Consider the following 72,089-nt stretch of genomic DNA (forward strand, 5'->3'; position numbering starts at 1 on the left):
CATAAAGCTGTTTTTGTTGCGATAATGACTTCCACTACAGAACGAACACACGACAAGCAAAACTCCATCGCTATCTTTCAAGTGGTGTCGGCTCCATGGCTCTGATGTTATGTTGGTCATTGAAAGTTGGCTATTATTATCATCAACCACCGATTCAGTCTCTTTTACATTGATTCAACGTCTGTAAACGTTTGAAATAGAACTGATTTGCTGGCCTAGTATCTTTTTGCAAATCCATTCGAAAGCAATTAATTGTGTATTAATGTTGAATCAACGTTATCGTTGGCAATTACGAATTCCACTGATGGTTTCTCTTAACCTTTATCAGGACAAAGAAGTCGCCATTGATAAGTTGTGTGTCTATTTTGACAGCCATTTGTCAGTGAGTTTCACTCATCTGAGCTCAGTCGAATACTCAATTCTGATTATTCATGTATCGATTAGTTGCAAATAGCTTTGTGTATAAACAGCCGTGTTTAGCGTCGAGTTTAGGTTTTGTTGAGTAGAAGTACAAGAATAGAGTTCACATAGAACTGACATCGGAATTGAAAGCGTTTTCGAAGCCGAAAATAGTGGCACTTTTCCCGCAAAAGAACGAAAATCTTCGCGGTCTTACTCAGCCTGTAGATTTTGGTGTTTTATCGGGGCTTCACAGGGCATCCAGCCAGCAAATCAGTGATTTTTACATCGATTCACCACTGACAGACGCTGCATCAATATAAATAGGAAAGAATTTGCTGGATGAGGTAGCAGCATCGAGAGCAATAGGTTTGCATTATTTTTCTGAAACATCCTTGCTATGCTGATTTGTGGCTTGACTAGAATGTATGCGCGTAGGTACGTAATCGTTTTTTTTTTTCATTATAGGCTAAGCATAATTAAGCGTTGAAAGATCAAACTAGATTTGTGTATTGTGCTTTTGTGGTTTCACTACAAGTAAAATGTACGTTTTTAAAAATAGATTTATACAATATTTGTCGAAATATTGTTCAAACTACCAGGGGCGCCGGAACGATTTTTGACTGGGGGGGCAGGATTATGAAAAAAGGGCACTTTTTTTAAAGTTTTAAGAAAAGATATAGCGATGATGCTGGGCAGTTCGTTAATCGTTTTCCCCCTATTAGCCATATAAATCGAAATGTGAGACAGATGAAGATAATAAAGCTTTGGTAGAGAGCTTGCTTTGTTGAACCATAGATGAAGATAAATGAATGAAATATTAAATGATATGAGATGTTCTACTGGTGCAAATTAAGCTAAACTATCACAAGATGTATACAGTGACAATCTGCTTTTATTCCGACGTTTCGTCAATCAGACACGACTGACTTCTTCAGGGGGCGACCAGGTAGTGACTACCTGTCTAGCATGGCAAAACACAGGACATATTGCTGAAAACAACTAAACATGCAAAATGAAAATTCAACTTCTGGACAAAAACTTATCGCGCGCAAAGTTTGAAATAAGTTAGAAAAAAGGGGGGACTTAATTGCGGTCAACAAGAAACTTAAATACCAACAAGATAGGAGAGTGAACGGCATGAGTCATGAATCGAGTTTTGTACGCACTTCTGCACAGTTTTACAATCAGCATAAAATGAAATATATTGAAATAGCTTGAACAAGAAGAAACAAAAAATAAATCTCACGTTCATAGCGTCACAATCTGCTGCAAAGTATAAAAAGTGTTCGCGGGATAATTTGTATAGGCTACTGTATACGGAAAAATATCAAACCAATCCAAAGTAGGCCTACATTTTACGCGCGTCGGTTGCTCGAATGAACTCATTTGCAACAGCTTCTAAGTCAATGGTGTCCATCACCTGTTTGTGAATAGTCGCAAACATTCGGTTGTTTAAACTTTTGTTTGTCATTGTGGTACGAAGCCACATTTTTACTCGCCTCGTGGCGTTAAAACTGCGTTCAGCATTCACCTTTCCTAATTTGACGCTATATCATAACGGCTTGCTTACTCTTTCCTTCTAAACAATTTTAACTTCCAGGTTCTCACACTCTTAATTGCTATGCTAAGACTTTTATAGGCTGCCATTTCCTTAACTTTCCTACAATTCTGTATCACTCAGATCTTTTTTCTAACTAAAACCAAGACCACGACGAACATTTTCTTTTCTCATAAGTCTACCATCAACCATATTCCGACCATAAGCCCTACCTTTGGTCCTATGCAATGCAAAACGGTCGTTCGTGGTGCCTCGAATCATTGGCGTTTGATTTTCACAGCAGCTGGTGGTAACATCAAACATAGTTGTGACAAAACTGTCTTTGAAGAAGCATAGGAGTGGTAGAATTTCAATAAATTATGTTTGTAACCTACACAATAGCTCATTATTGAGTAATGATGCAAGAACTACATACCGGTATATAAAGAACAATAGCACGAAAGGGCATCATGTAACCTACTGTGATACAGAATTTTGTGTGTGAATATGATTTTGAGGCAAAAATGAAAGATTGTAATTAAGCTAAAAGCGAATAGCAGAAATTGTTATATTGAAAAATGTGCAGTAGCTCACATGACCCTAAAAGGGCCCCATTGCCCCCCTTGCCCCCCATCCAGAGAAATTTCGAGGACAGAGGGGGCGATCGCCCCCCATGCCCCCCCGCTTCCGGCGCCCCTGCAAACTGCATCAAAAGAAATCATTTTATGACTTTTTTGCACCAACAAAACTTAGTTATTCCACCTGTACTATGCGTCAGCAGCATGGAATGCCTACACTGCTGTACACTAACATGTTTCAGAAAAGCTACTTATATTTCAACTCCATTGTTTTGAGACACAATGAATCGTTAGAACCGAAACAAAGTATAGCTACAAAACTGTGATCATTAGAAGGTGATTGTTTTGCTTTTATCTTGCTTCATGTTGTATCCTGGACTTTTCTGTGGTGACACCGGAGCTTTATTTTGTAAAGAATGACTTTTATAAATGCGTATTTCTAAGAGTTAATTTTCTAAATTGAAGATTCGTTTTGCCAAAAAATAATGGTTGTTTTTGAATTCAACAAATTGGAAGAGATATATCTTGTGATCTACAAGAAGCCCATTGAAACGCTTGATAAAAAAGCTCCGAAATATCTGGTTCGCATTTTTCTATGGTGACACTACAGCTTTATTTTGTAAAGAATGACTTTTATGCGTATTTCTAAGACTTAATTTGCTCAATTGAAGATTCATTTTGTCAAAAAATTATGGTTGTTTTTGAATTCAACAAATTGGAAGAGATATATCTTGTGATCTACATGAAACCCATCGGAACGCTTGATAAAAAAGCTCCGAAATCTCTGGTTCACATTTGAGTCAATTCAGTCGTGCTTATTGTTCAATGCACTGCTGATTGAGATCTGAAAGATTCAATTTAGCATTTTGGTAAAACATTTTTGATTCACTTGCATAAAATCTTTTCAGTCACCTTAAATATCTTTTAAGATGATCTTCTAAATCAAATTATTCATCTAGCTTTGAAAGCTTTAAATAAAATTGAGTTTACCTGATTGAAAATATTATAGGGCTAATTTATAAAAACTTTGTCGAGTATCTTGAAGCAACTATTTTGCGTGTGAAAGCTGTTGTATTATCAAAAGTTCATTCGGTTTGTTCGGCCACGATTTGAGCTTAAAGTTGCTAGAAAGATTTTTGTTATGCATTTATTGGGTGCAAATTGGAAATGTGTGACTTAGCCTACTTTCTTTATAAAACTTGGTTTTAATCTTCGCCTACTAACTGTACAATAAATTCTCCTTGCCAGGCGTCTCCGGCAATTAACAAGAAAAAAAGAGTTTATTTGCAGCTATTCATGTCGATTTTCGCATGAAAAAAAAAACCTTTTGTTGAGTCTAGCAACATTGAAATGATGTAAAAATTGCGACGTTTAGCCTACTAGATGGAATACTCAGTCTCACAATATTAAACTTATTTCTTCGATTTATTATAGTTGATTTTACATTAAAAAATCAGGACGTTTAAATTTCCTGCCACAGTTTAGCATATATTTGTTTGTTTTTTCTTTGTGTGGTTTAACTAATGCTTATTGCTTTCCTCTTCGCATTGTGTGTGATATTTGACTTTATATGTAACACAATGAAAACCATTTATTAACAACAATACCAATTTGTCAAAGGTTAAAAAAATATCGTCAAAGGCTTTCATTTTGTGGATTAAAGACAACAACTGCTGGTCGATAAATTAAATAGACTTAAGCTTTGTCATATTGTATTAGGGCAAGGTAAAAGCTGCCTTGAAATGACAAAATATTCCGTCATTTCCTTCGATGTCTTGTGATAATATTTTAATAGCTCAGACCACACTTCGTTGAGTTTTCATTTTGCTTTCAGAATCTGTACTCTTTTGTTGGTCACTTGCCTCGAAAAGTTTTCAACCAGGAGAAAGTAATTTGTTTTGAGTTTATTCAAGCTCGGCTCTCAAAGTAGAAGTAAATGCTTTAGCGTAACATGCTGTTTAGAGTTTAGTAAAATTGTATTCAAGAAACTTGACGGCAGATAGCTGAGTGTAGTTCTTACGTTAAATGATAGCTACGAAGCAGAAAATTCGCCTTCTTGCCGTCAAGAAGGCGTCATATGTTGCTGAAGAAGTCGATTGACATGCGACACTGCTCGCATGTCAATTATTCTTGCTTGCTGTTTCCGTTGCGTGAAGGTCGAAGCGTGGCCTCTACGCAATTGCAACGGTACGTTACGTATGGTCGGCGTCAGCAGTAATGATTGCAAGCATTTACTGATTCTGCAGTCTGCATGATCAGATGGAGTTGTGAAACGATGCTGAATTATAGTTGCAGCAGTAGTAGTAAGTCAAGACCAGTCAGTTAAAAAGCTCCATCACACAGGAAGTTTAAAAATAGATCTCCATTCGAAATCCCTTGATGGTGTCGTTATTTTCGACTGTGAGGTAACTTGTGTTGTATATTATACAGAGGCTAAACAAAAACAAATAGGATCGACTTTCTTAGCATGTTTATGCCTGCAACAATGTTATTGCCTACATAAATGCCCCTAGAGTTTTTCTTTTAATGAAATCTTCATCAAGGACAAGGACTATTAAAGGACCGCAACTGTTGCCTTTATTATCTCGTTTTGAAGACCCTGTGACATTTGCGTGCAGAAATGATAAGATGAAGTAAACTTGGTTGAGTCGCCAAGATATAGCAAAAGTAACACTGAATGCTTCCTTTCAAAAGTTGCAAGTTAAATGTTGTTCGATGGTGCGAATCTTATCATCTACCTTTGATGTTATAGTCTTTGCGTTTGAATGAGAGATGGCCTTATCTGTGGTCGGAATAACACACATTTCTAAACTAATCTAATTACGGTACGTTTTATATCTTATCAAATCAAACACATCAATGTTGATTGCTGGAGTTATATGTAATTTAGAAACCTCAACCCATTACAGGCCAACCTACGTTAATAATGAGTTATACAAAGCGTTTTCTGAATGAAAGTTGAAAGTGCGAGAACCATAAAAGTAAATTGCATTTCTAAACTGATAGAAGAAAGGTTGACCAGTACACTTCTGTGACTTCTCTGTGATCAAATTTAAATGATCCAAGCCGACTAATCAGTACGCTTTTCACGTATATTCAACGTCAGCAGACGTAGAATCATTGTAAAGAAACGCAGCATGTGCAGCCCCAGCGCACACACAACAGAGTTGGACTTTTCCATGCAACGAAACTGTTACCATATCAGATGGATGTAACAGCCGCTGTATTAACGAGAAGCCAAGGGGGTAAGAGTGCAATTAGAACAGCGGTTCTTAACCTTTTGCCTTGTTGGCACCACCTTGAAATTGCCAACCAGTTCTCGCACCCCCTCCTAGGATTGGCTGAAAAGTAATAGACGCCTACAGTTCGAAATTTTTGTTGAAACCTGGTAAAACAACTTTGCTTCTTACGTCATATTATAACTAACCTTGATAACTCAGCATCCCCGCACCGTCTAGGCACAGGTCTCGCACCCTTTAGTGGTGCGTGCACCCCTGATTAAGAACCCCTGAATCAGAGGTTTGGGCCTGGTCGGAGAAAGATAAGTAAAATAAACCATTGATTACATTTTGTTTTTGACAAAACAACATTTTTGCGCACAAGATATAGACAGAGAGGTGCCTGCTCAGTTTTTACAGCTTGCTATGGCAATGGTTCATCTTGCCCCTTTCCCTAATACCCCTGTGCGTCGCCCTCTTGCAGAAGCCATGAAGCTAATCACCGAAAACATCTACTTCACGTTTACCGAAAGTTTTCTTGCAGAAAATAAACTAGTATGGACCAGAAACAGAACATGTAATTATTGTCTTGACATTATGCCAAACCTTTTGACTATTCAGACTGTTTACGCAGTTACAGTGGTATACATAATGTATGTCAGCATGAGCACAATTGTTAAAAAAAAATATGCTAGTTACATTTAAAAACAATTGTCAAACACTGGTACACACCACATGAAGTCTACGCGGCAGTTGTTCGCCTGTGCGCGAACGGCGCCTATACTGTTTTGTTTTGCGATTGCTTGCCGTTTTTTCCAGTCTATGATGACATGGAACATAATTTTCTGGTTCAGGAATATTTTCATGGCAATTTGTTGTGGTCAAGGTTGCTTAACATTGTATTCCATAGTTTTGGGCTTTTCGTTTGATATTGATGAAGCTAAAAGCTGGACTGTAAATAGCAATAACAATTTATTGAGCTTCGCTTTTTTTCGTCATAGCACATGACTAGGGAACTGTGTTCCGAAAGCTCGTGTAATTCGATATTACCACAACTAATTCGCAGCATCAGGCTTAAACATATCGTTAGAATCTACATTGTGAAGTAAGCAATAACAATGATCGCAGTCTTCTATGAAGCTGACCAGCCAGAAAAAAAAACCGCAATTTTTACATCGTTTAAACGTCGCTAGATAAACATAAACTAGCACTGCGTATGAAGCAAAGAGTAAAATCTGTCATTTTTACATTGATTCAACGTCTGGAATCAATGTAAAAATGACAATTTTTTTTTAATAGTACAAGTGCAAATCTTGGGTGTTATAGAGCGGGGTAAATAAACCGTAACAGTAATGGGCACGTCTCTTCTACGCCCTGTTGGGCTTTAAAGGGTTGCACGACGCACGTGGATAAGGTGGGTTTGTTACAATGATTCTATTCTGAACTTGGATGAAGTTGCACAATTATTCACGCAATCATCGTCGCCATGAAGTAACAGCGTTGATTTGACGTTAATAAACATTTATTTATGAAAAAAAAATCTTGCCGTTTGACTTTCGCTTTTTCCTGGCCCATAAGTAGCTTGAATGCCGTTATGGCCAAGATGATTTCAGAAACGGGAGAAAACTAGTCATTTTAGTCGATGTTCCTAATCAACAATGCAACCTAAAATACAATCGAAAGTTTCTGAGTCAATTGGAACAGTAAAATATTGAATAGCAGTTTATACTTAGTCGACAAGTCTTTAGCCTTTTACTAGTTTGTCATTGGTGTACTTGTTTGTATATTGCGTAATGTTGGTCTGGTAATTTTTCTCCAAATTGCGTGATTTTTTTTGTGTGACGTATAGAGTGGTGTTAAAACTTGTTTTACTTTTTAGGGAAATTGTTTTGCTTAAAAAGCAGCATTATTCTAATTTACGTCGAAATACATTTATTGAACAACAAATCTTAAGAAGTGTCAAATACCTTTCAATTGTATTGACATGAATATTTTCACAGTTCAAGTTGATATTTCTCACTGGCCCGCACATTTATGGTCGTGTTGAATGAGGGCCACACACACTGACATGTGTTCATTGAACAGGCACACAAACATTTCATGAAAATGAATAATATTTGCGTTTTTATTTACTTCGATGCAACATGTTTTGCCTTTCCAAAGACAACGTTTAAGAGTTTAGGTAACAAACATTTGCCAATTCGTTGACTTTCCGTTGCAAGAGCTATGCTCTTAGACCCACAGCTTACGAATGGTTAAATTGTTAAAAAACAATAACTTAACGGTTCCTGCAATTTGCTTTTAAAGCAAAATGGACATTTCTACAGTTTTTGTGGTATCCCGGCTTACGCCCGGTAGTTGAAGATTTAGATTTAATGGACGAGGAAACAAAGAATCCAATCTTCTTGTCCACCTTCAAGTATCTTGTCTTCAGGTGTCTTGCCAAGAACATTGGCGCATGCGCTTAGGCTGTGTCAGCGTCCATTTGGTCCCATTAACAGCATGTGCTTTTTAGTAAGCAAAGATGCTGTCACATTGTATATTTTCTTCAAAAACTTTCTTCCAGTTTTTATTTGTCCTACAGTTCACAGCTAACAGATCATGTTGATCTGTGCTGATATTGCAAATAATTTCGTGCCTCGTGGTAGTGATTTTATTGAATAATTCGCCTTCCGTGTTTTTCCACGATCTGCCGTACTTCCGTATGATGTGCTCCACATGGCTTTATGAGGTTATGTGATGTCTTCATTAAATCTAACAAACTACTTTTTAAAAAATATTAAACTCATATGCTGTTTTGCGTCATAAAATGGTTGTCTATGTACACATGCTATTTTTTGTACTTTCATGATTGCAGTTCGAAAAAAAGAAACGAAGCGATTATTTTGTAAAATTTGAAAAAGATCAACTTGTGAAAAAAGAGCTTTGTTCACGTCTTGATCCAACCAACAAAGAAGTTGGAAAAGGTTGTTTTTATGACTTCGAAAAAAAATAACGACAGTAGTGCTGTCCGATTCTGCCGTAAATTTCTTGTCATCTGCTCTTTGTACTGCACCGACAATAGAGCCAACATGTCGTTGTGGAAGTTTTTATTTACTTACCTCGTAAATTTGCTAAAATGACTGTTGTAAAATATTCAACGATGTTTTTTGTCCTTTTTTGATCCCAACTGAGTTGATAGACCTCGCCGTTTTGCTTGTTAAACAAATCTACCTCCCAGTATTCCAGTTTAAAGACTTACATATAGTTCTTCATTTCTAAACATCGGAATATAATTAAGTTAAAATAATACAACTCAGTTACATATACATTTAACAAGAATGATTTTCTCTAAAAAAAGTATTGAAGTCTGTCGCAACTGTTTGCCTTTAAGAAGGGCATCCACTACCCAGATGCAGGCGGTTCAGACGATAATTTGAACCCTGTACCAATGAGACTCTCATACCCAAAATTTAGACACTTGTAAGAAAAACGTACTATATCCAAAGAATACAAAGTAGTTTCTCCAAGTTTCTGGCCCCTTGGAAAGGTTCCAAGCCTCTAAATTTATCCCGGCCAGGTCCTAAAATACCCCTGGATCCCCCATGTCAACGCTACTGCCCAGGTGTACATAGTAGCTTACATATTTTTCAGACATAAGGTTATTGACCCTTACAGTAGAAGGTCACTGACATTTTAATGTCCGTACCTTTGTTAAGTAATTGATTCTCATGTAGGCTAGTTTTTCCATAAGAACCTCGTTAAATGTATATGTGTTTGCTAGTTGGGTATATAATGCAGCTGGTTTGATGGGTTGCCACATGTATGTATCCGTTGTGAGCTGTTGAAAGCCCAGCGGTTTGTCTTTTCTTCGCGATAGTATTGACGTTGGCTGTTGCAGTGTGTTAATTGCCGGAAGAACTGTTCCCTTTAAAAGTGTTTTAATTTAAAGCCTCCACAGATAGCTTTGTATGTTGTTGACACCTTTGTTTTATGGTTGTGTTTTATATTGAATTTCCACATGTGTGTGGAAGTAACACCTTTACACACAGGAGACAAGATGCCCGAGAAAGTGATGACATTTCAGTAGTCCAATCTTTTGTAGTTTCTACAACGTTAAACATTGATAAGACGAAAACATAGTCGCGCCTACCTCGTATCTTTCAATGTAGCTAAAGCCTTACCACAGCACCATTATTTGCTCTTGAAATGTAGGCTGGGTAGCTTGTTAAACAATCTCTGAAGTCTTATTGTTCTTATGTTGATTTATAGATATGGAGTAATTCAGCAAGCATACAAGAGAGTGGCTTTTGGGACTGGCGGTGTACTGTAGCTTATCAGCTTCTAATTGAGGCAGATGTGAAGCGGTTTCGTATCTCGTATTGTGTTACTATTAGTTTTTATGTCATTGTAACCACAGAACATGCTTTTAAAGTTAAAAAGGAGGTGTACGCGTTGGTTAAAAGCAAAGAACTGTATTAGGTTGTGAGGTTTTGGAGATTACGACAAAGCAAAGGTTTGGTCCTGAGTGCTGAATCATGGAGTGATTCTAGCAATACATTCTCTTAGTCGTTATTATCGAGTACGAACTTTTTCCATTGTATAAAACTATGAAGAAACAATTGAAGAAGAAAGGGAAGCGTGACAATTTCGACGCAACATTCTACAAGCCGCTGGAAAGAAGGAAGCGTTCTTCCTGGCTATCAGCACAAGGCTGAGCACTAGTTTGCATCTTTGAACGTACATACTTTTGAACATAAATACTCATTCAATCATTTAATCTATTTTCGCCTTGGCTGGTGTTGCAATGTATAAATTCAAGAAAAAATGTGACGTAATTGTTTTGCATGTATGGACACACTTTCTGTGTGGAAAAACTATAAAGTTTATAAAACATCGGATGGTCAAGGAAATAGTAGTTTCCATTTTCTAGGCGTCATCCAAGGTGCATTGCTGTTTACACTGGATGCATGTCAGACGAAGATAAACAAGGCTGAGAAGAAAATGTTTTTTATAAAATAAATGTACCAATAGACCACTTGAATATCGGTTAAAGTCTGCAGCTGTCAAATCTGCGACATGAAAAAGCAACAAATTACACAATACACATACGCGATTGGCACTTGTTTTGTTCAATTAGATTGTTTCTGTAAAAGAAACAAAGTTAAATAAGCCAATGTAATAGAATTGATTTTGAATTGGAGGTTTTCTAACTTGAAGCATTGGTATAAAGTGTGAGAATTTTTTTTCAGCAATTTAGTTGGAGAAGGATGGTTGAAAAATACAATAGGCATATATTCCCTCAATCAATCACTTCAAAGGGTTTTATTGTTTACTTTGCAGCAGGTGCTCTAACTTTAAGTAGCTTATTTTTTACGAAATGTAAGAAATTGATCAATCTATCTGTGTATGCTGTGGCTGCTACAAAGCGGAAACTACAAAATGCGAGAGACAAATATTATATTTGGACGTGGTGTGAAAGCGGATGAAAAGAAACTTTTCTTTCCAAATTCGTATTCTGATGCAGACAGCAGACAAGGAGATCTCGTAAAAATTTCTACTCCGAATGCAAATACTTCATGGTCCACAAGAGATTCGATTTGTTCTGCTCAAGATACACAACTTCATGTCTGTCATAGAAACTGTCACACTTACAAAAAGCACAAAGACTTTCATTATAAGTGGTCACAAAAGTTGTGTCAAACCGAGATGTTTTATATAATTTTCTTATATTGCATTGTGTTACTGTCCTTGCCATTTCCTGCTTGCGCTCAAGACGCGCACCACCAGTCTTTGGGTTTAGAACCCAGCCGATTCCTCATACCTTCGTTCAGCGAGAAAGATGAAAGCATCTATCATCAATCTACCATGCTGGACAATTTCAACGGATACGATTTAGATTCTGATTGGGCTTTAGATGAGTCTTGTAAATTCACCGCCACAGTCGGCAGCCTTTTCATCCAATCTCTTCAAGATGAGATGGAGAAACGATTTCCTGATGACATAACAAACGAGAGCGAGATAAAGGTAAATACTTATGCAATTATAATGTAGTAGGCTATATCCACAAGGGGCGCGTGAATACTGAACGTGAATGCCACATTTCTGAAGATCAACAAGCTTATAAACCTATAACAACTGTAGGAAAGAAAATGTGTAAAAAAAATCGGCTGCTTCTAATAATGATAATTCTTTAGAATGAGATACACCTGAAGTAGTTTTGAAAATGTACTGTAAGTTGATCAAATAGTTTTGTTCCCGTAATAACTATCTGAACACTACACATATTTCGTTGTTAGAATGAAATATATTAAAAAACCACTTTTAGCATCAAATTAGTTTCTTATGTTTTGCTCTGTTGTACCTTCACTGAACCCCAAAAACAAAGCGTCATTGTGTAGTGTTCCTTGTGTTGCTTGGACAGTCTATTACAAGCTCTTTTGGGATGACACTACAGTAGTTTAGCGTAGGTTAACCATCAACCAAACAAAGCCGCATAGTAAGTCTCCTGAAGTATTACAAGTTTTATCATGTGTGTTCTTTGATAACCTCACTTAGCTCAAGTGCTTTACAAACATTTGGGATAGGAATAGTTATTGTTCCGCTTAGGCATAGCATGATGCATGTACTGACAGTATTATAATTTCTTCCTCTTAAGGAACAAAGTTGACATTGCACGTGATTCTCTTTCGTGGTGGCGAAGTGGTCGCAGCTTGCCTAATCACATTGTTCACTCTGCAAAGAAAAACGATTAGTATTTTTTTTTTCGATAGTATGTCCATTGTCCATCATCCCGATGCCCTTATGATATTGCGGCGTCTAAAGAAATGAAAACTCATGCAGAGTTTTTGAAAGTGAACGAAAGTTTAACCTTTCCGGCAACTTAAGTTAAAAGTGTTTTCTATCGTTTTGCAAAGGGGAAAATGTCTCGATTACTGTTGCTTTTCGCGACTACGAGCTTCATTATTCATTCAAAGGGGTTTGCTCATGGCATGGCTTCTGGAGTTGCATTTGAATGTTCTTTTTCATAAGTCTGAAGCCTGTATAGGCGATTAGGTTTTGTTTTAATGGACTTTTCAGATATCTTTGACAGAAGCTTGTGAGTCTATTTTCAAAAATCGAACTAAGGAGACTTTCTCTTTTAAGTATTGTGATATTGTTTCCAGTAAAACTCTTTGAATTGGATTTTACTTGAACCCAAAAAGTATGTGATCGACTCTACTTCTAAATGTAGATTCTGAAAGATCTCGGTATTACGGCCTGTCGGTATATTTTAGATTTCAAGCGTATATGCTAAAAAATCAGGCTGTATACAAAAAGACGAATTTATTTCTTTACGAGAAATTGTTCAAGAGCTTTCGCAGAACATAACGCCTAGCAGGCTAAACCACCTTGTTACTGACTATCGAAAGCATCCTACGCGTTTCAAATTCTTTTTTAGTATTTAAGCATTTGTCGTTTATTTTTGATTAGTTGTTATTATCCTCCATTGTTATTACGTTTTATTCACCGAATGTTGTATTTTCAAGTTCATGTTCCAGTAAACTTCTTGTTACTCTACCGTCGGTAGTTCCTCTGACTTGTAACACCCCACACAGCAAAATCCGTCATTTTTAAAATACGTCTGCAGACGTTGAATCAATGCAAAAATTACGGATTTTGTTGTGTGAGATTAGACAGGTTCAACTTTCAGAAGTTAATTTATCTTTAAAGCAGCGTGAAGCTCTAATCTTGTCCATGCACTGCAGTCTCTGACAACAAATCAACCGTTGAATCAATGTAAAAAACAGTTGATTTGCTTTGAGGGGTCAAAGATCTGTCGCTGACAGTGTCATTTGAAGTAGTTTTTACGTCTGGTGACAATGTTTAAATGAAAATCCTCGATAGCGACGACATGTGGCTTTCATCGCTTTCTCTGATTTGAGGTGAGATATTAGTGAGATGTGTTGATTGAATCGGATATTGCTTATGGCTTTGGAAGCAGCCCTAAATATTACATCCTTCTTCATGATAAAAGTCAAGATTTAAATACGAAAACGCACTTTTGACATTATGATCACGATTGGCTAAATCTTTAGAAAATAATGACTTAATGATTTCAACCGTAATTTCCACTTTCATCGTGATATCCTAATTGATAAATGCGAGAATCAACTGACTGTTTGTGAATGTTTGTCACTGCTGCACGAAGGAAGTCTACTGCCGAAAGAATATCTGTAATTAGACCAGCGTGCGTAAATCTCTATTTGTTTTATTTGGTCAAATCATGACATAGCTTCAGTTTGATGCCTTTATATCAGGGGTCGGCAAACTGCGGCCCGCGGGCCAAATGCGGCCCGCGGACAAACTTTTTGCGGCCCTCGAACGATCTTACTTTTAGTGCATACACTAAAGTTTCATCATTATGTACGCATGAATTCATTTTATATCATAACAATGTCTACTGTTGTTAAAATAATCAACTTTGTTTTGGCAAGAGGCCTTAACCACAGCCAATTCAAAAGTTTACTTGGAGTGATGAATGCTGTATATCAAGATCTGGTGTATTTTGCGAGGTTAGATGGCTAAGTCGCAGTGCTATGTTACAACGGGTTTATGATTTGCGAAACGAAATAGGGACTTTCTTGAAACAAAAGAATTCAGGTTTCGGCATTGATGAACTGAGTGATCCTGATTGGTTAACAGATTTAGCCTTTCTCACTGATTTCACTTCTCATATGAACAAGCTAAACTTACAACTACAAGGAAAGGAGCAATTTATTAATCAGATGTATGATCATATTAATGCCTTCGTAAACAAGCTACGTCTTTGGGAAACTCAATTAATCAATTCCAACTTTGCTTATTTTCCCAATTTTGGCCTTTGTAAACCTTCCAACCCTGATAAGTAGCCTACATATCACTTATCGTTTCCACTAAAACTAACTTTGAATCTCGATTTTGCGATTTAAAAAATCAAAAAAACAGATTCGATTTATTTGCCTTCCATTTTCAATGGATGTCAATACTATGCCACATGAGATGCAAATGGAAATAATTGAACTTCAATCGTCTTCGTCGTCGTGTGAGCCTCTGGGGCCAAGGGTCTATCTTTTTACCACCCCAGATTCACGATGTTCCCGGACTACAGTGGAAGGCTACTAGAGAGCAGCCAGTCTTTGGTTGAACATTGAACTTCAATCATCCAACATATTGAAGGCCAAATACGATTCAGTTCCAATTGCCAACTTTTTTAAAGAATATGTCCAGAAATCCACCTATCCTCATCTGTATGACAATGCAAAACCTGTAATGTGCATGTTTGGAAGCACATATTGCTGTGAGCAGCTTTTTTCAAAAATGAATTACGCAAAGAATAAACTTCGCACTCGCCTGTCAGATCGTCATTTGAATTACGTATTGCAAATATCATCAACAAAGTTGCCAGTTGATTTAAACACCTTGGCCATGACACAGAAACAACATCATCCTTCACATTGATAAATGATAACTAAATAAAAACAATGCATTGCGTTTTAATATGTGTTTGACAATAAATATGAAACGGCAACAAACACGTCTCATTGTGCAATAGACACAGGAATAGGAGTTGCAGGTGCGCCATGATTTTAAGGATAATATGGTGATTGTTTATAGGTTGAAATTTATGCGGCCCGCGCGTTACCGGAAGTTTGTAGATTTGGCCCAGTAGTACAGAAAGTTTGCCGACCCCTGCTTTATATCATCGATGCGACTAGGTTGCTGAGAAAGTAGCGAAATACGAATACAATGTCGTATTCGCAAACAAACTTTGCCATTTTTGTTGACTTTGCGAAGTCTTACGCATGACAATCTTAAGTTTTAGCGGAGTGTGTTGGTACCTGCATCATGAGGGGTAGTTATCTAGCAACATGTTGCCTACCAACCGGACTCGTTAATGTGGTATTTTTGTTTCATTTGCCGACCGCCGTCTTAACTTTGCAATTTTCTTTTTTCCAAGAGTCACTGAATGTCAGTACTAAGGTATATCATCTGACAGCTGTTTTTTCCAGACAACTAATCAGTCTCTTTTTCTATCATCTGCAACGTGGGCAGATGTTGAATTAATGTAAAAAGGGACTGATTTGTTGTTTGAGATATTAACAGTACTGGGTTATGTTGCATTCACGCTTAGTCAATTGTTTAAGTTCAATTTACGCATTTTTCTGAATACATTATGTGGCAATTTTTGAACTGCACATGATGAAAACTATAAGCGTGTATGTTCTTTCACTGTGGTTGGGGCTGCATCTGCCTGAAGCAAGCTTTTTTTTTGCTGGAAATAAACGAATTTTTTTATGAAAAGCAACACGAAATAAAACTAAACTTCACGAAGATACTTAACGTGACATGAAACACTGCAAAAGCAAAATAAAAGATTCTTTTCTTTAAAAATAAATTCAGTTTTGAACTTTAATTTGCTTTCTGAGTCTCCCTTATACAGATTCGTTTTTCATTCGATCCGAAAGCCAAACGCAGCTACCTTTGTTCAAAACAATAATAATTTCCTTCCAACAAAGTGAATTAAAAACAAATTCGTAGAAGTAAAGACATATTTTTGTTTCAATCAGCTTGTTTGGTTACGATATATGCTTAGATGCCACACTTGCTGGCATTCGTCTTGGCTAGCCTACTTTTATCAATCGTCCAATTCAAACTATCTGCAGAGCAGAGTATAAGAGCTGCTTCACAGTAGATGCGTTGCACACAAAAATGAAGCCTTAGGAATTATATGAGTAATTTTGCTTTACATAACTGATCATTATTCAACTATCATAGCTTCATTACATTTGTGGGCTTGGTGATAACGCAGAAATTAAGAATCTGGTAGAAATCGATTCTGGAACAATCTTTGCTCCAAAATGCTGGAAATTACCAGCAGCTTATATGTTGTTTACAGATTTATGTCAACGTCTTTAAACGTTGAATGAACGTAAAAGTATTGCTTTTGTTAGCTGACTCAATGTTCGCTGTTAAAATTATTTCGTATCAACTCAGCTGTTGTTTTATGCTTTGTCGGCTTTCTGAAGCTAAGCAAACAGCTTGCTGCAGGCGTAAAATGCAGCTATCAATGTGCCGTTGAACTACGCACGGGTCTACCCATTGTCTAGTTTTTATATCTTTTTGTAAAGATCATAAATGGTAAAATCATTTTGTGAGTTTTTGTTCGTAATGTGATCTCTTGAAAGTCATAAAACTTTTAAGATAGCCTTTTAAGATTGTTGTTTTCTTGCCATAAATTGCTTCTAAAGTTTTGCAATGAGGTATTGAGGTATATCCAAGGACGTTAGTTACCTTGAAAACACGGCGAACTCTTCACTGATGGCGCAACATAGGCTCGCTAGTTGATGTATTTTAAATTAAAAGCTCATTATTTTTATAAAAAATAAATTAAATAAAAAGTGGTTGCTCCCATTATATACTTTCACCCTGACTCAATTTGGTTGAATTGCAAAGTTCCTTTGAATTTGCGTCGTTTTATTTAAAAAAAATTCAAGCAATGGTGACTGAAATTGACTGAATAATTCAAATTGATGATCTTCAACGTGCTACGTTTTTAATAGAACTCCCTGCATTCTTTTGTTATTACTTACAACAAGAAGGAATTTTTACTGAATGCCAGAGAAGTGTAAGATGTCGTAGCTAAATTAGTGTGCGCTTGCAAATGGTTAAAATTACCAAAACACTTTTACCGATTCAACTAGACAATTCGTTAAATTAAGTTTCATGTGGTGGGTTTCAAATCACATTCTACCTCAGGTAAGTGCACGTTAAGATCTTATCGCATGGCTTGAAATTGTTAATAATAAGCAAGCAGCTTTGACCTCATAGCGACAAAATTTATTCCAACGTTTGTGGGCAATTTTCAACGTTAACATTATCCTGGGCTTTACCAAGTTAGATAGCAGTGGACCAAATCAAAGGCTGTGGCGTGTTACGATTTAGTTTGTGCGTTCTGCTGCAGTATTTCGGAAGTTCGATGGTCAATTGGGTCAAGGTTTTACAACTATTTCCTGCAGTAGATGTTTGGTTGGTTAAAGTCCAATTTCATGCCATGCTGAACTAATTTCATGTTTTGAACTTCATAGCTTTGCGAGCCATTGTCTCTACCGTCTGGGGAGCTTCCAATTAATTATTCAAGATTGCTGCTTTCCCACACTGTTTGTTTAATGTGCAAAGTTTAAAATTACCTTTGAAGTGGTTGTTTTTTCGTTGTTTTTTCGTTGCTTTATGATTTCGAATAAATAAAAGTACTGTTGCTTTTCTAAAACTTTTCGTGTGATTTCATAAGCTCATTAGCAGCAAATTGGGAGTCGTATTGGGTTATCAAATCGATTGCAGAAAGAGATCTCTCATAAAATTCACTCCAAGAGGTCTATGAACTCATTGATGTTACGAAAAAGTGCAAAAGTTCTAGCAATAAAATCCATATGTTTACAAGTAATTTTGTAAAACTTGCAGGGTCAATTCAGAAGCCTATAGGAGCGCATTCTTGATAAAAATCTTCTGCAAACGGTCCGTGAAAACATTTCCGTTAGGTGCATAAGGGTTGCAACCTAAGCGTTTTGCCTTTAGTTAACCTGACAATTAACTTCCAGATGATTCCATATTAACCTTATTATTCCGTATTCTCATTCCGTATTCCTTAATCCATATTTCTTATTCCGTATTTCTTAAGCCGACAATTAACCTCCAGATGATTCCTTGTTAACTTCGTGTTGAAGTAAATTTGTTTGTATTACAAGACATGTAACCCGAGTTGTTCATGCCAATAATTGTTGTGAGTTTGACACCTGTCAGAAGATATTTCGTTGCCTTATTATTCCGTATTTCTTCTTCCGTATTCCTTAACCTGACAATTAAGATACCACTGGTACCCCTTACGTGTCTTTAGTTGTTTGTCAAGGGGAAGTAGTTTAAAGAGACCCAGAACACCTCTGTTTTATCTACATCTCACATTTTAAGGCAAAATACAAGCAAAGAAGCCACTTCTGATATTTTTCTTGTTTAAAAAAAAGCGTCTTTTGTCTGTCAGCTACACCATAGCCGTGCTAGTGTGGTCTATGGTGTTAAGCTTTCAACATTACCATGTCGCCAGACATCAAAGTGATGTAAAACGGAGCTTTCACCAGTTTGAAAAATTATTACTATTCTATACATTTCATCATCATTGAAAGTGATGTTAACCTGTAGCATTGTACAACCACTTTTTTACCCGCGAAAATAGTTTATGGACCGTAATTTACCGGTTATTTTATTTCCCCTTTGTGCTGAGGAAAGAATTCTGTCGAGAATGCTTTAATTTAAAATTGTTACATTGAAAGCATCACATAGGAAAAGGAAAATGCTTGCGATGATTTCCGTGACATTTCAACGCATTTTTGAGGATAAAATAATATATCCCATTGTTCCCGCGTCAATGCCTCTTTCAAATCCTGAATAATTTATTTCTACTAATGTCGTGGTCGTGTCTTCTAATGAGCTGGTTGGAGGATAATGTTCCGCATCACTAAATTCGTTGTCACAAATAACTGTCTGTTTTTGCGTCACAATATTGTCTTGCAACGTAATGGTGACGTCAATAAAGTGCAAATGTTGCCTAATGGCGAGCATGAACTTTTGAATGGCAGTCGGCGACCACTAGATTTGTGAAGGAAACTTCCACCTGATTTTTTGAACAGTTTATCGTATTGTGATGTTGTTTTCTTGCTTGCTTCAAGTAAGAGTAGCTCAAATGTTTCAGTCATCGAGTGCTTTCTTGGGAGCGATTAGTTTGCGCCTGTTCAAATAATGCAGCGTATTTCGGCGTTTGGTATAACAAGTATCACAGCCATAAAGGAATGATTCCACCTGGTTTAATTGACTGAAAATCATTTGTGGTTTTAGTCAAGTGGAGTTTAAACGCTTCGAACGTATAAACCTAACACAGCGATACACAACAATCGCTTTGAACTTTTTAGTGGTTTTGAAATTGAAATGTTGCTAAATACGACTTCGGCGTTTGTACGACTAGATTGTTAGGAGTGGCAGCGTTTATTTAAGGCACTTGTTTTTTCCGCTTTTGGAGCTTTTTCGCAATGGTGTTGTGTTTATTTTTATATTATTATACGTTGAGGAGCTATCTTTACAAAACGGAGAAGATAAGAAACTGAATGCAAGCAGATGTTGTAAAAACAGTGCCACGACAAAGCAATACCCCAGACAGCAAATCTGTCGTTTTTTACATTAATTCAACGTCTGCAGACGACAGATTTACTGTCTGGGATTGACTTCTGATATTAAAAACAAAGATCATTTCAATAACACGGAAATCCAATACGTATATTTTATAAGTCACTTTGACACCAACCAATGTAACTTCTACAAGCACGTAGCATTCAATTAATAAATCGAGCCTCTTTTTCATTGTTTTGTTAGAAAATATAATGAGTTAATCTACAGTGTAAGTTTTCCAATCATAAGTTCGTTTCCGTCGGCTCTCTCGTCCTTATCGATCAAGAGAATATGGATTGAGATTTTATTGAGGGACGGGCTATAAATTGGATTTTTGTTGAATTAAAGCGATTTGCCTTCGCTGTTGAGATATAATAATCTGACTAACTTTTTTTTGTACTTTGTGGAAATCGATGCATCTGCTTGAAAGGTAATTGCGCTTTCGCCATGTCATGCTGCAATTTTATACATGAACTTGAAGCAATGCGAGTAATTTTGGAACCGAAAAGAAAGTAAAGTGTAGAAACTATTTGATTAAAATGTGCATGTTGGATTGCTGGGGTTTCAATACCGCAAAGCGACTGCATTCCCCGTTTCCAGGTTCGCAGGTTGTTATTCACTTTGACTGCAGCCATTTATGCTCAACACAAAACCTTACTGTTATGTGTTAAAGACGACCGGAACTTTGCATACTCATCAAGTCAGTCTTTTTAGATTGATGGAATGTCTGAAGACGTTGAATCAACCATGAATCAACGTAGAAAAGAAACGATTTGTTAGCAGGGTACACATAAGTTGTGTGTGACTCTGCGATATTTTTAAGAATTACAGTAGGGATTGCTGTACGTAGCCACTGCCCACGATGTGAATGAACTAATCAAAGATCATCGCTGTTCGTATTCGTGGTTCACTTCTTCGTCGGTAGTCATTTCTACGAACATTGTGGGTTCAAACAGACTCCCAAATCGACGTGACACAAGTTATAGAGCAAGCACCTCGTGACACACCAATAAATCTGCAGGGTAATTTTATTGTTGTTGCTGGACAGAATGCAGCTAAGCGAGATACACTGGCCACGGCTTTCATGCAAATTCCGTGTTTGTGAAGCAAATTATAAGCAAAGAGTCACAGGATTAGAATTAATTTACCAAGGGAGAGATTTTCCCTTGTCGGTTACATCTCCGCTGGCACTAAAACAGTTCTAGAGCTATCAGGATGTTGCGGGTGGCTAAGATTTAAGAATATTGGCACTTCGTAGCCTATTTTCTCCAGAGCTTTTGTTGGCAAGCAATGCATTAATGTGTAAGCTAATGGAATAGATTTCTTCTTTTATACTATAATGGTTTTTTCATATATTTAATACTCTCAAATACACGTTCACAATCAGCTAAGACAAGAACAGTCGTATTACTGTAACAAATGTTTCCTTGTGACGTTGAAACAACGTAAAAGGATATTATTTTGTTGATTGGGAAATTCATTAAAGGTAAATAGTTTTCTTGTCTTATTTTTCAGTATTTTTAATCCACCAACATTGCTTTTCGTCGTATTACATAAAAATCGATAAGTTTTTTTTAACCCTTTACACTCGTTTCGTTTTTCGCCATTTTCAATGTGATGCAATATGTCATCAGACAATCAAGATGATGGGTTGTTCCAAATCACAGAATTAACATGCATCCCGAGTATGCCACATGTCCATTGGACATTGCCCAATGACACAAGCTAGTTGTTAAAGCAGAAATTTCATTTACTTTAGACATTCAACGGTCACTTTTGAAGGTTTTGCGGAAAGCTAAGACTCTCACACTTGTGCAGAGTTGTTATTGTAGCTACATACTTCTTGTATGTTCTGTGCATGTTTCTATATCCTTTTGTATGATTTCCCGGGCATTACAGAATTGTCGATCGGATATGTTTTAGCAAAGTCTAAAAAGACGGGTTTCCAACATTTATTTTCAGAAATGTGACCAATAAATAATTGCAGTCCTTAACAATTGTGAAAACTGATGGAACCAATGTTGTATTTACAAATTTCTTTCATAAAGTTAAAACTTAGTAGTAGCGGGAAGGTAATCTTCGAAACTAGATTGATTCTTGGACGGATTTTATTTTTTTACAGTTAATCATAAAACTTAAACCTATGTCTGCAAGAAAGCTTTCACTGGAAGACTTTACGTTTAATGGAATGATTGAGATTTACAATTTCTTGTGCTTTTTAACTGGAGATCTTTCTTGAAATTAAACTTCCTGTTTTAGCAGTCAATAGCATCGTAACTGGAGTGTCATCTTAAAAATTACATTGTATCTCTTGTAACCGGATCCGTTATTGTATAGATTGTCGTGTGTAACTACATCATCTTATTACCTATTTGTTTGTTGAGAGAATATTACTGCAATCCAAGCCTCGTTAGCGCCCACTTAGTACTTTCAAGGGTGTTTTTTAGCCTGATTTCTATGTTTTCGTCACAGTCAATTGCGTCCCAAATCGAGCGACCAGCGATGAATCGAAATGAAGTGCAACGCAGTCAAAAGATATTGTTTTTGTATCAATTTGCTCTCTCTGCTTTATGTATTTTCTTTTTTGAGGTCAATAATCATGACTTTGGCGCAAAAATATGCCACGAGCGAAAAGCTTGTTCCCAAACTCGAAATACTCGGCAAAATGAAACCGAATTATCGCAACAAATAATGCAATTTATAAACAAAACTTTCTCTCTTTGATTTAGTTATCTGAAAGACCTTGTCTGAGCGTTTGTATGCCTTTCTTTCTAATATAACTTACAGTAGGTTTAGATTTCAAGTAAAAGCTATCCGTTTTCTTCAGTAAACGAGCACTTGGAAATTAGAATTTTAAACAAAAACTTAAGGTACCGTACCATTTTGTTATTATGTCTGTCTTCAGCGTTTTAGCTTTTGGTTTCACGTAAAGTGAGTTCACATAGATTCAATCCTAGAACATATTTCTGCGTAAAAAAAAATTAAATTGAACATTGAAGTTTTGTGCATCATTGTGATTGCGTCATTTTACTAAATGTTTTGTAATGTCTCTTTTATGATTTTTTTAGTGAGGAAACTTCTTGGACATGATTTAGTTTTAAATTCCACCTTTTTCCCTCGAGCTTAGTTTTGCAAACAATCAAATTTGCAATGTATTTTGTCATCTAAATTGTGTATAGAGCAAAGACAGTATAATAACATATTTCAACTGAAGTCTTACATATTCTAGCAACTGCAAAGCTTGAAAATACAGGGCCAATTCTCATCGATTGAGATTGAGCTATTTTCAAAATTGCTGCTGAAATCTTTTCTGTAGGAGAAAAAACCTGTGATTTTTTCGTTGGCAATGATACGTTCTCAGATAACAAATCAGTCGTTTTTTACAATGATTCAACGTCTGCAGGCGTTGTGTCTACTTAACGTTGAACGTAAAATCAGTAGTGATTTTGTACCATGTTATTTTCATCTGCATGATCAAAAATAAATTGTTTGCTGCAAAATTACATTAAGAGAAAACGTAATAACGCGTTTGATGTTATTCTGTAATACCCGCCTTGAAAATTATGTGCTATTTGCCATCCTCAAGTGATTTGAGCTGCTTTCATAGTTTGAAATCTTCGCATCATTGAGTAGAATTTTTTCAGATGCATTAAGTTGTAGTTATTTTAAAGTAGTTTATTCCGGCTGGAACCTACTTTGTTGCTTTTTAATGCACGGACCCTGTTGCATTGTAAAATACAGAAGAACTACAAATAATGCATTCGAAAAATCCGCACATTGTCCATCTTTTGACAGTTTTTCGATATCAGTTCTGATTCTGATGCATATTCAACAATTGATCGTTAAATTACTTCAGGTTATGAGTGACTCTTAAAAAAGGGATGCTTGATTGGGTGTACATTTTGTTGCTGCAATTAGTTTTGTTTTGTTCAGTGGCGGAATGGGTAAGACATTTGACTTCAAATCACACAATGCTAGTTCGACATCTGGTTAAGCTACAGTAGATGCTGAAAAGCATTTCTCACTCTACACAACTTGAAAAAACGTTTTGTAGGTTTAGTTATATAACAAAGGTAAGCATTACGGAACATGTTTTAATTGAGCTATTTTATTGCAGATCCACGCTTCAAATCATATCTTCTATGATTGGATTCTTTATAGTAAAACCACGCGTACACTTGAAGGAGTTCCTTTGAAAAGGCACTCTGGCGTGCCGTATCATTTTATGATTATAGCAGCAGACCAGAATGCAGTAGTCAGAAAAGTTCCTTGTCTTGTCGAAGTAGAACCAAAGAAAAGTTTTCATTCTGCAAGCACAGAGGCTTATCTTCACTGGAAGCCAGGGCTCAATGATCTTGGTTGTCTCCCAACGGAAACTGTTGTGACGCTTGGCGTGATACTAGATGTCGACAAAGAGCAACTGAACGCCGAACAGCGTGTGACTTTGCTGCAAAAGTTGTCATCATTTGTACATACATTCAGCCCCGCCCAACGAAATTCTTTAACTCTTGAAACAGAAAACATCGAAGAACACACCGCTTTTCTCTCCGGCAGTGGAGATCTTACCGGCTTGCCAAAATATCCCCCAGGTGTCGGTGTTTATTGGTCGCTTGGCTGCAGTGCTGACTCTGTCGAACTCACCGGCTTAGATATCATTGAGCAGTCTGCAAGAAACGGTTCTTTAGCCCAATTGCTTGGATTCGCTGTAACAAAGTGGCGCGTGGAAAATCGCAAGCCAAAACTGCACCATCATCATGACGAGACAAGATTTAGAAGGTGATATAATAAGTGGTGACGATGAACAACAGTTTTCAATATTTTTGTCTTGGTGTTTTTTGCTGGTAATTTAATTTGAAAACTTAATGAAAGAGCAAAATGGTTGGAACGCCTGGATAATCTAATAACAACATAAAGAGCCCAAAACATAAATACTAAAGTCACGTTTGCTGAATATTAGTTTAATATCTACATATTGGGCCAATATTGGGATCTTTATTTATTTTCGTTCAATTTAAGAGCACCTCCAATTTTGACGTTTGCTTTGCAGGGAAGCTGGGCTTGATGTCCCAAAGTCCCCTGTTGTCAGACACGCCGGTGCCACACCACCATCCGATGGACGCAAGTCGCGCCATAATTTTAAACGTCATCCAGGAGGCGTTGTAAGTGAAGATGATTTGGATTCTTATCTTGCTGATGAGAGGTACCAGCCACTTGGAAGAGCAAGGATTCCAAATCACATGATTCGTCAGAGTCCAACTGTTCGTTATCCAAAGGCTACTCCGTATATTCCAAATCTTCCAAAGCATCTTGTTCCATCTCCCAGCAGCCCATCAGTTCCTAAACCTCCCTCGTCTCCGAGTTCCATGATCAATTATCCTCCTGAGAAAAATGCTGGAATGGAAGACATCACTATCCATGCATCAACATACTTTGAGTATCGAGTGCCGATAAATGCCTTCTCTGATCCAGAGGAGGGAAATACAAGGTCATTATCATTGAGCGTTATAAGTACGGATCCGCTCAACTCTGGGGAAGATTCTTGGCTAAGACTCGACCTATCTACCCAAGTTTTTTTTGGAATTCCACCAAAGAAAAAAGGCTCTTCACATAAAGTAAGTTTACTTCACAATGTAGATTTTAACGACCTGTTTTAGCCTGATGCTGCGAGTTCGCTGTGGTAATAGCGGATTGCACTAGCTTTAGGAACACAGTTCCCTAGTCACGTGCTATAATGAATGGTGTTGAAGTCAGTGATTCGTTCTTTAGTACTGCATTGTGAAGTAAGCAACGATCATGTTGCTAAAAGCGAAACTCAAGCAATTGCATAAAGTAAGTTGCTGAAAATAAAAGATCTAAAATTGGCAAAATTTATGTCTTTTTAGATTTGCAGCCTAGTTGGCTAAAGGGTGGCTAACTTCACTACACTGTCAATTCAAACTGTAAAAAACTTCAACATAGAAGTTTACTTAAATAAGATAGAGGTTTAAACCGGCTAAATCCACCCACCAAGCTTTAGGATACTAATTCATTAATTTGCAATGAATATACTGTTACAGTAGTCGTGAGCAAAAATTACAGTGCAATATTTAATCTATTTTTTTCTCCATTTGAGGCTAATCTTGACTTGTTTGCAGAACTCTTACGGATACTTGCTAGTGGCTGAGGATAGTGGCGGAAAATCCACGACGGACAGTTTTGCGATTCATCTCACTGATCGTCCAAAGCCGACTAATCACAGATTCGTCATGATCTTTTCGAAATACAACCACTCTCTTTCTTTGCCTGTCCTAGTTAGCACTTTTGCTCGTCATCTATCCATGGCTTTGAAGGCACGATGGCACGCTCTTCGACCCCCTGGACAGTACACTGTATTGAAAGTAGAGCCATCCAAAGAGCGGTTAACTATATCCTGGTTCGATAACTCTTTGGGATCAAAGAGTAAATGTGAAAAGAAAGAAATTCATCAACTTTTGTCACGCATGGGTGGTCAACCTGATTTCGAATCTTTCAATCAGCGTTTCGCGCCTGATCCTGAATTCAAGGCCACTTTCGGTCCAACTTTTACGTTAAAATCGATAAAAAGTGTTCTTTTGGGGCCTTGCGACGCTCCAATTGAGACAACGATTCAGACAATCCCATCAACAGCACTGGAGGCTACATCGACGCCTTCCAAGGGAAAAACGTTCATTCAGCCCCCAATAATCATACCTCCTCAGCCCCCAATCACCACTTTTCAACCAACCTCCAACAAGCCCACTCCAAAGCCCACGGTTACTCGTGGTAATTTCACAACGACTACAACCGGCCCTAAATTTCTATCTTCTAAAAATAAACCAACTTTTGAATATTTCCCTCCTTTTAACACTGATCCAAATTTTGTCATGAGAATTTCCTCTTCTGTTGGTAAAGTCGTCGTTGAACAAATACCTGACTTTCAGTTTGTGGGAGGGCCTACACCTCCTCGTCCCAACGAATTTACACTGAAGTTAACTGCAAACCAGAGCTTGTTGCCAACTTGGGTAACCGTCTCCTCTGAAAAGTGGTCTGTGGTAACGTTGCCCATGATGTCCGATCTTTCCGATTTTAAAGAAGCTAATTCTACTCACATAGTATGGCGCGGAAATCTTGCCGCTGTTGATGGCTACGGAAGAAAAACCGAAAGCATTCTCGTCGAAGTCTTCACCCCGCTTCCTCCGCTTAAGGAAGAAGCAAACCCCGGCGTCACTCATTTGTTTCAAATGAAAATAACTAATTACAACTTGCAGGTGAGATGATTATGGAACTTCATATGTGTTCCTTCTTTTACTTATGCAAGCTCTGTCTTCATTGGCGAGTGTTTCATTAAAGCTACTGTGAAGTTACCATACATTTACAATAGGCTACATTGTGATAAAATTGAAACTTCAACTTCTTTTGATTAATAGTGTCGCGATTCTCATTATTGTTATTGTTGTTGTCATGTTGAAATAAAAATTAAGTTTTACCTTGTTGCCTGAAACTGCCTAGAACAAATATGGATGAGTACAGATATTGGTTGCAACTTTTCTATTGCAGAATTTCACATTGTTGGATTCCGTGCGCCTTTTGTCTGTCATAAGTGGCTTGTACGAAGACCAAAACACAGATAACATCTTTGTGCATCCGCCTAGAGCAGGGTCAGTCATATATTCCTGGCACAACGACTCGCTGCCTTCGCAAGACGAATGCCCATATATGGACATTGCTAAGATGGGAACTGTTTTGTTCAAAGGAACTCAAACCAAACCAGACGTCAACCAAAGGTATATATGTTGTTTTATCTTTCTGCTAACTTACTTTTTTACGATTCGGAAAAAGACTGAGCTGCTTTCACAACCTGCAAACGAATTCATGAAACTGCATTAAATAGAATTGTTCAAAGGCCAGTACTGCAAAGCTTTTTGCTTTTTTCAGTGCAAATTCAGCACCAAAAAAATAAACACAAGTATACGAATTAATTTTAAGTGTGTCTGCTCTGTTGCACCTGGTTTGTGAAGGTGCAAGTGTGGTATGCTCTGTTGCGCTGATACTGTATTAAGAACGTTCAGAGCAACGCACATATGCGATAAATATATGTAAATTAACATCAAACACACACCATTCTTCTTTGGTGAGGTAGACATTAAATTTACTCTCTTTAAGCAGAAGTCAGTCTGTGATGCACTTCATAAGCTGGACAACGTCACTGCAAATATAGAACATAATAAACCGTTTGTTTGAATGCAATAAAGATTGACTTGTTATTTTGCGGAAACGGATGGTATTTATGACGGAAACAACGTGGCTGCTTAAATTAGTGGACCAGAATAATTAATATTTTGCAACTTCTCGTGAAAGTAAAAACCATTTTTAGCGATTGTGAATGAAATTGATTTACACGCTGTTAACGTTGAGAAGCTGTAGTGTTATCGTTTTTTACAGGTTATTGGACTCTGGTTTCGTAATCGGTTCGCTGAGTTTAAAGAAAATGAATTCCTGCCTGAAGAAAACTGTCCCTACCACAGTCACTTCAACAGTTAGCTCGACCACTACAACCACGTCGAAGAGTACGACCAAGATCGAGGAAACAACGAGTTCAGGAGAAGATGTTGTTACTTTGGCTGCAGGAGGGATCTCAGTTGATTTAATCATAGTAATAGTCGTTGTTATCTGCATTCTTCTTCTTGTAATTCTTGCGGTTGTCAAATGTCGGTCGTACACGGCAGAAAAACGAACATCTAAAGAAAAGAAAGAACTTGAAAATGGCAATGGAGCCACTCCTATTGTATTCTCTCCTGAATCCTCTTTTTTGGCGGACGACAGTAGAAAAAGCGGCCTTAGTACTTTAGAGAGACAAACGCGTTTTAAGGCAGGTACACCCATCATTCTGGAGGGGGAAACTGAAAACCGAGAAAGCAGCTCACCATTACTACACGATCAAACTTCTACGCTTACTCGGCAACTTAATGCACTTCCGGTGGTGCCTTCTACCACCCAAGAAAACACGCCAAATGGCGGAGATGAGCATACACAAGAGGACACAACGCGCCCACCTCCACCCCCTTATCACAAACCCTCTTGTCAACATCCTAATTGAGTTTTTTTTTCTGTATTTCCTTCCAGTGTTTCCACTCACTGTACGGACAAACCATCATTATTGCTTTGCGACTAAAAAAGTTGTTATTTGTATGCGTCAATCAAACATTTTAAATGCTGATCTTTGAAATATCGTGAATGAATGCCAACCGCTGGTTGCATGCTTGATCGTATCTTCATTTTGCGTTTCCAGATCTCGACATAATGCAAAATATTTAATCGAGGTATGTGTTGATATTTTCTTGTTAAGTTCACGATTCGCCGATTCAATTCTTTTAATTTATCGAGTTTCTGTTACTGTTGAATTTTGTTTTTTTGAAAAAGAAAAATCATCTTATTCAAACCTCTTGTGTTTCCAATTGCAACTATATCCCTGGCAGCTCTATAAGCAATGATCCATTGATCAACTAGACTAGTTGATACCCTGAACGAGCAAATCAGCCTTTTTTATTTTGGTCCAACGTCTAGCTACAACTTATTTTACTTACTTCACAATTGTAAGATACAAACGACCTGTTTTAGCCTGATGCTGCGAGTTCGCTGTGGTGGTAGCGGTTTGCACTGGCTTTCGGAACACAGTTCCAAAATCATGTGCAATGAGGAGGCAACTGTGTTCCTAAAGCTAGTGCAAACCGCTGGTAACACAGGAACCGCGTAGCGTTAGGCTAAAACAGGTCGTTTGTATCTACATTTGTGAAGTAGCCTAACCAACGATTATGTTGCTAAAGCGAAACTTAATCAATTGCATTACTTTACTAGGTCGTGATTTTATCAAGTAGTTTTCGCCATAGCCTATTCTTTAGTCCTGGCATTTCGGAATATTTTCATTTTTCTGTGATTTTAATCAATGATTGATACTTTGTCAAAGTAAGAGAATATTATTTTCCAATGTTACTTAGCCTATTTAAGGCTACCAGTCTCATGATCTTTTTTGGGGTTGAACTTGAGCAAAACCTTAACACTAGAGTTTACTTTAGTAGTCCACAGAACTCCCAGATAGCACAGTGAATAATTACTCAGCTCTACAACGAACAAAGCCAAGATCAGGCAACGATGTTTTGACTCTCATTGTGTGCAGCTGATCAACACACTGCAAGGGTGCTATTGCAATCAACTAGTGGATGGAGTGTATGCATGCATCAGCAAGGGGAAATACAGCCTGGGTTAGTGGACTTATGTTTATACAAGTGTACGAAACCACCAGGTTCAGTCTGACAAAAACACTTTCTCTTTCTGGATCTCGAGCTACGATCTCATGCCTACTTTGCAAATTTTCAATTAATACAATGCAAGCAAAATTGCAATGACAACGTGCGCTTTTGGATAAGGCTACACGATGTTTTGGTTTTCACGAAAAATCAAGATTGCAATTTTCAACAACTTTGAAACTGTTAAAAACTAACTAGCAGCAATATCACAGGACATAGCGTGGATGAAAAAACTTTCTATTTATTTTGGAGATATTTAAACATTGTAACTGGGTAACCATTCAGGCAGAATTTATGAAACCTTCAAATAATTTAATGTTTGATCTTGTCTGAACTTGGTAAGGTTTCAAGTAATTTGTTGTCTGCAGTTTGAACTTTTCTGAAATCACTCGGTGTTTTGTATTTTGAGTCATTGAACCATTTCAATCTTCAGTTCTTTCTTAGATGAGTCAAACCTTTATCAGAAGTTATGCGTAGTTTAGGACCCTCATAAAACTTTTGCAAGAGGAACATTTCTGACAACAGGCTACAATACTGTAGCTTGTGAGCTAAACCAATAAAAAAAGAGATAAAGTTTGTAGATTATGTTTTCATCCAGCTCGGCATATTAATAAAAAGTCTAATACAATTTGAAATAGACGGAAATTTCTATTTGAAATTACACTTTTTGTAGTAGGCTAGGTTAATTTTCTTACCGCGACTAATTTTGTACAGTATATTTGGCCTATTTTCATAGGAAATTTAAAATAGTAGGCTAGTCTGAGCTTGCAGTAGATCCAGTTCTACCATAAAATATTTTCTTGCAGTCCTTGTCAGTTGAATTGACGGGTCCAAAAAAAAATTTCAAGCATTAGAAATCAAGAGTTTAGAAAAATAAAAACAGTAGCCTATTATAAATACGCAGAATTGTAATCGGTGCTATATTGAAATCACACCCCTGGTAACGAAACTACTGAAGCCTACAATGAAAGTGTAGGCCTGTTCTTTGTCTTTGGGAAACTATTGCAAATCATAGGGTAGCAGAGAAACAGAAACAAAGAAGTTAAACACTAAACAGGCCACCCAGCTCCATGATAAAAGAAGCCATAAAGAGATTTATTTTCTTAAAGAAAATCTTGACATTCAATTCAAACTAAGAATATATGATACAAATAGCTTGTTGCGAAAATGTAAAGGAGACCCAGGAGAGTTAAGTTGATTTTTCTCCTTTGGGAACGTTCAAATATTACGTAACGCTTTTTTTCCGAATTTTTGACCCCCCCCCTCCCCCATGTAACGCTTTTTCACTACGAATTAAGCACAAAAAACTACCATTCCGTACTCGAAAGCGTTACGTAACGTTTTGCTTGAACCCCCCTCCCCCCCGATGTGACGCTAACGTAACGCTTTGCATAACCCCTCCTCCCTCTCGAAGGCGTTACGTAATATTGAACGTTCCCTTTGGCAAATATTTATCGAAATTTTGAAGTTACACAAATAATATTTTTGGTAAACTGAAGGGTAACCATTTACCTTCATACACAAAAAAGGAAATTAATCTAACATCATTCCACATAAGTGCAGCCTACGTTGCTAATAAAATAAAAAAGTCGATTGCCTTAAGGTGAGTTGAGCCATTGCCTACCAAAACCATATAAACACAAAAGATCTAATACAAAATAAATTGTATAAATCATCCAACATTAGTCAGCACACAGTCTTACATTGTCACTTGTTAGATTTATTTTTCCACCATCTAATTCAAAGTGGTTATGTTACCGTGAGAACATTGTATGCTATCATTGATGGGCCCAATAGTTTTTCGGCCTAAATAATGGTTTTAAGGCTTTTCAAATTGCTACCAAAGCGCTTTCCCAAACAGCTTGCGGTCACTTTAAGCGGTAAGCTCGTGTGAAAGATGAATTTCCCCTTTGAAAGTTGTTTAACATCAAAATAATAGTATCAATAATAATAACAAGTAGTGTTGTCACACACGTTTCAAAAGGGAGACTTTGAGTTTACAATAATTCCTTTCTGTATGCAAATCTTAAGAACAATCACGATGTTCTGGTCAATTGCAAGCTTTCGATAAACCTAATAGCAAACGACTGTTTTTGATATGCAAGCCATTAGTACCGGGCAGAGTTGAGGCATTGCCTACCTAAACTATATAAAGCTATGGCTCAACTCTCTTAGACACCAATGGCTCAATTCTCTTTGCGTTACCTTGTTCGGTAAAACTGGAAAGTTTCATTGAAACTACACTACAAAGTTGATAATACTTTTTATACTAAAAAGGCACCTTATTATCAACATATTACATATTTTACAGGGAAACTAACTGCTACTTCTAAATGACTATAAGACGTAATACTTGTAACTCAGGAATCCACGTTTACCTTTGATTTTCACATTGCTCTACTTCAAAGAGCTGTACTTGCTATGGAATCAAAATGGCAGTAATGTTACATAGAGGATCCTAAATATTAAATATCAATAAAAATATTGAAATATTGTCGGTCCCGATAGCTTAGTTGGTTAGAGCGTGACTTCGTGAACAAAGCAGCTTCAAGATCAAGCGGCGTTGGTTCGACTCTCGGAGTGTGCACTAGAGCAACGCACGTTAAAGACTGCTCTCCATTCAGCGGCATCTAATGGATGGAATAATTCCCCGGCAACAACACTTCAACAATCGGAAACTTCACTCTGTCAATCTCGGTGACCGGGCCTGCGCCAATGATTCAAAGCCTCTACAAATATGCGAAACTGCCAGGATTAAGCTCTGCAAGAAGCTTCCCCAGTCCGAGGACAAAGATTCAATCCAATTTTGGTAAAGAGGTCACGTGTCTGTGGTTAAAGATTCAATTAATCAACATTTTAAATTACAATTTTTGGCGGTAGAACAACCGTTCTTGCGGTTAAACTCTTCTGGGTCTTCCCTACAAAACTGTTTTTGAAGTGCGCTTCTTAAGCCCAAGCTTCAAGAAATCACTAATCAGTCTTCCTTGCAAAATCTTACTGTTTTTTCCAAACAAAGAGAATATTTATCCTATTCTGCTGTTGTGAGTGGGCGTAAGTGGCAATATTCGTTGTTCAATGGTAGTTTGTATTGTAGTCAGGTTCGTTGAAATTATGATTTGCATCAGGTACTAATGGGATCTTCTGGCTCCAAATCAAGATAAAACAACGCACTACGGATAATTCAAAGAGTACGCAGTGGTTTCTTCGAATTTCCAGGCCCATTGAAAAAGTTACGCATTACGGACCCCTAAAATCATCAGCCTACGAGTCTGCGTCCAAAAGTACCCTCTGAGCCCTAATGTCAACGCTACTGGCTGTAATTTATAAGTAGTTTTAATAAACTCCATATGTATTTAAAATAGATCAAGGTACATTTTGTTTTGCTTTTAGTGTGTGGTCGAAGTTTCATGCTTATATGTGTATTTGTGTAAGCCAAAGTGGAATAAAAAACAAATCGGTGAGAACTCAGAAAACAATATCGAAGGACTAAAAAACAATGGATAGCTTGTATAGCCTTGAATCTGAAGCCTTTTCTTCTCTCGCTCTTTATGGAGCTCTTGCTTTGGGAAAAACTGTAGCCATGTCTGTTGTGACGGGATATTACAGAAAAAAAACAAACGCATTAGCGACAGTCGAAGATGCCAAGCTTAGTTTTCCCAGTGATTTGCAAAAACAAAAACAAGCTTTGAAGCCACATGAAGACGTTGACAGGGTAAATACTTTTGCTTTTATATTTATTTTAAATTTATTAATGCAATGATGACCGGTTATTAGATTATGACATAATCATGTTACATATTTAAGGCATTTCACTCTAATCTGAACTAATGCAAAAACCCTTCAAATTTTTAGAGAGGAAGTTAGGAAACGCCTGTATTGGTAAAACATGTGCAACAAAATTTGTACCAGACTCGCTAGGTCGTCCCAGCATCGTTAATGCCACATAAATAATGATCGTCATCGTCATTTGGGCGTACTAAGACACCATTAACATAGTTCTTCAAACACCTTTGTCTCTGTCCCTCATCAAATTTAACAGTTTGTTTTTGCACTGCAATATCTTGTTCTAATAGGTGAAAAAAGTTTTTTTTTCCTGTCGGCCTTTTTTCTAATACCATTGTTTTGTTCTCAAAGAAGAATTGTTTTCTTTTCTTCGGCTTGAGGCAGCTATCAAGAATAACCTTCGACCGAACCACGACATCCTCGCTTCATCAAAGAAAAGGATGAGAATCCTTGAGAACATGACAGCAGCCTCGACGAAAAAAAGAACCTTATTAAACAATGACACTCTGACTCCAACATGCAGGCATGAAAGAACCATTTTAAAAGTAGGTGGGCCCAGAGGCGCAGTAGTCAAAGTCAATCCGACTTCTGGGTGGCTTCGACCCCCCAGACCCCTCATAACATTGTTGCATTCCTAATACTTAAAATCGTTAATACATTGTGTTTTCATTATTGCCTTTCGTGCCTAGAAGCAAAAATTTTCCATTTTTGGGCCCGATTTGGCCATACAACTTACGAAATTGTTAAATTGCTTTATAGTGTTATACAAAATATGGAGATGTACACCCAAATAAAAAGAGAACAATACGCACACAGTTATTACACCACCTGGGAATAATAATCTGCAGCATTATACAGTACGTGCATATGTAATGATATCACTGTTTTAACTATAGAGACGGAAGAGACCAATAGACAATAATTATATTGATTGATAGATTACTCCACCAATCACACACAACCTTACCCGCATGTGCTGCCCATCAATAGTGAGCTCAACAGAAAAGTTTAAAGATTGGATTTCATCATTGAGCTATCAATGATAATGATCAAACTAGTGTGTATCAAATGAGTGAAGACCTTTTTTTTGGAACTCCCTCTCGGATTTGCCGTTTTCGCTATGCTTTCAAAGAAATTTGGCTTTCAAAAGTGAGTGGGCCAGGCTCACCCAGAAAATAAAGTAGGTGAGCTCTGGCCCACGTGATTCCTCTATGCCTGCCAACATGTGTTATGTGTCATGTATCATTGCACAAGTCCGATCATCCCTTTTTCCGATTTGAAATCTAGAAGGGGATTATAAATTCTAAAATCCGTACATTTCTGGAAAGGAGTATAGCATGATGCGATGATAAATCGTGTGACTCGAGATTAAAAACGTGAGGCCTGAAGTTTGTGTTTTTGCTTTGATCGAGTCTTTGGAACCACAGCTGCTGTCCGGCTTAAAAGTGTATCAAAAGTTATGAAAAGGCTTGAAGTGAGTTTAACCTGAGCTTCCATACAAGACTAAAATATTATCTAGCACAGAGTTTGCGTTTTAACGTCGTTTCCATGCGATTGCGTTTCACCAGTCGAGATTAGCACAGCTGAATGATTTTTGTGACAGAACGATGTTCAGAGTTGCCATTGTTTAGGTTGGTTTTTGAATCTTTTTCCACAGACTGACAAAGTCTTCGAAAGGTTATTTCTGGCACTTTCACACAATTGCAGAGGCTATGAACCACTGACGCAGGACCGAATTGATTTTGGTTAAGTTGTGAAAGCATACGCAGTATTTTGCATTTGCAAAAACTGACCTAGCTGAAGGATAAACATCTCCCTGTACTCTCCACGGCTAGCGCAGAGTTTATTTAGTTATTTCAAATGTCTTGATTTTTATGATAGCCTAAATTCCAGTTCTATTCCAATGCAAGTCTTGTAACATTTTTACCAAAGCTTAGCTGGAAAATTTGTTACAATAGTTAATCTGCCGTGGAAATTCTTGAAACTCAAACAAACCAACTTATAGTCTGCTCTATTTAACCACTTTATTTAAAACGTTAGAGGAAAGGGTAAAAAACGAGATGACATATCTGTTAAGATTTGAAACTTAAGCTACCGGAAGTTCATAGCCACAATTTTTATTTGTGATTAACTACACGAGTTGAAAGAGAAAAAGAGAAATAAGAAATAACTTGAAAAAGAGAAATAACTTTATTCGCCAATGAAATTCTAAGCCTACATATCATATTATTTTGCGTCATTAACGTGACTGAGACAAAGAAGATACCATTAACTACTACAACTACAATAATTAATCGATGTACCATCAAGTTAATGAACGAGAAAAGGTGGCAAAACCTCGAAAGGTTTGAATCACAGCCAACAATTCATAAACATATGGGAACGCATAATTACGCTCAGTGTTGATAATAATTGAATCTGATTAGGCAGGAGCAGCAAATTACAAAACATGGTCATAAATTGCAAACTACTTGTTGAATTTCATATTTATAGATATTGAACGTCAACTCGAAAAGATCATTGAAATGTGGCACATCTCGCTTTTTTCGTAGTTCTGGCAATCGGCAACACTACATGACTAAGCATTTCTCAAACAAGAAAAAGGACCGTGTACAACGGTTTTGTTTGCCAAGGTTCAAATACAGTACCTGTGTACTTTGTACTTTTGACGGTCCGCTGGTAAATGCTTCTCAGACAGCAAATCAGTCGTTTTTTTACATTGATTCAACGTCTACAATCAATGCAAAAAAACGACTGATTTATTGTCTGGGTTGTGCCAACGCAACAGGTTTATTCGAGACAGCGTTGAACAAGCTGAGCCTGTGCGAGGACTGTTCTCAGGCCTCGAAATTCACGGCGGACACGGCGGACATGTCCGCCGTCACAGCATGTGATGTCCGCGGGAAGTACCCTCTAGATCGGTCATATTTGTCCGCCGAGAAATACCGCAGAAACTGGCGATACAAATCGTCATTGCATAGCACGAACAACTGTTGCAAGAATATAATTTGCGCTGGGAATGAGAAATTATCGCATTCCAAGCGCGCATCTAGAAAAAGTTAATACTGTATCTCTTACCTTCCATTCAAGTAGAAAAACTTTCGAATTTTACGTTGCTTCAACGATTGATGACATTGAATCAGCGTAACAGAGGTGAATTCTTAGCTAAGAATTGATGGGAGTACCGGTACTTCTACACTAATCACGCGCAACTTAGTTCAAGTCTTATGTCACAATGTCTGGCTTTGATATCCGAGTAATATTGATAATGCAAGGTTGGTTACAAAGTTAGATTATAAGAGTATAGGCTACTACAGCAAGATGCCGCAAAACTTAAGTTTTGGTATTACAGTGAGAAAGAGGAGGCCCAGGGAAATTTCTGAAAGTGAGAATGAGGGCGATGAACCTACTACTAGGAATTTTAGTGGTGATAGACGCATATATATTAAAGGAACAACGAATGGAAGGATTAGCTCTGTCAAAGATCACAACACATCGTTTACCCCAAGCCATCAATTTCCGGTCATCAAGGCCATCGACAATATGAGTGACAAAAAAAATCAAAATTAAGAGGTTGTTTGAAATCGCATATTTTATCGCTAAAGAAGAGCTCGCATTTACGCTTTTCCCTCAACTAGCCGGTCTGGAGAAAAGACACGGAATAGATCTCGGTATCACGTATCCTAACGACAAGCAGTGATCTCGTGAAGATTGGCGCACGTCTTTGAAGATCGATGTTATTGAAGCTCTAATCATGCGCATATGTTTGAATGGCCTTGACTGCGCTGATTATAACTCCGAGCCTGCCGTGGTCTCGTGGAATACTGATACTATTTTGGAGAGGCGACCGCATCACGGAGAGGGGAAAAAATAATTGTGCTTTTTCTAATGTTTTGTTTATTCTTTTCGTCACTTTCGCTCACATGACACGCAAAACTAAACCTAAAGAAAAAAGCCTAGTGAAACTTTGCACATCAGAAAATAGTAGCGTTACGCGTTAGTGTAGAAGTTTTCCGACTCGTGCCCAGAGCATTGTGACGTAAGAAGCCACACGACCTCGTTCGGTGGAAGTTAATTAGTTATGCGGCGGATTATTTTTTTATTATTTATTTGCATCAGACACAAAAAGTCCATAGAATTTAAATTTTTAACAATCATCATATTATCATCATCATATTTAGTAGCTACACGGCGTCAAGCGCACGTCGTTGGTCTGATGAAAGCCTTTCAGAGTGACTTCGTTGAAATTTTAAAAAGCCTAAACCGTAGCTATGGCTCTCAAATGGCGAAGACTTATCAAGATAAAGGGATTAAGTATGACGATCGACGTTAAAACTGGTGTGTCCGCCGTAAGACTTAATTTGTCCGCCGAGATAGCTGCTCAGACCGGACACGTTTGTCCGCCGTCAACAAAAACGAATTTCGAGGCCTGTGTTCTTATCTGATCAAGCTGTGTTGCAGCAGTAAAGTGTAAAAAGATGAATGATAAGTTAATCACAAGTTGTTTTACTGGCAAGCTAGACAGAACAACACAATAGGATTGAGCATTGCAATAATATATTGCACATATTTATAAATTTAAATTTTCAAACGATTTCGGCTTATCCTAAGCCCCAGCAACAAGAATCTGAAAATTTAATAACAACTATAATAAATTTTCAATTTTCTAATGAGGGTTTAGATTAAGCCGAAAACGTTCAACAGTTCAATTTGTTAGTAAATATGCCACGCGTAATATACAGTATTATTGTAATGCTTAACTCTACTGTGTTGTTCTGCCTTGCTTGCCTGTGATGTGATACAAGAAAGTAAACTTTCTCCCGATGTAACCATATGGTGTAGTGTAGTTAGAAGCAGGGACGTAACCCAGGAGGGCTTGGAGGCAATCGCCGCCCAAAATTTTTATTTTTCTCCTCAACAAAATATGTTTTAATACTATTACAACGTTTCAATACTATTGCAATTCATACTAAATGACGTTTTGCCTGTCCCAACAACAGCTTTTCTTCCCTAAAACTTTCTTTCTAGTTACGGTACGTTACTGGTTAGAAGACGAAGCTTCTTTCCTGCTGAACTTAGCAAAATGTAATTTGATACTTCTTAAATTTACAGAAATTTTTCACTGTGAAGTGCTTACATATTGTTAAAATGAGTAGCCTATTCAGTTTGAACAATGACACTTTCGGCAGTTTAGTGTTGTACTGTTCACTGGCGTTGGTTAAAACAAGTATGATGACCTTTTTGACGTCAAGTCGGCGCGTGAGATACATGGCCCTTCAGACGACAGAGGATGCACAACTGGCATCACCCAATGACAGTGAGAAGCAAAAGAAGCTCTTAGTGCCCAATGAAAACGTAGAAAGGGTGAGGAAATAGTTCACTGTAGCCTTAAACTTACACTGCAAATCATTTTGCACCAAACTGCTGCGGCATGTTATTTGGGACCGGGTAATGGAAATTTTACAACCCACGAGCAATCAAGTGTAAGAGGAGTGAGGACCAATAAACAAGCACTTTCAACTGTAATATTGCATCTCTTTTTTCTATTGTAGGAAAAAGGAAGTTATCTATCCACGATTGCTAGTTGCCACAAGGGCTTTGTTTCACCCTTGCTAGTTGTTGCTGCAGCAAACTGTGGCCCACAGGCGATATTCTTGGCTTTTGTATGTGCAGTGCGTTGACAATGCAACAAACGCAGGATAGAGTGGGATTGTATTTCTACGAAACAAAATAGAAAGTGTAAATTAAAGCAGCCAGCGAAGAGCTGTAGCCTACTGTAGTTGAATCTTTAATTAGACGACTAAGTGCAAGAAACGCAATATAAGTGCACAAACATTTGCAATAGCCACTTGGTTTTAGCACTGGGTTGCTAATTTTTTTTTTTTTTAACGTTTGTGACTGACGTTGCATTAGAAACGGTATAGAAGTTACCAGAAATATTAACACGTTTCTAATGTCACAAAAATAAGTTACTTTACAAAAACAGAATATTGTAAGAAGCCTGGCAACGTACAAGTGGAAAAGAATGTGTAAATTGTGTGATGTTATCGTGAGAAGATTTATCAAGTGAGATTTTAACTTGGTTTCCTTGTCACGGCTGTTGTGTAGCTACTAACTAAATGAAAAACATTTCACGCCGGTCTAATTTGCTTCGTTTGACAACTCAGGTTTCTGACATGTTACGTCATCTGACTGATCTGATAAACACTTTGTTTCATCGTCACGAAGTATCGCGAGTTATGTAATGATCGCTTATCAATAATTTAAAAAGAAGCTAGGATGTTTTTGTTAAGTCGAAAAAGGGAGAATCTCTTGAATAAAACAAATCATTCATGTCTCCATAAAACGTCAAGCTATCTAGTGTTTAGCCATGTCCTGTAAAACAGCCAGTTCTGGAGAGAGTAACATAGCTAATGTAGGCTAGCCTATCTTTTTTTGTCAGTTGGCAGGCTTGTAGCGGACGCTTACACTAAGCTATCCGCTCATATCAGGGCCGTTCGGTATAACATCGACACTCCTGGGCTGTGATCGCAAAAGGAGTGAGTAAGGCTCGAGACCTTAATTAGCATCCAAAAGCTTTCATCCAATCATCGACGGTGAAACTTTTATTCCAGATAAAGCAAAGGATACGGCAAGAACTGGCAACAAAAAAAACACGACTGACCAGCACTAAACCAAAATGAGAATGACACGATCGTCTTACAACTAAGCCAAAATACTAATGAATTAGAAACAGCCACTGAACAAACCAAAAAAGCATGACGTCAAAGTCTCCAGCTCTCATCTGGAATGCAAAAGGCGCACTGGTCATCCAAACAAATCGAACAATATGTGCGTGAACACTGGGAAAACAACCCAATTTGAATGCAAAGATATCAACAGGCTTTGGAAAAGTTCTTCTTATTGGTGGAGTCAGAAATCTATAAAGAATGAGCTTTGAGCCCATCCTTTCTAGATTTCTGGCTGCGGTAACAACTAGCTGTGTTTGTTGTTGGGTAAAGAAGTGCCTCAGTGGTACAGTGATGCCGGAGATCCTCTTCACTGGCATTCTGAAAATACCTGACAACACTGGTACAAGTAAAAATTTGCAATTTTATGAAACTTAAAACCAAAGTGCCCAGCAGAGCTCCGGTAGCTATAAAAAATTTCCTTAAGCCCATGGTGTTAACTGTTGGTAAGAGAAAAACTCAGCGTATGGTTATACCAGAGGTTATAGCCTACACACCTTTAACTGCATAAAACAACAAAAATATAGCATTAACGCATTGAATGTTGAGATCTACACATTCACTAAAAGACAGCAGTGAAGTTAATTAAATATTTCTTTAATTTTTAGCTTCAATCTCTAGTATTATAAATTCCTTTCATATTAAGACAATGAGTAGCGTATTCAACCTAAGCAATGAAACGTTTGCTAGCTTTGTGCTGTACGGTTCACTGGCGTTGGTCAAAACTTCCGTAATGTCCTTCGTGACTTCTCGTCAACGGTTCAAATACCATTCAGCCCCGAGCTTAGAGGACGCGAAGGCGGCAGCCCCTAATAACCCTGAATTACAAAAAAAACTTTTAGTTCCAAACGAGAACGTAGAAAGGGTGAGCAATTGGTTTTTAAATGTGATTGCATGGTTTCTTGGTATGCTTTCATGGTTTCTTGGCATGTTTTCATGGTTACCATGGTTTCTTGGAATCATAGTGAAAAGCAAAACATGAAGCTGTTCAAATATCATATGAAGCTTTCGAGGCTGTTATAACGTAACTTATCATTTTAGAAAGAAAGACAAATAGAAGATTTTCCAGCAAAAGATTTAAAACGTTCATAATTAGTTTGTTCATGTAGTGCTAGTGCGGTATATGTTTGTAGCTAGCACAGCAACAAAACCCAACTGTCTTTTTGCTTTATGTGGTTTGGTAAAAAAAAACGTTATATTTTGCATCAAATGGAGTGAGATGAAAAAAAACAAGAAAACAACATCGTATAATATTTGAACAGTTCAATGCCAAGAATTATTTGTCGGATAAAGCTTATTTTGTAGTCAATTTAGTTTGTGGAGACAAGCTGTCCATATAGACAATTTTCTGATGTCTTTTTTTAAACAATTTAGTGTAGGCCTAAAAGTTATGAAATGCAAAACTGTTTGCTTTCATACATGATTTTGGAAGGTATGTCATTTAATTTGATGCTGGAGCAGCCCCAATTAATTGCATTGTTTTTTCCTTATGGAAATTTGCGCAACTAATTTGTTACTTTCGTTTAGGTTCGTCGTGCTCATCTGAATGACCTTGAAAATGTGATACCCTTCGTGATTTTGGGCTTGCTTTACGTCAGTATCAATCCCAACCCTACAACTGCTTTGTGGCACTTCAGGGTAATTATATTGCAATGATAGGCTTTGTTTTTGCTTCTAAACTTTGTTTTGTTATATATTTGTCGTATCCAGGCTTACGCCCGGTGATTGAAGATTTAGATTAAGTGAACGGGAAGGCAAGAAAGCCAGTCTTCGTGACCACCTTCAGGCATGCCTTTAATTGTCTTACCAAAGACACAGCCGCATGCTCTTGAGCGGTGTCGAACCGGCGCCCTATCGAACGTCGTTCTAGGGCTCTCGCCACTCGGCAACACAACCGACTTTTTTAATATTGAACCAACTTCTGCCGACCTAAGAGCCTACAATGGGAAAAGTCCTGGCTGGGCAGTTTTTAAATTTCTTGTTCGTTAAAGTGAAATATAAACTCGAATGCACCAAAACGAATCGCAAAGTTCCTGTTTTAAATAATGGTTTGCTGTTTAGTGGGAAGCAACAGTAACTGCAACAGGAAAAAAGTAGAATTTTAACTTTTTCATCCATTCAGTCCACTTCTCCCTCAATCACTCAGTCCGCCTCCATAACTTAGTTGGTTAGGCCCCTGACTTTGTACACCAAGAAACTTCAAGATCAAGCAGCATTGGTTCGGCTTGGGCGTGCGTTTGAGCAACACCTTTTAACGACTGCTTTCCATTCAGCAGTACCTTTTGGCTGGGATAATTTACTGACATCAACAATAGAAAACTTTATTCTGTCAATCTCGGTGACAGGACCTGCGTCAGTGGTTCAAAAGCTCGAGCTGTTAACATATTGAATATTTTCTCAGTCCGAGGGTACAGATTCCTACAACAAATCAATTACTCTCCAGAACTTCCAGTCCCTCGCAATTTGTTTTAACTCGGCCACGCTTGATCTGACGTCTTGCTTTATTGAATCAAACCATTTGGTTTTGGACTGCTCCCTTGTTTTCTGCTGAATAAGCCAAGCATTTTTAGCTATCTTTTTCAAAATCCGGTATTTGTATAGTATTTCCCTTAACTCCAAATCTTGAAAATTTCTCTGAGTCGTTTGACATGCAGCACCTATTGTACATCATGCAATTGTTAAATATATGGTAATTTGACCATAAACCCAAATACATAAACTTACATAAAAAGAAAATCTTTGTTCTTTAGATCTTATCTATGACCTAGGTTTAGGTAGGGACAGTACATTACGGGACGCGCAACTCCGTTGTTCCTTCAACATTAGAAGGGTCAATTGCTGATTTGACAATTTTTTACGCTTTACTGCTGACTTGCTTTCAACTAGAAACCTTAAATTACTTTAAAACCAACTTCACTCTTCTTATATAACCCATAAAAAGTAAAATATTTTGTAAATTACAAAAAAACGTAACCCTTCTAGTGTTGCGGATAAGCCAAAAGCGGATGAAGTTTCGCATCCCTATGATCTACAATCCCTAGTTTAGGCCTTATGACCTATAGACTTAGGCCTAGACCTGTGTATACCTTGATTATCTTATCTTAGGCTGATGCTATCATATGCAGGATAAACCATTTGTGTTTTTTTTGTAAGGTAAAAAATTAAGCTGTTAATTGTTTTACGCAGGTCTTTCTGGCTTCAAGAGTTCTACATTCCATTGTTTACGTGAATGGAATCCGACAGCCAGCCAGAGCTTTGGCATTTGCTGGTGGCATATCGGTTTTCATGTCGATGGCATTTCAAACTATTGCAGCTACTTACAAGTATTTTTAAAACTCAGCAAAAACTTGGTGTGTTCAGTGACAAATACAAACAGAAAACCGTAACTGTTTCCTATCTGCTCCGTTACTTGTAGTGATAATTGACTTTGTCATTAAAGTAACTCAATATTTAATGTTATGACGTCATTATAAGAGTATAAATTTATGTAGGTCTTGTACCAGGTGAAATCTATGCATTTAACTTATGCGTGAGTAAACACATTCTACGACGTGTGGCTTGTTTACAATAAAATGCAGTAAATATTTGAAACCAGCGCACTCTTCATTATCAAACTCTGTGTATTAGTGACTCGCTGTGCAATCAGGCTTTTGAGTTTGCCATTACGCGTTGGCATCAAACTTATCTGTTAGCTGTTGTCAGTATCGTTGACAGGGGAGTCTAGGGGGGTACTTTTGGACCCGGGCCCGGGATAATTTTAGGGGCTCGAGACCTTGAGGAAACCACCTCGTGCTGTTTGGATATAAGGGACTAATCTTAGATGTGTCTTAATATGAGACCCGCAAATCTTCATTGGTACCGGGTCCAAATTATCCTCTCAACGGGCCTGGTTGTTAGTGTCGTAAGCGAAGAATAGATTATTGTGCCTGATGCGATGTTGCAAAATTAACTTCTCACGTGCAAGGACAGACTTCAGTAGGTAGCAAACAACCTGATTAGAGTGGTGCAAGCCAGATCCAGAACCTTGGGATTCTATGGACTTGAAGCTGACCCAATTCGCAAGGAACTGTGTTGATCATTTTCTTGTATACCTGGCCATGCAGCAGGAAAGTGTTGATACGGTACAATCCCACCTGACGCATGCGGGTACTTAGTTGGGGGTTCCAATCGTCCTGAAGGTGTTCCACTTTTACTCTCTGCATACCCAGTAAATCAGAGTGGGCAACGTGCGGGCCGCATGCGGCCCTTTTCCATTTTTTGTGCGACCCTTCATCTTCTTCCAGCTATTTTTCTCTAAATAAGGCTAATTTTCATTTCGATTTACACCATTTCGAAGCTTAAGAAGTGATATGAGCGTCTTTTCACTCCCCTGTACCTGTGAAATAATTAAGTTTTGCGCCTGTAGAAATCCAGCTTGAATTGAATTCACTGCAGGGCAGGAGGATGACATTTTTGTACAAAATTTCAATAAGATAAACTCCATTGCTGAAAATATGAATTAGTGTTTATTTGATATGCGGTCCTCTTGTAGGCATTACATTTTCCTAACTAGCCCTTGTGTTAAAAAGGTTGCCCAGAGTAAATAGTCTAAACCAGGGAGTCGAACCGAACCCGAACCGGATTTTTGTAAACCGGTTTTGGTGCGATTTTGTCTGAATCTTAACCGGAACTGAACCGAAAATTTGAGTTAGCTTAAACCCTAACCGAACCCGAACCGGTTGAAAAAAGCGGTTCACTCCAGCATTACGTCATTGTTCGCATTGTGGTAAGTGAAGCTGTACGTAGCATGTTGTTATCTTGGAGGCCACATTGTACTGATGAATTATAGCCTATTCCGTAACACACGATCCACTATCATCGATGCTTTGGAGAGGAATTTTTTGAGGTAAACAACTTCTGTTCTGTGACATCATAGACAATATAGTTTGATTGTAACTTGTGCAACAAACAACAAAGACAAGTTAATTGAGCAAAGCAGTGTTGAGATCAGTGTTGCCAACCTTGCGGTTTTCACGCCCAATTTGGCTAGTTAGTAGTTGGGCAATAGTAGGCCTAGGCCTAATTTTATCGGACCCGAACCGGAACTTATAAAACCGGTTTTAAGTTTCTTCGAACCTGAACCGGAACTGAACCAAATTTTGAAACAATCTTTGAACCAGAACCGGACCCGAACCGGAAAAATCAAACGGTTCGACTCCCTGGTCTAAACTATCTCTTATGATTTAGATCAGGGGTGTCCAACCTTTTTGGCCAAAGGGTCACATGCAGTTTACGAATGATCGCGCGGGCCACTTAAGTATTTACTGCTAATTTGTAATCTTAACAATGACTGTCTTATAATTTCTAATTAAAACCCTCACACCAAAATTCTAATCTTAGAAATGTCTATTATTTTTATTTTACAGTTATAAGAACAATAGACAAACCAAGATATAGTAAAGTCAACAAAGTTTTTACTACACGTCGACATTTCCATGTGAAGTTTGGCACTGTTTTTCTCTAACAAGTTAGGCCAAATGCGGTGAAATGAACGATTTAGCAATGCAAAGCGAGTTTTCCATATGGCTGTCTGAAATTAGTGATCACTCAGGGGATTTAACATGGTTCATCTGCTAAAAAACTTACTCGAACAAGTATGTGCTGCCGAATTATGATGTCACGAAAACTGCCAATCTGTGGATTCTCTGATATTTTTCTTAACCCTTTCAGTGCGTGTACCCGGTGTTACCGGGTATAGCAACATGTCGGTGAAATGCGTGTACCCGGTAATACCGGGTAGTCAGTTAAAACCTTGTTAAAGCTAGTTATTGACTTGCACGCGCCAGCTTGGCTTGTTTCTATGCACTAGAAGTTATTTGTAGCTGTTTAAAAACGTCAAACTTTAAAATGTCGGGGAGCAATGTGCGAGGTAGTCGATTCAATACGGAGGAAGCGGTAGGTCAGATTTTTGCTGACATAGACAGCCAGGACAATTTTGATATGGCTGATAGAGAAGTTTCGTTTCCGCATGTTGACTATGACAGCCCGGGGAGTGATTGGGAATGTGATTTGAATGATTTTTATGATTTACATCTTGACGATGGATCCATGGATGTGTCTCCCAATTATGATGAAGAGGGTGGTCGTCGTCGTCGTGTGAGCCTCTGGGGCCGAGGGTCTATCCTTTTACCATCCCAGATTTACGATGTTCCCGGACTACACTGGAAGACTACTAGAGAGCAGCCAGTATTTGGTTTCATCATCCATGACATGCAGACCTTCCACTCCATTAGATGGCTTGAAGATGGAACAGTCATTGATGATGTGGTCTGCGGTCTGTTCCTCGGCACCACAGTCACAGGAGGAGGAAGAGGCCATTCCCGTTGGTGCATGGTTGAGCGGAAAAGCCCGACTCCCGTACGAAGACGGTTGAAGCGCACGTATGCCTGTCTTGGTAGCCTTAGGCCGATGGGGCGTGTGTCGGCGTCGGGGCTGAACGAATAGTGTCTGGTGGCGGTTGACTTCCATTCAGAACTCCAGTTATGGGCAGCCCAAGTAGCCGCATTTATGGTCCGCTCAAGTTTGCCCTGACTGTCCAAGCCAGCCAGGCCTACAGGCAGATAAAGATTGTTTTAGGGTTTACCACATAAAATTGGATTATTCTGTAGCTGCACCCAGGGCCGGATTTAGCTGATGGGGGGGCCGGGGGCACTTTTAGATCGGGGGGCCCCCGTGCAAAAATTATTTTAGCTCCGTCGGCGCAAAAACCACCTCTACGTGTAGCCTACAGTAGCAGTAATCCAGCACTGCACAGCATTTTGCAGAAACTTCAAAAGCCGAAAAAAAAAATAACACAAAAGTACATTTTTTCTACGTCGGGGGTCCCTTCAAAAGGGGAGCCCGGGGCACCTGCACCTTCTGCTCCCTCCCTAAATCCGGGCCTGGCTGCACCTGATGAAAAAACAGAGATTCATTAGACGTAGCCTAAAGCCTACGAGTAAATGTCCAAATTATGCTCTCACCAAACTCAACAGCCTGAAGTTTGTACTGTGAAAGAAAGCAAAAACATTTATTGAAAAGCATTAGCATATGTGATAGAAGACTACAATCACTATGTAGCCTACAAACTATAACTATTTTTCAATGTATCTTTCATTTTTTACATGGTATTCTATGGTTCTTTTTGTCCGTTTTGTGTATTTTTATCCATTTTCAGTAAACAACATTTTACTAGAAAAAAACTTTTTTTTACAGATTTTCTAAAAATTGAAGCATCTAAAATGGCTGCCACGAAGTCACGTGACAATCTATCTGCGTAAAATTTTCCTTCTTTTTATTAGTTCAACCTTTTTTTAAATCTAAAACATAAAAGAAATTTTCAAAAAGCTCTAAGAGGAGCTTATTTTTTTCACATTCATTATGAAATGCATATTTTTTTCTAAATTTTTTTTTTTAAATTTATTACTTTTTTTACCAGATTCATTTTTTAAATGTTATTCAGTAATTGATTTTGTTCGTTTTGTGTATCTTTATCCATATTTAGTAAGCAAAAAGACTTTCTAACTACATTTCATTACAAAAAAAACGTTTTCTTCACAAATTTTATAAAAATGAAAAAATCCAAAATGGCTGCCATGACGTCACGTGACAATCTAACTGCGCAAAACTCTAAAATTTTGCCTGTTTTTATTAGTCCAACCTTTTTTAAAATTTAATACACAAAAAAAATTTTCAAAAAAGCTCTTGTAGTACTTTTTGTACATTCATTTGAAAATGCATATTTTTTCCTAAAAAAGGGCTTAGCACAGGGACTCGACATACCTATAGCAGCGAAAGGGTTAAGAGACAATTTTTTGTAAAATTCTAGAAATAGAAAGTTTTGAACTTCTCCCATTAAAACAAGAAATATTACTGATTGACTGACTCTTGAGTCTTGAACCAGAAGAACGATTGTGTGGAAAAAGGTATACGTAACAGTGTGGAAAATGTGATGCGTAACAATGTGCATGGTGATGCAATAAAATTAACTTGAACAGTTGCGCACCTCTGCACTAGGGACTATAGAATAATAGACAAAGAAAGCAAACAATAAATGCCAATTTCTCGAAATGTAAGTTCGCCATAAATTAGGTAGGCGATTGAATTGATTATACTGTATATGCAGAGATGGGCAAGATCACCAGTATTGGTGATCTTGAAGATCAAGATCACCAAGAATAGGTGATCTTGAAGATCAAGATCAAGATCACCAAACTATGTGATCTTGAAGATCAAGATCGTGATCTTGAAGATCAAGATCACTTTCAAGATCACTTTTTGTGTAAAAAAAAATGAAGTTTTCGATCAATGATGTTGCAAAAAATAATTACTTTTACTTTTAACTACTCGATCGCTGGCCTAAGAATTGTAATAAGTTAGTGACTGTTGCTATTAGGCCTATCAATTGTTGACGTAATTTGCGTAGAATCGCAACGTCACACCCAAGGCCGACGTTAACTACAGTAGTTCTAAAAAAGTCGCAAATTTTGCATTAATTTTGTACTTTTTACTTATAATAAATAAATAAAAATAAACTTGGAACTACCGTACATCATTTTTTACCAAATTTTTGTCTGGTTCACGTAGGAGTTTTTATTCGTGTTACTAAGTAGTTTTAACTTTCATTGTATTGTGTCAATGTTTATTGCACCATTTACCTATCTGGCAACCTTGATACTGTTGTCTGCTATCAAAAAAGTTCAGAGGCCTGCGGTCAGACAAACCGCTCCATACTCAGACCCTAAACAAGTCTTGGTCTGGTTGATTTGCTGCAATAAACCACTTTACATGACCAAAGTCGGCGTCCTAGAGTCCAGATTTTTTAACACCGCCATTCTAGAGTTTTGAAACATCTAAAATTGGGTCAAAGAAAGAAAACATTTCTTTAAAATTCAAACATGGAAAATGTGAACAAAGTTAAATCATTTTTCATTATACGTCAACATAAAGTACACGGTAGTTGACTTCTTTATTACGACCAACATAGAAAAGTTTTTCAATTTTGAAATGGCAACACTGACAAGATTAGATGGAGATTTTAAATCGTCTTTTGTTGGACACATATCATATTAACAGTGGCTTAATGTTAGCAGTTGCCACTAACTACTTTGTACAGTACGAGTTCTAAAAAAATGCCTCTATCTAGGAAGTAAAATTCAATTTTAAAGTGATCTTGATCTTATTGTTCTTCAAGATCAAAATCACACAAAAAAAAGTGATCTTAGATCAAGATCACCAAAAAAAAAAGTGATCTTCAAGATCAAGATCACGATCTTGATCTTCAAGATCACTTGTGATCTTCAAGATCAAGATCACGCCCATCTCTGTGTATATGTCATTTCGAAAAATATCACGCGGGCCACTCAGAACCTTCTCGCGGGCCACGGGTTGGACACCCCTGATTTAGATCTACTATGATAAACTGTTGCTAAAAATAAAGCTTTTTCCTTTCAAGTGCTTTGTTCAGCTCAACATATACCTAAGTTAGGCATGAATCATTTCCTGTTGCCAACTTTTTCTTACCGGTACAGGCTACGAAATAAAGGTTTAGGCCTGTTTAGGTAGCTTGTTTTGTGAATACTTAACGATCCAAAAGTTTAAGCCAAACTAACCAAAACATGTCGATGTCATTCGTTAAACAAAAGTTACAGTTTTACGTTATTATTTTAGACTAAACTAGAGCTACAGTAGAGAGTTTGCTTTTTTGCAGGGTCCAGGGCTACTAACGGTACTCGCAAAATGAATCGTGAACCTCGATCGTGAACCCGACAACTTCCAACATTTTATCAGGAAAACTTCATATTTTTACTGAATAAAAGTTGAAACCCATCAAAAATCGTTGCACGCAAACTTAGACTGAGAAATAAGAACTAAAAACTTAAGTTTAAAGAAAAACTCATCTTAACAGGACAAGGTTTATCATTACCGGCAACTTAATTTGATTTAAAAGTATGTCACATGTCTTCTACTTTTACGGATTCTTACGCAAACTAAATATACAATATAATTTTCCGGTAAAACAATTAACTAGCTTGTAATATAAATTAGGTTAAACTTCTAAACATTTAACAAAAAACTTGTGAAACTAACCTTTACAATTAAAAATTATATTGAAGACATGACAGAAATTACAATGTTTACCATTGCAATTAATCTCATCAAATAAAAATTGCAAGAAACACTTCCAAAAATTCATGCTTAGGAAACTCATCCACTGGAAGATCGACAACCGCAGAAGCTCAGTTCAGTTTGTTTTTATTACTGACCAATGACCATCACAACGAAAAACAATATATGACAAACATAGCAGAGGTCTAGAAAAAGGTAGAAGCAACAAAACGCGGACATTATAACGTGCATGATACCAAAGCAGGACAATCTGTTTAAAATATGGCACGGTCGCAACACCTTAAGCTACAAAATAACAAACAACAGAAAAATTCCTACGATTTTATTGAAGCACTGTTTTTTCTAGTCAGACTAGATTATACCTGAAGAATAAATTAGTAACCGTAAACTCTATTAAAAACAGTTTTTAAATAATGCTATTTTATTCAATTATTTTGTTGCCGATTGTTTTTTTTTAGGTTATAGAAGAAACAAAAATGTCAGATTGGATTAAAGAAGCTGGTTTTAAGACACATTATGACTATGGTTGTGATAGATGTAAAGTAGACTAATATTTGCCAATGATAAAAATTAACCAAATATGTTTTTTTTATGAAATCCCAAATTGCAGCAAGCGATAGTCTTCAATGGTGATTTCCATTTGTGGATTGGTTAAAGAACTCGTGTGATTGTAAAATGAGTAAGCTATACTCAAGTATTGCTTCATTTTTACCCGTATTATCTGAAGCGGAGTGAAGAGCCTAAGGCGCGCTAAATCGTATGAGTTGGACAGATTTAAATGTTATCATAGCTACCAATAGCGTATTTACCTTACGAAACTTTGTGCAACTTCAAATCTAAATGAAAATGTCAAATTCCAGTAACAACATCACAGGTCTCAGCAGACATCACATGTCTTATTTAAGAGAATTTTTACATATTTCAATAGATGTGGATCATAGCCTACATTGGATTTAACAAATAACAAAAAAAATGAGTAGGATATTTTGTTGGACATGACATGACATGTTTTCGCAATCCTCTCTTATATATTTTTGTTCGGTGTTTCAATTTATGATTGTGCAAAGTCAAATAAGAAAGGTCTATAAAAAAGACGCTCTGTTTTTGATAATTCATGCTCATTTCTGTGTGTGTTGTTTGCTCTAAGTCTAATATGACGTCATTTGATATAACTTCACCAAAATGAGGAAATATTACTAGAAGAAATGTGGCTGATGTTTGCTTTGGTACTCAGCGACGCTGTACATCACATCACTCCAGTTATGAATTTTCGTCTTAGTAGAAACGGAAGAGAAGTCTGCTGTTTAAAATTTTTATCTTTTATGATATCAGCATGAATTGTGATTTGTTTCATATCGAGAATGATACTTTTGCCAGTTTAGTTATTTATGGCTCTTTGGCTTTGGTTAAATCGTCCCTGATGTCAGTCTGGACAGCTTGGTATACAATTAACTTATCTCCCACATCAAGAGCAGAACATACTAAGTCAGCTGAATCTCAAACCTCCGAAACAGAAAAATCTTCAGAATATGCAGACACTTTAGAACGGGTAAGCGAGAAATAGCCTATAAAACATTATCTTTACACTCAATCATAATGAATGCTCTTGTTTTTGATGAACTGCAAGTAGACGAATTTTACATAAGTTAGTTGAAAGGGTTGCTAAGTTTTTAATATAATTTAGAAGTTGTAAAATACTTTCAAACATGCAAATTATCCTTTAAAATTATGTTAATGTGAAGATATGCATTATAGTTTTGCTTTGAATAGATTTTGTGTGGAGAAAATTCTATTACCGAAATAGTAACATTAACAAAAAACTCTATCCTAATCTTCAACAATGTGTGGAGCCTTTGTTGAGCATGGAAATGTATATTTTTAGGTAGTTACCTTGTTGATCATTGGTGTAACTCCGCACCATTCCACCAGATACATAAAGATCTGCTTCTTCCCAACCAACATTTAAACTAAAGTAATAACATTAAATTTCGTGCGGCATCACACTATAGCTAAGTGTATAATGTTGAGCAATGTAAATTAATGTTGTCAAATATTTAATCCATTTTGCTGCGTAATGTAGCACTCCTTATTTGCGCAGTGTAGCCTATATCACTGTTTGTAAAGACTTGACAAAAGCTACTGTAGGCTAGCCTACATGGTATTGTACAGATAAAAACATTCGCAATTAGAGCTGTTTTCTATTAGGCCTACAGCCCTACACTACGCACTTAATGCTGGGCTGTTGCTCGATTTATTTTTTTTAGTGCAACTGGCTATAATGATACCTTTAAAAAAAATCCAGTCTACAAGTTTGTGTTGGACAAAAAATTGCAAATCAGACCAATTCCTTGAAGGACCCATATGTAAAGGTTGTTTATATTCTAAATTAAATGTCGAGTATAAACTACCATTCATCATTCAACAATTTAGGACTAAGTTTGATGAACACTTTATAGAGGGGAAGCCATGCTGTTATTAGCATTGTCTTCCAAGGTCTCGTTTTGAAACAAAGTGCTGAAAGAAGCAGATGCATTTCTACTGTCTAGGCTTTGAGATGTGGGACACCGCCTTGTCAATGGATAATTTTCAAAATCTGTAACAAATCTTTTATTTGAAGATTCGCAAAGCCCATCGAAATGATCTTGAAAATGTGATTCCCTTCGTTATATTGGGCTTTCTATACATTAGCACTAATCCCTATCCGGAAGCAGCAGTTTGGCATTTTCGGGTGAGTTTTAATTGCGTTTATTACAAGCAGTAGGGTTGACTAGGGGGGTTAGGGTTAGGAGAAATTTTTAGACTCGGGGCAGGGATGACTTTAGAGACCCGTAAGTTAAAAAAGCCACCATGTATTCATTGAATATAGTGCGTGTTTCTTTGAAGTGTTTTCATTTGAGCCTGAAGATCTCAATGGTGCAGGGCCCAAGTCATCCTCTCAACAGCCTTGGTTATAAATTGATTGTCATAAGAATCTTGCATATGTTGGTAAATACTTTGAAAAAAAAATTACTTAGATAAGTGACACTTTAGTACTTTCATGAACCGATAGCTCAGTTGGTTAGCGCGTGACTTTGTGAACGAAAAAGCTTCAAGATCAAGCGGCGCTGGTTCGACTCTCGGGATGTGCGCTTGAGCAACGCATTCTAAGGACCGCTCTCCATTCAGCGGCACCTAATGGATGGAATAATTCACAGACAACAACACTTCAACAATCGGAAACTTCACTCTGCCAATCTCGATAACTGGCTCTGCGTCAAAAGCCTCTACAAACATATGAAACTACCACGAATAACCTATCAAAGCTTTGTCTGTCCGAGGATAAAGATTCAAAACCAAAACCAAACCAAACTAACTGTCTTCTGTTGTTTTCAGATTTTTCTTGCTTGTCGGATTTTGCACACAATCGCCTTCGTTTATGCGATGAGACAACCGCTGAGAGCTATTGGCTACCTGGGAGGACTGTTTGTGATTTATTCCATGTTGTATCACACTCTGGGCGTTTTCTATGATGCTGAAGAATAAAATACAAAATATTTTGCGAGCTGATAAAAAATGGAGAGCAGTGGATTTACAGAATGGAATAATTTTATATTCTAAAACAATACACGAGGGGCAACAGCCTATCTCAAGTTTAGTAAACTTAAAAAATTTCAAGGTCCCTGTGGTCACAGCGGTAAACCATAATCTCTTCGTGGGAAAATTGTAACATAAGATTCCCGAATCCGTTCGTCTGCATGTAATGACCGAAAAAGAAACACTCCTTTGAAACGTCTATTCAAAATTGTATTTCTGTAAAATTAGCCACCTGGCTGTCGAAAATGGGATGCAACGCCGTACACCACTAAAACTTGTCACTACAGAACAGATTACTTGGATAAAAGACGGAAATTTTGTCCAGCTAGCAGCACTAAGCGAAACAGTTAAATTTGCGACTAACTTCAAGCAACAATGTTACGAATGATCAGAATAGATATCAATATCTCAAACTCACGTACGCAGTACTGTGACGTAATAGTGAAAGACATTGTCACGCAATTCAAACAGGTGTTCAAAGGTGATGATGCAATATTTCATGTTTAAACAGGTTTGACACAAGTCTTACGAACGATGGTGCAATTTTGGCTCATTTTTAGGAAAAATTCCATGACGTAAGATTCAGTAGACCTGAACGGTTTTATATGACGTTTGATTTGTATAGAGATTGGCCGTAACATAGCGGCCCCTAGTTATGACAGTCTAACATGGCATAACTAAAAAGGAATTTAAGGACAATCGTGAGCCAATGAATAAAACACACGATACACAAATTGTTTGAATCACTCACGTTTAAGTTAATACGCAAATACAAAGGGCATGCAAAGAATGAACAACAATAAGAATAAACACGACGATACATGAAATTGGTACCATAGGTACACGCTAAAATAACGCTATATACATACAATAGTTGCAATAATAACCGACTGTTCTGGGCTCAGACAAGTGTCGGCCACCGCAGACAAAACCAGGCTTAAACCTTAACACTTAGGTGTTCTTTACGAGGGCGAGGCACGAAATATCCTTCAACACGTAGTCTACTTTCACTTTCCCCGTACTCTCATCATAGTTGCAGACGGCAACTTTAGCTCTACGAACCACAGGCTTCCCTTTCCTAATTTGTGGGACCACCTCATGCACCCTCCCAAGTTGATATTTCCCACGTTTACCAATGTCTTGGAGAGAACCCACCACTACAAGTTGACCAGGCTCCAAATTGTCGGCCATTTTTAACCATTTTTTCCGGCCCTGAAGCCCTGGCAAGTAAAAATCGATCCATTTACTCCAAAACTGCTGAGAAAGTGACAAATTGAACCGATAATCCCTTCTTAGTTGGTCACGATCATGTGGTTGCCCAACAGCACAGTATGGGTCTAAGTATGGGGTCAAAAGTGAGGCAGGGGTGATGACAGTAAAATCCCTAGGGTCGTCACTCAAAGGTACCAAAGGGCGTTCGTTCACGATCCGAACGGCACTGCTGGTGTACGTAAGCAGTTCAATGAAATTGGGCTTACGTATTGAAGAGTCCAAAATGTGAAAAAAGTACTTGGTCATATCGGCCACGAAACCAAATCTACTCAGCCGAAATCTAGCCAAGAGATCTGCCAGAGGGTTTAACAAATCAGGACACGAAAACATTACATCATTAACACAAGTTCCTCGAAATTCAGACTTGCCATCGTAAACAATACGCTTTTTTTAATTGTGACGTAACAAAGTAAGGTAAATACCATTCAAATCCCTTTACATTTCCTGCTTCACCAGCACGCTCAATATAGCCATTAGATTTAAGATCCTTCATGGTGTCAGTAAGGAAATCACGAAGTTCAGGTTGTTTTAAAGCCTTCTTCCTTAAAGCAGCAGCTCTGTCTGACGCCAACACAAAATTGTTAGGTAAATCAATATCTTCCTTCAACGGTACAGGTATCTCAAATCGACCATCTTTCAACTCAATATTCGGTTCGACAAGTTCTCTAGCCAAAATATCATTGCGAGACAATTCACAGGTTTCATTTTGCAAAGTCAAATCCTGAATGACTTTATTCAGGTCTGCTATTTCCATATCACGAGACTCAATTTTACGCTGAAAGCCAGAGATGACATCCGACTCTGAAGACGTCTGCACTCTGCACACTTTAGCAACGCTTTCAACTAAGGGTGACTTACCACCACAAGCCAACCAACCGAGAGAAGTGAGTAAAGCATGCGGTTCACTACGATTTTCACCAACACGTTCTTCTTTTGCCCACATCAAATAAGCGTTGTCGTTGCCAATCAGTACATCTACAGTACTACAATCATTCAAATGAAACATATTCACGTCATGAAAATGACGAAAACCACTTAAATCTTGTTTATGCGGTAAAGTTTTAACATCGTCAGCCCAAGCTGGGTGAACAACCGAGGATACATCACAAAACAATTCATCCGTCTTTAACGACTGGATGTTGAGTTTAACAAGGTTAGCACAAGTAGGTTTCTGACCAGCCAGAGTATCCATTTTAAACGACGCTTTATCATACGGTTTAAGGCCAAGTTCGCACACCAAATCACTCGAAACAAACGTCAACTGCGAACCAGGATCATGCTGACAATACACCAACTTCGATTTGCCAGTCATTGGATTCAAAACACGAGCAGCAGTAACGCGATTAAAGGCTGCTTTAACATTTCCAATCTTAACATTACGCTCAGGAACTCTGGCACCAGCATCACCTTTGCCGATCGAATCCAGAGAATCACGTGACGTCACATAAAAATCATGCAGAAGAAAATAGTGTTTCCTATCGTTGTTAGGCCCACACTTACGACAGTTGTTTGCATGAACGCAATCCCTAACCATATGCTGGCGCAAACAATTCAAGCATTTGCCAGCTTTCACAATAACATCTCTCCGATCTTTAGGTGTCAAGCGCAAAAATTCTTTACAATTAGACAAAAAATGATGTTCAACTTGACCACGTGACGAACATCAAATACATGCCGGCATGTCACTACGTCTGGCCACACCACCGCGCGGTGCGCCAACAGCAGTCGAGTACTGCGAACTCCCTGACATCACATCATCATGGGGTTTTACCGACGTCTGCCTAACCGGACATGAAGGCAATTTTCCTTTGCCAAACTTTTTAAAATGTTGCGACTCACCAGAATCGCCCATTAGCATAATGCTAAAATCAGTCGACTTACGCGTTTCCTCTCGTACAACAAAATCGAACAAACTCTGAAAAGTAGGCTCATTAGTGCCACCATACTGATCACCTAAAAAGTCAAGATAACGCTGCTTAGCGTCAAACGGGAGTCACTTAGCTAAATCCAAAACAAAACGTCCTTCCAATTTGTCACGCTGACCATAAGCTTGCGCGTAAAGCAGACACTGCGACAATTCATCTTTAAACTCTTTCAAATCACTGGAAAAGATCGAAGTCAATTTGCTACCATAGCGATACTTTCTAATTTCCGGTTCGGCGAAAAGACCTCCACGAACTCCAAAACGCTGGGACAAGCGAGCTAACGACATTTCTATCCTGTCTTCTTCTGACAAGCCAGGAGTGTCGGAAACCAAATTAGCAATCGTTTGCGCAGCTGTTCTAACACAAGCTGCTTGTAACAAAGTCAAACGAGTTCCTTTAAAGGGAGAAGCTGCCATTAAGGCCGTAACACGATTTTTAAAGAAGATAAATGGCATATTATTACCATCGTATCCAATCAAGGCCGCCTTATCGAAAAACGTCCTACTATTTTGGTATTCAAAAAAGCAATCCTGTTGTTGAGAACTCGATTTAGCGGGAGAAGACAAGCTATATTCCTTAAGGGGCTGATGGGGCTCAGTCACGTGCACAGCCCGATCAAGATCCTCACAAACGTTAAAATCAGTAGACGCGACACGCCTCTCACAACCACCCAAATTACGTGTAGCTGGGCGATTAAAACCTAGCGGCGCAGAAAACTGTGAAGAGGGCAAAGCATTACTGCTAATGGCGGCCCCGTGACCTGTACGCTCTGGGGGAGGAGTTCGGCTATAATTCGCAGGCCTTGGCTCTACAGCCTTCGGAAGACCCTTAGCAGCGGTCCCGAGACCTCCTGAAACAGCTGGAAAACGTGTGGATTGCACTGGTCCACTCACGGACTGAACAGGCGTCTGGAAAAGGTTATGTAAATTAAACTGAGATTGATGTTCACTTCTGGAATAGCTAGAAGAGCCCTTCTTAGAACTACGCCGGGAGCCCACCTCTGATCGATATTCAGCCAAAGCTACCTCTTTACGTTGTTCAGCCCTCAACTGAGCGTCTTTGAGTGCAAACTCAGCAGCTCTCGCTTCGGCTCTCGCGGCAGCCTCAGCTCGTATGGTCTCTGCTCTCGCCATGGCCTCAGCTTTCGCGGCGGCCTCAGCAGCTTTTGCTTTGGCCTCATCTCGTATGGCCGCAGCTCTCGCTTCGTCCTCGGCTTGGATCTGGAGCTCCTCTCGTCTTAGCTGTAGGTTAATTTGTGCAACTATCCGAGACGAACTCTTAGACATCCTAGTGCTTACATTTGAGGCGCTATCCTCAGGATGTATGTCAGCATCCAACATATCTGAGAACTCACTTACTTTTTGTTCAAAGTTATTTTTTAATGAGTTAAATTCCGGATCTACCCTATCACGAAGTTCTGTCAAGATTGCAGAGTTAAAAATTTTAATCAAAAGAGCATGGAAATGCCGTAAATCCTCTTCCAAAGTAGAGAACTTAGATCTAAAAATTAACAGTTCCTGCTTATCACTCAAAGAACCTAGGGCTACAGAAAGTTCCCCAATTTGAGTCAAAATATCCCTTCTAAGATGCCGGGCCTCTCGAACTGACTTAGCCTCATCGTTACTGGGTCCCTCCCCAGAATGGCCTGCCCGACCGCAAAGAACATCATCAGGCTTAAACTCAGTCGAGTCTACGGCGGTCGAGTCCCTGTCGCCACCGAGTGTAGACATATTAATTGTTGGGGCTAAATTTAACAGTTAAAAAATTAAGTTACACAAACACACAAAATTAAGTTATAAAAACTTAACTGCAAAGACCGTAAAAAATACAAAAAAGAATTTAAATGCACAATACCGTAGTTGTACGGGTATATGAATGAAGTCCAAAAGTTCCACAAAACTTGCTTGGATTCGTTCACTTGAATCTTCAAGCACAGATCGATTGTCTTTAATCTTTTTTCTTCAAATGAATGTCAATGTTGTTTTTTCTTCAGAACCAACAAAGAAACGCCTTTAATTTTTAACTTGAAGTTCTTCAGTACCAACTGAGAAGAAAAATCTTTAATTTTCTTTTGCTTCTGTAGACTACCAACCAACAAGATCTTCTTTTATTAGTTCTTTGCTTCTGTACCAAACACTAGACAGAGTAACGTCTTTATTCTTTTTGTGCTTCTAGTGCTTCTTGGCCTACCAGCTAACAAGTCACGTCTTTTATTTTTTATGTGCTTCTAGTGCTTCTTGGCCTACCAGCTAACAAGTCACGTCTTTTATTTTTTATGTGCTTCTTTGCCTACCAGCTAACAAGTCACGTCTTTTATTTTTTATGGTCACAGCGGTAAACCATAATCTCTTCGTGGGAAAATTGTAACATAAGATTCCCGAATCCGTTCGTCTGCATCATGGTCTGCATGTAATGACCGAAAAAGAAACACTCCTTTGAAACGTCTATTCAAAATTGTATTTCTGTAAAATTAGCCACCTGGCTGTCGAAAATGGGATGCAACGCCGTACACCACTAAAACTTGTCACTACAGAACAGATTACTTGGATAAAAGACGGAAATTTTGTCCAGCTAGCAGCACTAAGCGAAACAGTTAAATTTGCGACTAACTTCAAGCAACAATTTTACGAATGATCAGAACAGGGTTGTCAGACAGCTTTTGAGAAAAAGAGCCAAGCAATGTCGAAAAAAGGGCCAAACTGGGTAAAAAAGAGCCAAATTGTTCAATAATGTTAATAACGTTGCTAATAAAACATACTAACGTTAACAACTTCAATAACGTTACAACATTACAACAACACAATCTACAAGAACAAATGAACAATTCCAAATCTTCATCTTCTTCAGTGTTTCCACTCGAATCTTTGACATTGGCATAAACATTGTCAGCTAAACACTGTCTAAAAAATCGTAATAACACTTTTCAGTCTCAATTTCCGAAAGACATTTATTTAAATAGCTAGTTTGATAGTATGTGCCAACTGCTTCCAAAAAGAGCCAAATATTGAAAATGAAGGGCCAAAGGGCCAAACAATTTTTTTGGGGGCCAACTACCTCTAAAAAGGGCCAAATTTCACAAATTTGGCCCCAAAAAGGCCAATCTGGCAAGCCTGGATCAGAATCGATATCAATATCTCAAACTCACGTACGCAGTACTGTGACGTAATAGTGAAAGACATTGTCACGCAATTCAAACAGGTGTTCAAAGGTGATGATGCAATATTTCATGTTTAAACAGGTTTGACACAAGTCTTACGAACGATGGTGCAATTTTGGCTCATTTTTAGGAAAAATTCCATGACGTAAGATTCAGTAGACCTGAACGGTTTTATATGACGTTTGATTTGTATAGAGATTGGCCGTAACACCCTGAACGACCATAAAAATAGGACTGTCATAAACTGACTTGAACTGAAATTCGAAGATTGGTTGGTTGGTTTTGAATCTTTATCGTCGGACTGAGAAAATCTCGGGTCATTTCTGGCAGTTTTGAATATTTGCAGAGATTTTAAACCACCGAAACTGGCCTGGTTACCGAGATTGGCTAAGTGAAGTTTTCGATTGTTGAAGTGCTGTTGTCTGTGAATTATTCCATCCACTAGATGCCGCTGAAGGAGGAACAGTTCTTGAAATGCGTTCAGTTCAGTTGGTACAAAAATATTTTCAAAAATTTGCGCAAGAAATATCATGGATGATGCAATTTTATTAAAATTAAACTCCTGTTTGGTTCCTTGTTTAAATAGTCAAGTGTGTGTGTTAACGAAGAAGAAATGTACGGTAACTTATCAAATCCATGCGAATCTGTTTGCTGTATGCTCTATACGTACATGTAAAAAAATTGCACATGCTTTAGGGCTCGATCGAGTTGAGAAATAACTTAGTGAAAAGATATAAGTAAAAGCAATTGAAGCTGAATGGTTTACAGTTTATTAAGAATGTTGTTGATTTTCACATACAGCATGTTGTTCCATAGTCGTGCTGCTTGACAATTCGTATATTACTATAGCCTGTTTGTTAGTGGTGATTTGCAGTTGCCTATTACATTATTCTATAGCAGTAGTAATGGATAAAAGCAAGGAAACCATTGGGGATTGGGATGAGGTAGCCTAAGGCTAAGGCTACACGAAAGCTACGCCGTGTAGGCGCTGAAGAAAAGGCATCCAAGTCAATGTGCCCCCACAAATTTAAATAAAACTAAAGTGACAGAATTAAGAGAGAGCTCGCCCCGCGCGCGAAATTTTTTTCCCACAAGATTTCTGTCTCATTGGTTCTAGTCACTCTAAAAGTAAGATTTGCCGAAAAATGTTTTGAGAGATTGGTTGATTCAGATTGCGAAATAACTATTTGCCAATGAAATTTTGCAATGATAATAAAATATAAGCTTTCCCTAACCCTACTTTTTTTGAAAAGCTCTTGTGCACCGCAAAAATTAATTTAAAGAAAAAAAAAGTTTGACTTCGACGGGCGTCGAACCATAGATATCTTACATATAGATATGTAAGATATTATGGTCGAACCCTCGTTCTCACGATCACTAGGCGGAGGATGAAACCACTGAACCAACCGTGCGAACGAGAAAATGTTGCATTCACGCGGTTTTAATACAAACGTTTACCAAAATATGTAAATGAGACAGAAATATCGTGGGAAAAAAAAATTTGCGCCCCGCGCCGCTGAAATTCTCAAACCAAACACACAATGGACAGAAATCACCTCGAAAGCAGAACTTACAAAAGTAGCCGCTCCCACGCTTCACCAACCGGCAAAACGTGCTGACGATAGCTACACATTGAGGCATCGAAAAAAACAAACAATTATCTAAATCTGATGTTTCTGATGTTTCACATGAATTGACAGAACACTGAACACAGTCAAACCAACGCATTCCATCGTGTTGCGCACCCTGAACAACAAGGGGTGAGTTGTACCAAAACAAGACTGCTTTCAAGACCACAGATACGGTCGTTAGGTCTTCTAGTTCTAACTTCTAACGCCATGCAAAATAAAAAAAATACCGCTGTTAAATTTTACCTTCTCTTTAACCTAGCCTGGTTGGTTGGTTTTTGAATCTTTATCCTCAGACTGACAAAGCCTTGATTGGTTATTCTCGGTAGTTTCGCATACTTGTAGAGGCTCTTGACGCATGGCCGGTTACCGAGATCGGCAGAGTGAAGTTTTCCGATTGTTGAAGTGTTGTTGCCGGGGAATTATTCCATTCACCAGGTGCCGCTGAATGGAGAGCAGTCCTCAACGTGCTTGCTCAAGCGCACACCCCAAGAGTCGAACTTGCGCCACGTGATCTTGAGCCAGAGGCGTAACCACTGAGTTAACGGGGCGAACGAGGTAGCCTATAGTCTGTTTGCAGGCCCGGATTTAGTGGGGGCAGAGGGTGCAGGTGCCGCAGCCCCCCCGACTATTTGAAGGCCCCCCCTACGTGGAAAAAATGTGATTTTATGTTTTTTTTTTTTTCTTTCAGCTTTTGAAGTTTCTGCAAAATGTTGTGCAGTGCAGTGCTGGATTAATGCTACAGTAGATGTAGAGGTGGTTAGGCGCAAAAAATTTTTTTGCGCGGGGCCCCCGATCTAAAAGTGCCCCAGGCCTCCAATCAGCTAAATCCGGCCCTGTCCGTTTGAATACTTGTGGTAGATGCAATGCAGAAGTTACATTTTAAGAAAATCTCAGGATGGAAGACGGAAAAACTTTTTCCATTCTGTATCCTAACAAAAGGTAAAGTACATTTTATTCTTTAAAAAAAGTCACCATTCTCGTATGATGGATGAGCCAAAAGAAGAGGTCGTTTCATATGCCTCAAAAATTCCTATACTAGCAGCCGTGTGTTGATGTTTGAAAAATCAATTTGAGATAACCTTTTGAAAAATCTACCAACTGCTGAAGTTAAGTTTTGTCAGAAGATTAAAATAAATAGTAAGTGAAGAACGTGACAAAAGTCTCTATAATTAGGAGTCACGTGTACACATAACTGCAGTGGCTCAGCAACATACTACATTCGCTGTTTCTCATGCTGGCGTGCTTGAAGTAAACTTAATGCAGCAGACTAGTGCAAAGTTTGAATTAGTTTGCCATGTTAGGTTAACTTGAAAAACAGATCGTTGCCAGTATGAGAACAATGAGTTTTCAAGATGATGTTTTTGCGGCTTTTGTTTGGTATGGGCTACTTGTTATTATCAAAATGATGCTGATGTCCATCTACATAAGCACTAGTAGAGTTTGGACAAGGACGTTTGCCAATGAAGAAGATGCTGCTTCATTTGGTGGTGCTCATACAACCAAAGGGAAGCCTATGCTTGTTACTAATCCTATGATCGAACGGGTACGTCTATCATACAATAATTTAATGGTTTTACTTTTATGTTCAACTTACCGAAAATGGTTAAAATTAAATAGCATAAATAACTCGCTAAGTATTTTTTATGTTAAACTTAGGTCTCATATTCAGATAGAATTACTCCATACTGTTTTCAATAATGTTTTCTGAATATACTCCAATTTCTACTGTGATGCATTTGGGCAGCAGACTATTAGCTTAAAAATGCATCTACAGTTAAGTGTAGCCTATTGCACGCAGTTTGTTTTCCAATTCCCCCATACTGTCGAGATGAATGGATTGTTGATCTATTTAGTAGTAAAATATTACGTAAGGATAAGATTTAAGCTGCAAGCGTATGACATAATGTGATATCACGAATTTCCTTACTGCTTTCTGCGTAACCACGCTCATTGGCCATCAATCAATTGCGTGGAAGCGCCGATAGATCCATCAACAAGTAGCCTACTTGGGTTGAAGGGAAGAAATAGTCACGTCAAGCTGATGGTGCAACAATCGCTGTGTCAAGTGGCGCTGCAGCACACGACCAGAAACACCAGTCTGTGATTAGAATAGCTTGTTGAGATTAACTTATCAGTTATAAAAGTGCAAACTTCTAACAAGTTTCGGTGTCCAGACCTGGATCGAGAGTCCTAAGGTTTCATTGTAGGAAACGGCTTCAAATCTAAAGACTCTTTTTCAGCATTTTTAAAAAATAAATATTTCCGCAAGCCCAAGCAAGATTGAGCAAGTTTTTTAAACGTTTTTTGAGAAGCTTTAAATGCTATCTATCTGGAAGCCAAAACAATTCTCTAGGATTTTTAGGTTACTCATTGTTCTGTATTAAGTTACAAGCTCAATTCCAACACGCCGGACATTTCAAACAAAGACATCTTGTTGTTAGTGAACTTAATGGGATGTATGTGGCTTTGCTGCTCTCAATCATTAAAATATTGCTTTGAAAGTGAATTAAGAAAAATTTAATGAGGCTAGTTTTTTTTACATGAACTTGTAACTTTTATGCAGGCTCGTCGCGCGCATTTGAATGATCTGGAAAATATTATTCCATTTTTTCTCGTTGGTTTTGTTTATGCTTCGAGCAATCCAGATCTGGACACTGCTTTGCTGCATTTCAGGGTAAGAATCATGAGCTTAGGTCTAGACTTAAGTTTGTGCTACAATTAAAGGAAATAACTACCAAACTTCACACCTTTTGTTGGATCTCCAGAGTTCTTATAGCTCAAGATCCCTGATTACAACTAAAATCTAAATCACGTATGGTATTTTGTCGCTTTTGAACTTTAGTACAGAAGCTCTGGTGGGTTTGGCACTTTATGTGCAGTAGTTGTAAGCTACCTACTAGAATAAAACTATAAATTAAAACCAATGGTGATTAGTCGTGAGTTACGTTATTACCCTGGTGACTGCACGTGCTTGGCTGTTTTGCTATAGCCAAGGCCTCCAAGAGCCTTGCCGGGCCCCGGTGCAGATGTTGCTGCCGGGCCCCCCAGCGCGACATGTCGCGTGATATCTCACCAATCACAAGCAAAATTTGCGGTGCGCGTTCTTACAAAGGATAAATTAGGTTAAAGTATTAACACTCTATTATTTCACAAACAATGCACTACATATTGTAAAGATAAGTTTAAATTCACAGATACACACTAGTTATACACAAAGATAAAATGCTGTAAAATGCTAAAACACTACATAGTGTAAATATAGCCTCAATAGCATTGTCAGATATGGAATTCTGCCCTAATTTGAGGAAAAGTTTATAGTTGTTGAAAACAAAAACTTGTATTTTGGATATTTTTTTTAGTCCTGGGCAAAGATTAAAACCCTAACCTTTCCTAAGCTAACTCTAACCCTTCCTAACTCTGGCAACACCTGATTGTAACCATGGCAAACAAGTGGGTAAAACCAGCCATTTCGAAGATAAAAATTGCAATACTATCCGACATGGCTGACATAGCATTGCATATGTGTGCTTACAGCTTTACATTAACATACAATACCATTTCTGACCTTGAAATCTGCAGAGACTATAGGGCAGCAAACTTAGGATGAATGCATTGATATTGTTCATGACATTAAGAAATATCAACTTCAAAATATTAAAAAAAATTTATTCAAAATTGACCTTAACACGCAAATTTAAACATTTTATTGGCCGCCTGAACGCAAAAAAATGAAAATATTGTTGTTCTAAAAAAGGACATACCCATGAGGGGGCCCATTCAAAATACAAAACTAATATTCATATAAAAAAACAATATTTTATGCAAAATGGACCTGAGCACGCAAATTTAAACATTTTGTCGGGCCCCCCTTAACTCACAAAATTGAAAATTCTGTGATTTTAAAGGGCATAGCCTAGGCTACCCATAAGGGGGCCCCATTCAACATACGGAACTAATATAAAAACAATATTTTATGCAAAATCGTTGAAATCAGTCTTTTTATCGCGTGAGGTTAGATATTTTGTCGGGCCCCCTTAAACTCACCGGGCCCCGGTGCAATGCACCGGTTGTCCCCCTCTCTTGTGGGCCCTGGCTATAGCCTCGATAGCTCAGTTGGTTAGCGCGTGACTTCGTGAACAAAGAAGCTTCAAGATCAAGCGGCGATGGTTCAACTCTCGGGGTGTGCGCTTAAACAACCACTCATTTTAAGGACTGCTCAGCATTCTTCCTTAAGGACTGCATTCAGCGGCGCCTGATAGATGGAATAATTTTCAGGCAACAACACTTCAACAATCGAAAAACTTCACTCTGTCAATCTCGGTAACCGGTCAAAAGCCTGGTAGGCACTTTAACATCACCCACTCGTCGAAGAGTGCCTGCTTTTCAATGTGAAATTGCTTTGTGTTTTAGTCACAATTTTCCTTATAAACTCCATTGATTGCAGTCATTAAGATCCTTCTTGCACTCAGTTCAGTTGCAGAAGAAAAAATACAGTAGTATTATTATTATGTAGTATTAGCAAAGGGTGGGAATCGAACCCACGAAATCGTAATTACTACTCCTCTGCCCTAACCATTAGGCAACGGTGGTTGTGGCAAGGCATTCAGTTAAATTTTTTTGTATCAAAATCTTTTGATCAGAATATCACGTGTCGAGTCACATGACTGAAATCAGCTGAATCGCGAGTACGCTTTTTCGACGAGTGGGTAATGTTAAAGTGCCTACTCAAAAGCCTCAAGTATGCGAAACTACCTGGAATAACCTATCAGTCCCAGGATAAAGATTCAAAATCAACCAACCAAATTGTGGCATTGGTGACTGTGTTTTGAAAAGCTTTTTAATTTATTTTCAGATATTCTTCAGTGTTAGAGTGGCTCACAGTATCACGTATTTATTCAAACTTCCTCAACCATCTCGCTTCGTATTTTTTTTATCCGGGTATGTGGCAACTCTGTCAATGGCTGTAAGAGTGCTCGTGGAAATTGGTTGGTAGAAAAATCAGATGTGTACACTTCAACGCTGCAATGATGAAAGAACTTTACCCTATAGCTATTTGTTGATATAATGAACATGCTAACATGCTGAATTACGTCACACCTGTTGTCATGGTTAAACTTGAGTTACTTGACATAACGTAAGTGCAGGAAAGTGCATTTCCAACAGCCTTTATAATGTAAACAAACTTTATCTACTAGAATGCAAATTTACGGCTTTGATGTATACAAAAAACTGTCGCAAGCTGTATTTTTACTTTTAGGGCTAATTTTTATTCGTGGATTAAACTACGGTTTGTTTAATACATAGCCTACTCTACTGTGCTAACTGAAAGCGGAGAAGAAAATTCTTCTTCTTTCAAACAATGGTTCCCAACTTAATGAACTTGCGACGCACGGATTTTGTACACAAACTCCAAAAGACACATTGTCTGAAAATGTCGTCAGCTGCGTAGCCGCGTGGTGAAAACGCCTGATGAGAAGAAACGAAAACTTAGTAGTGAAAAGAAACGAAATCAAAAGGCAACTTTTTCTCAAATTATTTTACATTTTTTTTCATGTCTTAACATTGTGTTAGAAAGTTAATGATGGAATTGGGATGGAATGATGAAAAATTGTCTTCCATCCTTTCATCTAAATTTTCCCTTTCTTTCCATTTTTAACATTTTCTAACTCCCATCCCAAAATCTGCCTTCCTTTCCCTGTTTACAGCAATGGACTTTTTGTAGCAGTCTCTTCAATGTTCTTTCATTGCATGTAAGGGTTGATTGAATGCAGGGGTCTTATTATCGTTCATCCAGTTGTTGAAACGAATCATCTCCCAGCGCTGAAGAACGCTATAAGTTGATGAACTATGTTAAATTTTCAGGATGACAGAGAGATTGTTTTGTTATTTTTCAATCACGAGAAAAAAATGACTAAATACGCACTATGTCCCCGGTAGCCTATTGCGAAAAGAACTAGCAGTAGGCTATACCGAAAGTGACCATTCCAACAACGTATTTAAGGGACAATTCTGTAAAAACTCTAAGTTATTTGATATGTCAATAGAGGTGAAAGCTTCTTGGTGAAACCCATACCCCATCGTGTTGACAACGCTCTTTTGGTTTGGAGTTTGAGAGCAGCATTTTCTTTTTTGTGCACCAGTGCTAACTTGCTCGATGTTAGTATAGAACAAATTCCAGCATCTCATTTTAAAAGTATTCACAAGCACAGAACGCACCTTGTCAGTTATTAGAGTTCTGGTTGCCCTACTGCCTTACATGTATTTTTCACCTAAATTATTGCTTCAATGTAACCTACCTTTCTATAGTTTGCTTGAAAAACAATATGAATCCAATGCTGCAGAGCAAAATAATTAGGCCTACACTTCTAACACAAAAATATCGTACAATTTTTTCCATGGGAGATCGAAATGATTCTATAGCCTAACAGTAACCGTGTTTCAAAAAATTAGAAAAAATGTTTTTCTAGTAAGTCATAAAAATAAAATTAAAAAATGTAATCGTTCAGAGAAATATATCTAAAAAACGGAAATAAACAAATAGTTAATCCAAACACCGACAGTCTTTGACCAAAAATTGAATAAAAATTACATTTTTAGAGCAATACACCCACCCAGTGGTGCAAATGTAGGAAAGAAGTTGTTCTGTGTCCTGGCAAGCTATTTACTTTTTTTTCGTACCAAATGCATCTGCTTGCGCTACTGCTCCTATACCATTTGTATTAGTTTATGTATATGGACGAAAGCATCTCAAGCACGTTATCACATTTACATTTTATTGCTTTTACCTTTTTTTAGACCTCTGCTATGTATGGCAGGTATTGTTTTCGTTGTGATGGTCGAAAATAAAAACAAAGTTAACTGAACTGAAAAGGTCAAGTCTAGTAATTTGTATCCTATGAGCTTAAGGAAGCATGTGTCAGTTAACGTTAACCCCTCTGATGGTTACCTGATGTAGCCTGAAAGGCTACCACCAACAAAAGGAGATTAGGAGAAACTGCCGCTTAGTAATTTACGACCAAACCAAAGCTGGTGAGAGATCCATAACTTTTGAAACTGATATTCTGTTCCAAACTCGGGACATACTCTGGTCAAAGTCCCGGATCCAAACATTGATCACGTACAAGCAAGCAATGTGAAAAAATTTAATAATTCATTAGTCTTTGAGAAAACTGTGCAATGAAACCATAAGTAAAATGTATAATTATTGAACGCTTTCTTAGATCCTCTAAATGTTCGCTATATTATTTACAAAGCTAATATGAGAAATTTCAAAACTCTAATATTTCAATACGTTCCATTAAATTAAAATTGAAGTAAACAGTAGCCTAGTTGGCAATTAGCCTAATGTTAGTTTCTGTTTCTTTATTTGGCTTAAAATAAGGTGTTGAATAATGCATGAATTAGTGGAATATAGAGAAACGAGACCAATTTCTACAGTGCTGCTCTGTTGGACAATTTCTTTGGTGTTCCTGCTGGATGAGAAGCTTTTTGTAGGCTATATCTGATTCGTGTTTTTATTTATATCTTTTATTTCTGCTTCAAGCTATAGCCTAATAGTCCAGACCGCAAAACGCGTCATTTTTAGTAAAAATCAATGTAATGCAGCCTAATCACTGTAAGAATGACAGATTTTGCTATCTGTTAGAGACTGTCGTTATCACCTTTGATTTGACTATGCCAACAATATCTCGATTTTTGGACGGCAACATAAAGAAAATAAGGTTAAGGTAACCCCAAAAGTGTGAGGTTGTTTGAACAACAAAATAATAAAAAATAAACGATAAAATCAATGACCCTACAATTTTGATTTACTGATTTAGAAAAAATGTACATTACACCCCAATTGTCTCAAAAATTGATTTGATTGGTACAGAATTCAAAAACTCATTATAAAATTAGTTCACTAAGTCTTTAAAGTAACTCCGGTTTACAATAATCTTTTCGTTTTGTTGCGATTTATATTCACAATAATAAAAAATTTAAATCGGCATGTATTTGAAATAATAGGCAGTCACAAATAAAGCACATAAACAAATGCTAAATAGGCTAACATGCCGACCAAACAAACACGAAGCAAACCAGATTTATTTTCTACTAACCTTGCGTAGACCCATCACCATTATATCTACCTACAGTACAGGTATGTCTTTTAATTGAACAACTTTTAGTATTTTGAAGTAAAAATAATTAACGTCTTCGTTGAAAGTATGCAATAATTTTATTATTAACCAACAAAAAGCCCTTTCTCATGCTATAATATCTGAGCTATTCCACACAATTCTATTTTATATTTATACAGGAGGCTACATGGACTTTGTTTTCATCGTTTTATGGCAAAGTTATTTGCTGAAATTAAAGACGCAAGCACAAATTGTCTGTAATGAATGCTGTCCTGGAAGATGAAAGTGGTTTGTTCTGTTATCGCTTCCAATCCAAAATTTATATCAAACGCATTTCGATGCCATTTTTGTTGGTTTTAGATTTCGTTTTTCCGAAACAAAAGTGCTTCCAACAGTAGCCCTACATAACTTACTTTACCATCGTTTCCAGTACTAGTTGCAACGTTTATTTGATGAAAGTGAAAGTAAAAACAACGACAAACAAGTTGATTTATTGCATCACTGACGTTTCGCACGCCATGACAGTGCGCATCTTCCGTGCGTTTTGTGCATCCTGACAATGCGCATCCACCTGTCATGATGCGCGAAACGTCAGTAAACAATAAATCAACTTGTTTGTCGTTGCTTTTACTTTCACTTTCATCAGATGACCCTTGCAACTGGTGCTAGAAGCTATAATTGTCCTGATGAATAGCCAAACTTTTCAATATTTACTTTTCCATACTAACTAAATAGCTTCATGCATATTTTAAATCTGAAAGTTTAAATAAATTACAACCGTTTTCTTCGTGCTTCCGAGACAAATCGTTCATATCATCAGCAGGCTTTGACCTAATGTTTTTCTATTTTACCTGCGTTGTATACGGGGCCTACATACAGTCCACATGCAGCCCACATACTCTTAAAATACTGCAAACTATACCACACTTTGTGAGTGAAGACAATAGTCTTTGCTCTTCAAATCAATACCGGTAGCTTTTGTGGTGTTGGTGGACAGTAACACGATTGTTGAAGAGCGGGTTACACTCTCCATTGAATCTGAATCGTGTTCTTGATCGGTTTCAAGTCGATGGGCATCTTCTTGAGATTTAATCGACTCTGGGTATCTCTCAGTAAGTGAACAGCTACATTTCTCCGAAGCGCTTGACAATTTAGAATCAATATTTTTTTCCAAAGTTGAATTTGCTATTTCTCCTCCTCTATTCTTCACATAGAAGCTTTGTCGGAGTGGTGGTGGTGGCCTGTCTCTTGTAATCGTCGAGTGAGCGCTAGTGCGACTTGAACCGGATCTGTTTCGGCGCAGGTAAGCTAAGGCTGGCTCCGTGGATAAGTAGATAAGCAACATCATTGAAATTATGCAACATCCAATCAACGTGGTGAAGCCAGGATGAAAATCGTATTTTGGATAAGGCGCACCTGTTGTATTGGTTACATTCCTGTAAAACAAAAAGTGTGGTTCATAAACATGAACCACTACAATTCAATTATTTTTATCGTATACGAGTCT

At 37.8% G+C, this 72,089-nt stretch overlaps 4 protein-coding genes across 6 annotated transcripts; all 4 read left to right on the plus strand.

Annotated features, from left to right (window-relative positions):
- Positions 1 to 11,065: 11,065 nt before the first annotated feature.
- Positions 11,066 to 29,488, plus strand: LOC145778187 (uncharacterized). Its single transcript, XM_082589628.1, has 6 exons — positions 11,066 to 11,741; positions 24,064 to 24,722; positions 24,994 to 25,558; positions 26,081 to 27,211; positions 27,501 to 27,727; positions 28,386 to 29,488. Exons 1-6 carry the CDS (start codon positions 11,124 to 11,126, stop codon positions 29,038 to 29,040), a joined length of 3,855 nt encoding a protein of 1,284 aa, XP_082445754.1. The 5' UTR covers positions 11,066 to 11,123; the 3' UTR covers positions 29,041 to 29,488.
- A 4,125-nt stretch (positions 29,489 to 33,613) lies between these two features.
- Positions 33,614 to 44,310, plus strand: LOC145778502 (microsomal glutathione S-transferase 1-like). 3 transcript variants are annotated; one of them, XM_082589992.1, is made up of 3 exons: positions 33,614 to 33,959; positions 42,286 to 42,396; positions 43,945 to 44,310. In XM_082589992.1, exons 1-3 carry the CDS (start codon positions 33,744 to 33,746, stop codon positions 44,089 to 44,091), a joined length of 474 nt encoding a protein of 157 aa, XP_082446118.1. In that variant the 5' UTR covers positions 33,614 to 33,743; the 3' UTR covers positions 44,092 to 44,310. The 3 variants fall into 3 exon arrangements, with proteins under 3 accessions (XP_082446118.1, XP_082446119.1, XP_082446117.1); XM_082589993.1 differs by lacking the exon at positions 33,614 to 33,959 and adding an exon at positions 39,179 to 39,394; XM_082589991.1 differs by lacking the exon at positions 33,614 to 33,959 and adding an exon at positions 41,371 to 41,623.
- Positions 44,311 to 52,189: 7,879 nt separating this feature from the next.
- Positions 52,190 to 54,451, plus strand: LOC145779129 (microsomal glutathione S-transferase 1-like). The gene is made up of 3 exons (XM_082590702.1): positions 52,190 to 52,453; positions 53,522 to 53,632; positions 54,277 to 54,451. The coding sequence occupies exons 1-3, from the start codon at positions 52,238 to 52,240 to the stop codon at positions 54,424 to 54,426; spliced, it is 477 nt and encodes a 158-aa protein (XP_082446828.1). The 5' UTR covers positions 52,190 to 52,237; the 3' UTR covers positions 54,427 to 54,451.
- Positions 54,452 to 63,694: 9,243 nt separating this feature from the next.
- Positions 63,695 to 69,319, plus strand: LOC145778168 (microsomal glutathione S-transferase 1-like). The gene is made up of 3 exons (XM_082589600.1): positions 63,695 to 64,005; positions 65,026 to 65,136; positions 67,315 to 69,319. The coding sequence occupies exons 1-3, from the start codon at positions 63,793 to 63,795 to the stop codon at positions 67,453 to 67,455; spliced, it is 465 nt and encodes a 154-aa protein (XP_082445726.1). The 5' UTR covers positions 63,695 to 63,792; the 3' UTR covers positions 67,456 to 69,319.
- Positions 69,320 to 72,089: the final 2,770 nt, after the last annotated feature.

Source organism: Aplidium turbinatum, chromosome 10 (genome assembly GCF_918807975.1).
Source record: "Aplidium turbinatum chromosome 10, kaAplTurb1.1, whole genome shotgun sequence".
NCBI classification, from domain to species: Eukaryota; Metazoa; Chordata; class Ascidiacea; order Aplousobranchia; family Polyclinidae; genus Aplidium; species Aplidium turbinatum.

Bases quoted from the DNA above. Each gene is read 5' to 3' on its own strand.
- LOC145778502 (XM_082589992.1), top strand. From the start codon at position 33,744: ATGGATAGCTTGTATAGCCTTGAATCTGAAGCCTTTTCTTCTCTCGCT. The intron at 33,960-42,285 runs GTAAATACTTTT...ACTTTCGTTTAG, and splicing joins CACATGAAGACGTTGACAGG to GTTCGTCGTGCTCATCTGAA. The intron at 42,397-43,944 runs GTAATTATATTG...TGTTTTACGCAG, and splicing joins CTGCTTTGTGGCACTTCAGG to GTCTTTCTGGCTTCAAGAGT.
- LOC145779129 (XM_082590702.1), top strand. From the start codon at position 52,238: ATGAATTGTGATTTGTTTCATATCGAGAATGATACTTTTGCCAGTTTA. The intron at 52,454-53,521 runs GTAAGCGAGAAA...TTTTATTTGAAG, and splicing joins ATGCAGACACTTTAGAACGG to ATTCGCAAAGCCCATCGAAA. The intron at 53,633-54,276 runs GTGAGTTTTAAT...TGTTGTTTTCAG, and splicing joins CAGCAGTTTGGCATTTTCGG to ATTTTTCTTGCTTGTCGGAT.
- LOC145778168 (XM_082589600.1), top strand. From the start codon at position 63,793: ATGAGAACAATGAGTTTTCAAGATGATGTTTTTGCGGCTTTTGTTTGG. The intron at 64,006-65,025 runs GTACGTCTATCA...ACTTTTATGCAG, and splicing joins CTAATCCTATGATCGAACGG to GCTCGTCGCGCGCATTTGAA. The intron at 65,137-67,314 runs GTAAGAATCATG...ATTTATTTTCAG, and splicing joins CTGCTTTGCTGCATTTCAGG to ATATTCTTCAGTGTTAGAGT.
- LOC145778187 (XM_082589628.1), top strand. From the start codon at position 11,124: ATGCTGTGGCTGCTACAAAGCGGAAACTACAAAATGCGAGAGACAAAT. The intron at 11,742-24,063 runs GTAAATACTTAT...ATTTTATTGCAG, and splicing joins CAAACGAGAGCGAGATAAAG to ATCCACGCTTCAAATCATAT. The intron at 25,559-26,080 runs GTAAGTTTACTT...ACTTGTTTGCAG, and splicing joins AAAAAGGCTCTTCACATAAA to AACTCTTACGGATACTTGCT.